Source organism: Brassica rapa, chromosome A01 (assembly GCF_000309985.2).
Source record: "Brassica rapa cultivar Chiifu-401-42 chromosome A01, CAAS_Brap_v3.01, whole genome shotgun sequence".
NCBI lineage: Eukaryota > Viridiplantae > Streptophyta > Magnoliopsida > Brassicales > Brassicaceae > Brassica > Brassica rapa.
Window position 1 is genome coordinate 21,630,219 of NC_024795.2, and position 61,350 is coordinate 21,691,568.

The 61,350-nt window shown below is 31.8% G+C and overlaps 7 protein-coding genes and 1 long non-coding RNA gene across 11 annotated transcripts; 6 read left to right on the forward strand and 2 right to left on the reverse strand.

Annotated features, from left to right (window-relative positions):
* Positions 1 to 3,206: 3,206 nt before the first annotated feature.
* LOC103834833 (protein FAR-RED ELONGATED HYPOCOTYL 3) lies at positions 3,207 to 7,843 on the forward strand. 2 transcript variants are annotated; one of them, XM_009110931.3, is made up of 8 exons: positions 3,207 to 4,331; positions 4,514 to 6,631; positions 6,702 to 6,761; positions 6,848 to 6,916; positions 6,997 to 7,068; positions 7,180 to 7,242; positions 7,322 to 7,366; positions 7,472 to 7,839. In XM_009110931.3, the coding sequence occupies exons 2-8, from the start codon at positions 4,523 to 4,525 to the stop codon at positions 7,526 to 7,528; spliced, it is 2,475 nt and encodes an 824-aa protein (XP_009109179.2). In that variant the 5' UTR covers positions 3,207 to 4,331; positions 4,514 to 4,522; the 3' UTR covers positions 7,529 to 7,839. The 2 variants fall into 2 exon arrangements, with proteins under 2 accessions (XP_009109179.2, XP_009109171.2); XM_009110923.3 differs by having other exon boundaries at positions 4,032 to 4,331; positions 7,174 to 7,242; positions 7,472 to 7,843.
* Positions 7,844 to 10,599: 2,756 nt separating this feature from the next.
* On the forward strand, positions 10,600 to 16,458 carry LOC103834848 (VQ motif-containing protein 22). The gene has a single exon (XM_009110941.3). It carries the CDS (start codon positions 15,579 to 15,581, stop codon positions 16,167 to 16,169), a length of 591 nt encoding a protein of 196 aa, XP_009109189.1. The 5' UTR covers positions 10,600 to 15,578; the 3' UTR covers positions 16,170 to 16,458.
* Positions 16,459 to 20,223: 3,765 nt separating this feature from the next.
* LOC103834859 (36.4 kDa proline-rich protein) lies at positions 20,224 to 24,452 on the forward strand. The gene has a single exon (XM_033287031.1). The coding sequence runs from the start codon at positions 23,496 to 23,498 to the stop codon at positions 24,186 to 24,188; it is 693 nt and encodes a 230-aa protein (XP_033142922.1). The 5' UTR covers positions 20,224 to 23,495; the 3' UTR covers positions 24,189 to 24,452.
* Positions 24,453 to 31,297: 6,845 nt separating this feature from the next.
* On the forward strand, positions 31,298 to 32,666 carry LOC103834874 (proteasome subunit alpha type-4-A). The gene is made up of 2 exons (XM_009110968.3): positions 31,298 to 31,497; positions 31,731 to 32,666. Exon 2 carries the CDS (start codon positions 31,743 to 31,745, stop codon positions 32,493 to 32,495), a length of 753 nt encoding a protein of 250 aa, XP_009109216.2. The 5' UTR covers positions 31,298 to 31,497; positions 31,731 to 31,742; the 3' UTR covers positions 32,496 to 32,666.
* Positions 32,667 to 32,899: 233 nt separating this feature from the next.
* Positions 32,900 to 35,128, reverse strand: LOC103836398 (BTB/POZ domain-containing protein At3g22104). The gene is given in 6 exon segments (XM_033276304.1): positions 32,900 to 33,004; positions 33,006 to 33,292; positions 33,294 to 33,721; positions 33,724 to 33,930; positions 33,933 to 34,062; positions 35,096 to 35,128. Coding segments are annotated over 6 exon segments (1,140 nt in total). The 3' UTR covers positions 32,900 to 32,949.
* LOC103834883 lies at positions 33,706 to 41,944 on the forward strand. 2 transcript variants are annotated; one of them, XM_009110979.3, is made up of 6 exons: positions 33,706 to 36,757; positions 36,909 to 37,094; positions 37,256 to 37,407; positions 37,554 to 37,839; positions 37,913 to 38,079; positions 38,268 to 41,944. In XM_009110979.3, exons 2-6 carry the CDS (start codon positions 36,910 to 36,912, stop codon positions 38,438 to 38,440), a joined length of 963 nt encoding a protein of 320 aa, XP_009109227.1. In that variant the 5' UTR covers positions 33,706 to 36,757; position 36,909; the 3' UTR covers positions 38,441 to 41,944. The 2 variants fall into 2 exon arrangements, with proteins under 2 accessions (XP_009109227.1, XP_033142843.1); XM_033286952.1 differs by having other exon boundaries at positions 33,706 to 37,094.
* A 4,596-nt stretch (positions 41,945 to 46,540) lies between these two features.
* Positions 46,541 to 48,562, forward strand: LOC103834894 (vegetative cell wall protein gp1). The gene has a single exon (XM_009110991.3). It carries the CDS (start codon positions 47,848 to 47,850, stop codon positions 48,373 to 48,375), a length of 528 nt encoding a protein of 175 aa, XP_009109239.1. The 5' UTR covers positions 46,541 to 47,847; the 3' UTR covers positions 48,376 to 48,562.
* Positions 48,563 to 52,335: 3,773 nt separating this feature from the next.
* LOC103834904 lies at positions 52,336 to 58,320 on the reverse strand. Of its 2 annotated transcripts, XR_004456148.1 has the most exons (5): positions 53,137 to 58,320; positions 53,013 to 53,060; positions 52,768 to 52,879; positions 52,599 to 52,669; positions 52,338 to 52,518 (listed from the first exon to the last, which is right to left on the reverse strand). It is a non-coding gene; the product is annotated as an uncharacterized LOC103834904 (long non-coding RNA). The 2 variants fall into 2 exon arrangements; XR_004456147.1 differs by having other exon boundaries at positions 52,336 to 52,518; positions 52,599 to 52,889; positions 52,967 to 53,060.
* Positions 58,321 to 61,350: the final 3,030 nt, after the last annotated feature.

Genomic DNA, 61,350 nt, shown 5'->3' on the forward strand with positions numbered 1-61,350 from the left:
AAAAACATGCATATCCAAAAACGTTCAAATGACTTAAAAATAGAGAAAATGAGTGGAAGATTAGATAAATCTACATTTATAGAGCACACAAAAAATACATATCTAAAATTAATAGATCTACCTTTAAATTAGTGGAAGATGAGTATCATTTGATTAAAAACCTGCAAAAGAGATAGATTAGTAAGAAATACATGAGACAAAACTGAAAAATTCATATAAAGTTTGGTGTTTTCAAGCCAAAGAGATTAGAGAGAGGTTGGAGAGTTTTAGAATGATGGACATTACATTTTTGTTGCAGCCATTTGAGAGGAGGAGAGAGAATGTGTAAATTTTTCTTTATATAAGGAGACAAAAAATCCAATTATGTTAAATATTTTTGACTCAGACGACTTCCTGGACGACTTACATTTCAGTCGTATGGTGAAGAAATTAAAACAGACGACTTACATGTAAGTCGTCCAGAAGAGTTTAATATTTTTAGCGGAAAATTAAATATTTTTAGCGGGAAACTAAAATAAAAGACTTTCCAGACGACTTACAATTATTTAAGCGGGATTATATTTTTCTTTAAAAATTTTAGGTGGGAATATTTGGACGACTTACATGTAAGTCGTCTGTTTTAATTTCTTCACCAGACGACTGAAATGTAAGTCGTCTAGACCCTAAACATAACCCCTAAACTAGCTTTTATATGTCCGGTAAATGATCCGGTTAGGTTAAAACGTACATTGGTAAAATTAAAGGTTCGGTACGATGTGGACGACTGAAATATACGTCGTCCGAGTAAATTATTCAACAGACGACTGAAATATAAGTCGTCTACACCCTAAACATAACCCCTAAACTTAATTATCTAATTAAACACTTCATAAGATCAAATCAAACTTGAAAAGTGTTTACTATACACAGAAATAAACACATATAGGTGAAAATTAATTTTTGAAAAAAACATTTTAGTTTTCCAAAATCTAACTCTAACAATACATACAATACTACAACATATGTTTGCCAAACTCCTAAACCAAAGTATTTCATGATTCACTACTTCCACTCATCTATCTTCAAAACAAATCAATTTTATCATATCTTAATTTATATCACTTAAAACTATTTATAATTACTTGATTTTTATTTTTTACGCATCAAAATATTTTTTTACAAGATTTATAAATTATTTTTAAAATAAACTGGTACCAGACGACTTACACTTCAGTCGTCCAGACGACTTCCAACATCTCAGACAACTTAGACGATTTACTGGGGCTATATTCGTAAAAATGGCTTCTGTTTTTTTATTTGGTCACAAAAGGCTGAGCTGTAATTTCACTAGGTTTTTAGGTTAGTTTTGCATTTGATTCAAGTTTGGGTATAGATTTAGGGTTAAAATCAAGTTGTGGGTTAGTTTTAGCAAAAACCCTTAAAATCGCTAAATGTAATTTTATAGAAAAATAAAATTATAGATTGTACATAATAATTATAATATTTTTAATTAAAATAGTAGTTTTAAATATATTTTCTTTATGTATATGTTTTGAAAAACTCAAAGCTATAAACTAAATGTTGTTAGTTACATAGTTATTTTTAAGAAAAAGCATATTGTAATTAAATTCGAATACAATTATATATATATAAGATATTATAGATTACCATAATTGCTCACATAAATAGTAGAGTTCTCGAATTCTCTAAATACTATACATTTTTTTGAGTTTCTTAATTTGATTTCCTTCTTAGACTGACACAAATGGTTTTTAATGGGGAAAATAAGTGTTTTACCCTCAAACTCATTGATAAACTGCTAATTGTACAAATGCCCCCAAAAAACTTAGAAATATAATTTCTTTTAAACTGTTTTATAGAGTTGTATGCAATACGAACTATAATATATGATATGAAAATTGTACAAATGCCCCCAGGAAATATGTTTAGGAAACCCATGTGTTTGTTTTTGTTGTTTAAATAATTTAAAAGGTACAATCTTAATCGTTAAAACCATTTAAAAGGCTAAGTTTGTTAGACCATATTTCTTATATTTTATTCATGATGCCATTAGTCACACTTCATCTAAATTACCAAGAAAGTATTGGTACGTGCAACGCGTGCGCCGTGGGAAAATAATGGAACACAGAAGAAGAAAATGTGTTTTCTTTCTTTCAAGTGGGAAGAGATATTATAAGGCTTGAATGTTTGGTGGGGAACTGGTTAATCCATTTTAATAAATAAAAGTTCGATTGGTGTACAACTTTTTGAAGTTTTATGATATTTTGCAATTTGAAGCCAATCAACGTTTACTTTACCCTTTTTTTCTAAAATCTCTACAGCTTTCAACTATCGATTGTAAATTATTTATTTTTTAAAATTGTGTTTGTTCTAAATTGGGATAAACAAGATTTAGAAACATTTTTTTTCATTTTTCAAGCTTTTTTGTTTCTGTATGTTCAACCAATGTTTGGTATGCTTATTCTAAATAAGGTGCGAATACGATGGTGAGTTATTTAAAAAAGTTTGATTGATCGATTAGGTGAAAGATTACAAAAGAGTTTTTTTTTTGTCAGCAAACAAAGCAGACTCATGTAGACTCAGGACGGGCTCATTGGGGGGGACAAGCGGTGCGATCGCCCCAAGTCCAAGCCCGTATCCCTCCGTATAATACTAATTAAGGGGTCCAATTTTTTATAAATTTATATTTTTATATATAAAAAATTATAAATATAATAAATAAAATTGAAAGGGGCCCAAAATTATTTGATATGTATATGGTTTTATTTTCATTACAAAATATACAAAATATTACTGATTAAATTTTAAAAAAATATTTTAAACATTATCCGTATATAAATTTTAGAGGATAAATTTTTTTTTTTGTCCTAGGGCCCCTAATAATGTTGAGCCGCTGGTAGCTCTGCATCCATATGAACGACAAACGACGGTTGTTTCCTTACACTGCGTGCGAGACTGTCCGCCTTTGAATTCTGTGTCCGTGGTATATGAATGATCTCTGAGCTGTTGAAACTCCTCTTCAAAACTTTTATGTCTTCCAAATAGCTTGTAAATGCTGGCCACTCTTGTTTGACAAATGATTAAGAGAAAACACAATGTTTCCGGAGAGAACAAAAAAATATGATAGATTTTAATTCTAGTCGACTTGGTCTTGTCTGGTTTATGGATGTCTCTTTTTTCTTGTGCTATCCTCTCTCTTTATACTTGGCGCTCCTAAATTTTCACCTCTTCATTATTTAATTCGATTGGACCTAATTGTAACGAACCGACTTGTATAAGGACAAGTTGTCTTAGATTTGCCTGTTCAATTTGGAGTGAGCTTTATATTTGATAGACCTTATGTTTATCCTCTCTCCAACGCTGTAACAAAAATTAAACAACTAATTGTAATATTTTGAACAGTGTTTCTTATAACATGGAACTTAATACATCAGAATATAATAAGAAAACATAGGAAGATTGTGGATTTTAATGTCTTATTCCTTGATACATTATGTAGTTTATTACGTAACAATTATTTTTTTTGTTATTGACAAAAAATCTGATAATTAAGCTTTACCAATGCATATCTAGAATTTAAATAAATTTTTTGAAAATCTAAAAAGTTAAAATCTTTAGTCAGTGTATGAGAACAACTATATACATTATACCCATCATTGTCACCATTCAAATATTATTCAATATTTTTTGTTTATATTAACAATATTGAAATAACTAGTAGTCTAAACATAATAAAAAGTATAGCATACCATATTTACTATATGTCACCATTTAAACGATAACTAAAATTATTTGTTTTACATTAACCGCAGTTATTACATAATATACATTTTTATATGAATTACACTTAAACGATACCGTATTATCTAATTTTTTTATTTGCATTATATAATAAATTGTTCCTATAAAAAGTATACACGTATTATATATCAACCACATTTATTACATAATATACGTTTCTTTATTACAAACCACAGCTTAACAATATCGTATTATCTAATCCGCTTATCCGCACCGCCCAATAAATAGTCACCATACCAACCAAACATGGTGCTGCCTCTAGACAGAGAGAGAGAAACCCTAGAAACCAAAAGAAAAAGAGAAGCAATCGTGCCTCCTCCTTCTCCGACCACTCGCTTCCTCAGATCGCGTGAACATCACTCGATTTCTCTCTTCTCTCCCTATCATCTCGCAGATCCAAACCCCAACTCGCACCGATCAGCGCGTGCCTCCTCCTCCCTCCTCCTCCTTCTTCTTCCTCTTCCTCTTCGCGACTAGATTTTAGATTGGTCTTTCCGATTCTCCGCCTTGTTCTCCAATCTCCGCACGAGGTAACTCCAATCTCATCTTCTTACAGTTGAACTGCTCTTGTCGTCTCGATCAGTTACTGCAATTAGATTCTGTAATAAAAAGAACATGCCTTGCTGTAATAATGAATCACTACCTTCAACTACTTTTTTAGAAACTAATAATGTGTAATGTGTTTTGACCTAAACTCAACGAAATGTTACAGTGCTTGTCAATGGACATAGATCTTCGTCTACATTCAGGTGACCAAGGCGATGATTCAGTCAGGGGACTTGACAACGTCTTGCACAATTCAGACATAGACATTGGCAAGATCGAGGAAGATGTCTTGGCCGTCACAACCGGAGAATTGGTCGACTACGCAGAAACCGTCAACCTCGAACCACTCAACGGCATGGAGTTCGACTCACACGGCGAAGCGTACGCCTTCTACCAAGAGTACTCGCGTGCCATAGGGTTCAACACCGCGATACAGAACAGTCGTAGGTCCAAGACCACGAGGGAGTTTATTGACGCTAAGTTCGCTTGCTCTAGGTACGGTACTAAAAGAGAGTATGAGAACAAGTCCTGTAACAGGCCGAGAGCTAGGCAGAGCAAGCAGGATCATCCTGAGAATCATATGGCTGGTGGTTGTAGGAGGACTTGTGCGAAGACTGATTGTAAAGCGAGTATGCATGTTAAGAGAAGGTCTAATGGGAAGTGGGTGATTCATAGCTTCGTGAGGGAGCATAACCACGAGCTTGTGCCTGCGCAAGCTGTGACTGAACAGGCGAGGAGGATATACGCTGCTATGGCTAAGCAGTTCGCTGAGTACAAAACTGTCGTCGGGTTAAAAAGTGATGCGAAGAGTTTAGGTCGGAGTTTGCCAGTGGTGGAGACAGGAGATTTCAAAGCTCTGCTTGAGTTCTTGTCGCGGATGCAGAACTTCTCTTACGCGGTGGATCTCGGCGATGATCAGCGTGTGAAGAATGTGTTTTGGGTGGATGCGAAGAGCAGGGGCAGCTATGTTAGTTTCTGTGATGTTGTTTCTCTTGATACTACCTACGTGAGAAACAAGTACAAGACGCCGCTTGCTGTTTTCGTCGGTGTGAATCAGCACTATCAGTACATGGTCCTTGGGTGCGCTTTGCTATCTGACGAGAGTGCAGCTACCTTCTCTTGGTTGATGGAGACGTGGCTGAAAGCGATGGGTGGACAGGCTCCAAAGGTTTTGATCACTGAGCAAGAGGCGGTAATGAACTCCATCGTTCCTGTAATCTTCCCAAACACTCGGCATTGCGTTTTCCTCTGGCATGTGTTGGTTAAAGTCTCTGAGAATCTTGCCCACGTTGCTAAGCAGCATGAAGATTTTATGCCAAAGTTTGAGAAGTGCATTTATAAATCATGGAAGGAGGAAGACTTTGCGAGGAGATGGTGGAAGATTCTTGCTAAATTCGGCCTCAAGGAAGATCAGTGGATGCAGTCTTTATATGAAGACCGGAGGAAATGGGCGCCGACCTACATGACCGACGTTCTCTTGGCGGGGATGTCTTCATCTCAGAGAGGTGACAGTGTCAACGCTTTCCTCGACAAGTACTTGCACAAGAAGACCAGCGTACAGGAGTTTGTTAAACTATACGATACAATTCTGCAAGATAGATTTGAAGAAGAAGCCAAAGCTGATTCCGAAACGTTGAACAAGCAGCCGACAATGAAGTCCCCATCGCCGTTTGAGAAGAGCGTCTCCGAAGTCTACACTCCCGCCGTGTTCAAGAAGTTCCAGGTCGAAGTCTTGGGAGCGATTGCTTGTTCTCCAAGAGAGGAGAACAGAGATGGAACATGCTCTACTTTCAGAGTTCAGGATTTCGAAAACAGCCAGGAGTTTGTGGTGACGTGGAACCAAGCGAAGGCTGAAGTCTCTTGCATCTGTAGGCTGTTTGAGTATAAAGGCTACCTCTGCAGACACACGCTGAACGTTCTTCAGTGCTGTCATCTCTCTTCCGTCCCCTCGCAGTACATACTGAAACGGTGGACTAAAGACGCGAGAAGCCGGCAGTTTTCAGGAGAGGCTCCTCCGCAGTTGCAGACGAGGATGCAGCGGTACAACGACTTATGCCAGAGGGCGTTGAAGCTGAGTGAAGAGGCGTCATGCTCTCAAGAGAGTTACAACGTTGCGTTCCTCGCCATTGAAGAAGCTTTGAGAAACTGTGCCGGTGTTAATAGAAGTCTTCCAGATACGGCCAGCTCACCAACTCAAGGTCTGGTTTCTGTGGAGGAGGATAACCAGAGCAGAAGTGCAGGAGGCAAGACAAGCAAGAAAAAGAATCCAACGAAGAAAAGAAAAGTAACTTCCTTGTTTTGAAATCTCTGCTTGCATACAACTTGAGTTTTATGATCCTGACCACGGATTGCAGGTGAGCTCAGAGCAGGAGGTTATGCCGCAAGTTGCAACGCCGGAAAGCTTGCAACAGATGGTATGTCCTTTTGTTGATATGTCGTATCAATCATCTGTTAAACTAGAGTCCCCTTCCCCTAAGTATATGATAATTTGTATGTGCAGGATAAGTTGAGCCCAAGGACAGTTGGCATAGAAAGTTATTACGGAACACAGCAGAGCGTGCAAACTATGGTAACCTATGCACACAAAACACATGTTATTGTTCTCTTATAAATTATGCAGTGTGGTCTGATTATGTGTGTGTTTTACAGGTTCAGCTGGACTTAATGGGTGGGCCAAATCGCGATAACTTCTATGGGAATCAACAAACTATGCAAGGATTGGTATGAATAATCGACCATCAACACCTATCTGCAACTAGTTTCTGCTGTTTTTTTGTGTATTTTAACTTTGGATTACAAAAAAAAATCCCAACTGGTTTTCTGTAGCGGCAGTTGAACTCAATAGCACCAAGTTACGATAGTTACTACACTGCTCAGCAAGGGATCCATGGACAGGTACCTTACTTATTCTCGCCTCTTTAAAGAGCATTGTTCTATTCGTTTACCAATTTAAATTTGATCATTCTCTTTCTAGGGAGTAGATTTCTTCCGTCCTCCAAACTTTTCTTACGATATCCGGGTAAATTTTCATTTCTAATAACAGATTTATCTCTCTTTTTTTTTTCATGCTTGAATTTACTGGTCAATCTTTGTTCATGGAAAAACATTTTCATTACTGTAACAGGATGATCCTAATGTGAGGACTACCCAGTTGCATGAGGACGCGCCTAGACACTCGTAAACCAAACTGTAGCCTAAGGGCGATCAAATCTGAAAGAGTTTAAAATCTCTGCTGAACAGAAAGCCAATATGTTACCAGAAGAAGCTCATTTGGCAACTCAGGTTTTTGGAACAGAACAGAGCATGCTCTGTTTTTATCACCTCAAGTGTTAAATATCGGATGTTGTATTGTTAATATTGTTTGTGTCTGTATTTGATATGATCCCCAAACTTGACTTTTCAAATTTAGAGAGACAAAACAGTCTTTAGAGGATATTTCTCTGTCTATATAACTTGTTAATTCTTTCGATCAAGTTTCTTAGATTTGTAGTATCAAGTTAGTTCTGATTTTGAATCACATACAAAATGGTACTGTGGTTCGCTATTTGATCCCAATTAGGCATGGTATATTAACCGAGAATCAAAAACTGAACTTGAATAGAACCGAAAGCAAAATTGAACTAATGCTCACAAATATAACCGAACTCACAAATATCAGCAAAGTTCTTATATCTTTAGAACTAGAAAGGCCGAAACCAATTTGGAACAAAAACCAAATAAATATCCATATATCTAAAATACATTTTATATACATATATATATATAATATTAATTATATTTAGTTTTTAAAAAAATCAATATTTTAAAAATATTAGTTTTTAATTGAAATATCTAAAAGTACTAAATTACCTTAAATTTTTTATTCGAAATATTTAAAATATCAGAACTATTAGCAAGAACTGTATTAACTGAATATGCATCTGAAATATTTAAATTTATTTGAATTACACAATATTTATTCGAAAATCTAAAATTTGTTCTTACATGAAGTATTTGAATATAAAAAACAGAATCGAATTGAATCTAAAACTTTATAATATATTATTGATTCCTAATAATGTTATCCGAGCCGAAAACTCGAAATAACCAAACCAAACTGAATTTTATAAATAACCAAATGATTCTTGTATATTTAAAAGCGAAAGTTCAAAAACCAAAAAAATTAAGTGAACCGAACCGAAAACAGAATCCACGTGCCTAATCCCAACCAATGCAAAGACACATTACTTTCCACGTGCTATTATGGGCCATGCGAACGGCTTTTATAAGCTTGACATATGCGAAATTGTTTTTGGAAGTGGTTTGATCAAAGTCCGTTTGAGTTCAGTTCAGTAGATAAAGTTATTCTTGTTTGGCAAAATCTTTTTTGTAACTGTAACGCCCCGACCCGCCTACAGCTAATGGGGGGAAATCGGCTAATTCCTACATCAACAAAGGCCAACGGTCCCGATCAATACATAAACATGTTACCTGTGCGAAAACATACATCAACTAGTACAAAATTTAATTTTCATATGCGAACTTTCAAAATTTGGTCTTATCATACATTGACCTAATTTCCGTTAGTCAAACGTTGAGTTGTCGTTAACCAGTAGCAGAAAATCGGCTAATTCCTACATCAACAGGGACCAATGGTCCAGATCAATACATAAACACTTCACCTGTGCAAAAATATACATCAACTAATACAAAATTTAAATTCAATACATGAACTTTCGAAATATGGTTTAAACATACACTAAAGCTTGACATGTGCGTCCGCGCGGATATTTGTTGTTAACTTTTTTTATAAATTGTTTAATGACATTCCTAAATATATAAACTTAAATTTAATAAAATAGATTTACCTAGTTTTCACTAGTCAAATAATACCGAAAATAAATTGTCTGTCACGTGTTGATTAAGTAAAGTTTTTATTGTATTATGTGATAATTAAACCATAGTACGTAGTAATTGACAGAGAGAAAGGATAATGTTTAGCTTATCGAAGACATTCTCTTTTCTCTTTGTTCAATTTTGTCTTCTTTCGTTTTCTCGGTGTTTTTTGTTGTCGAAAAAGTTGAAGAAAAAATTAAAGAGAAAAGCTAACTAATGAATTACACGAGAAATAAATCGTTTGACCTATATGATTTATTTTTCTCATTCAATTACCACGTAATACAGTTTAATTACCATATTATACAATAAAAACATTATTTAATCAATACGTGACATAAAATTTAGCTTCAATATTATTTGACTAGTGGAAATTAAGTAAATGTCAAGTTTTAGCGTATGTTAAAACCAGATTTCAAAAGTTCATGTAGTGAAGTTAAATTTTGTATTAGTTGATGTATGTTTTTGCACAGGTGAAGTGTTCATGTATTGATCCGTACCATTGGTCCTTGTTGATGTAGGAATTAGCCGATTTTCTATTACCGGTTAACGACAACTCAACGTTTGACTAACGGAAATTATGTCAATGTATGATAAAACCAAATTTTAAAAGTTCATGTATGAAAATTAAATTTTGTGCTAGTTGATGTATGTTTTCGCACAGGTAACATGTTTATGTACTGATCGGGACCGTTGACCCTTGTTGATGTAGGAATTGGCCGATTTCTCGGCTAATGGGCCACCCATGCCCGCTCTCTTGGTCCGTGGGTCCCATCCCATCTGACGGTCGGTCCGTTAATTTTCCAAAGGCTCGAAATCATTGTTTACTGACCATGCAATCACCACCCGACCTTTTCCCATGCTTTGGCCTCACTCGCACGCTATCGCGAATCACTTCCCGATAGGTCACCCATCCTTCCACTACTCCAGCTCAAGCACGCTTAACTCTGGAGTTCTTTCAGGATGTGTTCCGGAAAAGGTAAGTCAACTTTGGTGACATAGGTAGCCAAATCAATTCTCTTAAGCCTTTCTGTATATCACAACTCGGGATGTTACAATTCACCCCCTCTCAAAGAACGCAACGTCCTCGTTGCGCCCCACGACAGGTCTCAAGACGCCTCTCAGGTCAGAACTGAGATGGCTAACCAGCTCTGATACCACTTGTAACGTCCCGACCCGCCCACGGCTAATGGGCCACCCACGCCCGCTCTCTTGGCCCGTGGGCCCCATCCCGTCTGACGGTCGGTCCGTTAATTTTCCAAAGGCTCGAAATCATTGTTTACTGACCCTGCAATCACCACCCGACCTTTTCCCATACTTTGGCCTCACTCGCACGCTATCGCGAATCACTTCCCGATAGGTCACCCATCCTTCCACTACTCCAGCTCAAGCACGCTTAACTCTGGAGTTCTTTCAGGATGTGTTCCGGAAAAAGTAAATCAACTTTGGTGACATAGATAGCCAAATCAATTCTCTTAAGCCTTTCTGTATATCATAACTCGGGATGTTACAGTAACGTCCCGAGCAAGCCACAACTAATGAGCCACCCATGCCCATTCATTCAGTCTGTGGGTTTAATCCCATTTGACAAATGGTACAGTGCGTTAATTTTCTGAAGGTCTGAAATTATTGTTTACTGACCCTGCAATCACTCAATGACATTTTTCTATGCTTTGACCTCACTTGCACGCTATCGCAAATCACTTTTCGATAAATCATCCATCACTCCACTATTCTGGCTCAAGCACGCTTAGTTCTAAATCTAAATAAATGTGTCCGAAAAAAGTAAACACACTTTAGTGACATAGATAAGCCAAATCAATTTTCTTAATCTCGTCAATATGTCAGAATTCAGGATGCTATAGTTTCATCCTGAATCTTTTGACAATTCTCATGAGTTTAATCGAGTGATAGGTGTGGACTTGCATGGATGTTCATCGGCACAAAGTGGTGGAAGAAGAAGCCTTCACTGATGCATGCATCGATGATCGACCTAAATTAAATCAAAGCATAACTGTGTTTGGCGACTCCGGATGCGGTGGAGGATCTTCGTTCGAAGTTAGTGGCAGTTGATGTGGCTTCTTGTCTAACCTAAAGCACGCACGTGTGGTGTCACGTTTTCAGCTCTATCAATATATTCACGTGGTGTTCAAAAAAAAATTCTCTATATTCATCATTCATGTATCATGTATATTTGGAAGCCAATAAAGAAAACTCTAATTTCAGAAGGTCAAATCCATCTAATTCCGTATATATAGAGTTCGTCGTTTTCTAAAAGTTCAAAACACAAGAGCTGCTTCTCTCTATCGTTCTCTTTGATGCTTGGTTTCACAATGTTCACTATATTGTTAAAATATGGGTTTAATCTGTTTTAATTGGACTCTAAAACATTAAATATGGTGTAACTATATTTCTAATGGATTTTTTATAAACTATATTTCTAATCAGGGGCGAAGCCACGTTGGTGGTTAAGGGTGTCCGTGCACCCATAAAGTTATAATAATTCTCATGTTTTGCATAACAATTGTATCTTAGTTAGCTGAGTTGACAATGAGTGCACCTATTAATTTATCAGTTCGCGAGAAATTCTAATGGAACTGCATAACTAAGTTGTCAAAAAAAATATGGAACTGCTTAAGAAAATACAATATCACTAAATTTTGGTTTTTATGAATAATTTACAAAATGAAAACTGATATATAATTATTATATATATGAATTAACATGATAATACATAGAAAATCAACTTTTAAACCATATTATATAAATTAGTTATTATTTATTCAGCTCCTACTTATTATTTACAAATGATGTTAACAATTACAACAGTGACTCAAGGTTTTTCGAGGTCTGTGGACCAAATTATTGTTTTTAATTTCGTAAGAAATATTTATTTTCCTGTGAACTTTAAACTATTTTACGAGTCTTAAAATAACATTGAGAAATTTCCTAGAATAATTATTTTTATTTTATTTTCATAAAAATAGCTTTCAAAGAGAAAAATGATCAAAATGAGTTTTTTTTTAAAAAATAAATATATATTTATATCATAGGATTAACTATTATAGATTTAGTGTTAATGACTGGGGTTTCGAAGATGAGTTTTCAAATTAAAAAAAAAAATATTAAAAATTTCAAAATAAAAAGGAACTATTTTGAATTCTATTTTGATGACAAAAACTTAAAAATGCTATTTGAGGGAATTGCTCATATATATTTATTTGTGGTATTAACAAAGTTTAAATAAAAATGTTTTTAATAAACAGGTTTGGTTAATATTTTTGAATTATTTTTATAAAAAAATTGACTTTTAATAGTATGGACTTTTGGAGTTGCACTGGTCTCAGCTGAGCCTCCCTGAGTACATATATATAGCTTCTTTATTTTGTCAAACATATATATAGCTAATATGGAAAGAAACAATATCTGATTTCTTCCAAAAACTATCTATTGCATATTGATTGATGCAAAATTCTAACGAAAGAGAACGATGATGTAGTTCCCTATTGCATATCACACGTCAGGATCATTGTATGCTTTTCTTTGAAAATTCTCACTAATTTCCTCTTTCCTCTTTGGTCGTCGACTTGTTTAAACATCATTCAAATTCACCTACCCCGTCAATTAGGTTTTTTCCGTCAGTTAGTTTATGTCCACTTATTCATAGTAAACTGCGTAAATAATACATAACTATATCTTTTTTTTTTGTGCAACAATACATAACTATATCTATTATCAAAATACTAGTGGTAATTTTCCTTCCTTAGTTTATTACCACAAGGGATTTCAGTAATCACTAATCACAGTCTTAATTAATCAATATAGTCTGCAAGAGTGAAGAAAAGTATCTATTTAACACACTAAAACACGAAATTTCTATACTTTGACAAAAAAAAAGTTTCCTAAACATCATGTCAAATTACGTATTCTTAGCCGCATGTTCTTGATTTAACTTCTCTTGGGAAAAAAATCTTGATTTTTGTGTGCTCTTGGTGACATTATAATGTTTTTAAGTATCGTATAAGAAAAATATTCATCATCTTCTTTTTTTTGGGGTCAAAAGTAGTATTCATCATCTACTAATCGTTTTCGCTGAATAAAACAGCCTATATAGGCTTCTCAGTAGGCTATAGGTTGAACCAATTGTCGGTGTATTATATTATGTTACGTCTAACCTACTAAGATATTTCAAAAATGGTACATATGCATGTAGTAATAGCATTGATAAACAAATTTCATCTCGTTATTAATTCTTATATATATATAATACGGCTATTGCATTAAGCAGGCAACGTAATATAAAAATAATAATTTAATGTTTTGGTTAGGAAACATAGAGGAAATATGTCGCCAGCTTTGTGACGATTATATAAAGTGAGAAACTTATTTACTATTTTAATTAAAAAATAGCATACAGTAAAATGAGCCAATTTCGTCAACTTGTAACTTCTTGTGGTCCATTAGTTAATATTTGATTATTTTCCCCTAAATCATATGATAACCAGATGATAACCCGCGCGCATAAAGTGAGTTTTTATAATAATGTTTGTTTATGAAATAATTTTAATATTTTGCAATACTACAATTTTTATCGATTATGAAATGATGAATACAAATGTTGGTATCTTAAATATATCATCGTTGTTGAAGAGTTAATGTATTACATATCATTTTAGTTATTTGAGTTAATGTATTACATATCATTTTAGTTATTTTTAAGTTCATATGCACACAAAAATATTAAATTTTGCGGCTGACACAAATCACCAAAACCAAATAGACATCGATTGTATAATGACGAAAGAGGATTATGTTTTCTGCTCTCGATTTGTTTACTATTGACTCTCCATAAGTGATTTCATTTTCTACATCTATAGTATTGTGCTTTCGTTCTCGTCTTTGTTTCATTAATATGAGTTAAGTTTCTTTTTTGAACTTCTTTTATGAATTTAGTGAATTACATAAGTGTCAATTAAAAAAATGGACATCTGTAAAAATTAGTTTCACTCCATATACATATCTAAGAATCAAAATTTTGAAAAAACCACCGGCAAACTATATTTACAGGTTAGTGTTCAAATTTTATATATCAAACTGTTACAGAATATAAGTGCAGACTCGAAATATAAATGTTTGTCTAGTATATATTCACCAGCTAGGTCTAAAAATCATCTGATTAGCACAACAAAACAAATTACTTATTTCACCAGTTCGGGTAATGTCTGAATCCGAACGGGTAATATCTAAACTCGGATGGATATCCGAAGATAACTAAACATAAGTATACTTAACTCTATATTTCTAGTTTATTTCTCTCATTTTATTCAAACTATTTATATTAATAATTCTTATTGCTCAAAATTAGATAATATACATATAATTATGGACAAGATCATTTGCTACTCACTTAAAATACATATCAAGTTCTTGTTTTTTACATTAACAAAAGTTGCATCTAAAATTTCAAAACAACAACTAAATTAGTGTCTTTCAATGGATAATGTATTTATTTTTTCTTCAAAATTTAAATATCCGAACCCGAACATAAAATACCCAAACCTGACTCGAAGTGTAGAAATACCTGAACGGGTTCTATATCCAATACAAACCTGAACGTGTATCCGAATGCCCACCCTATGATATATGATCATTTGTATTTTGCTTAAACAAAAAAAAAGTTAAACCACTAATCACAAAACTTTTAATGCGGACTTTTACCATTCTTAGTTACTTATAGTCATTTTTTAAAATTCAAAATATAAGATATAAGAAAAATTAAATTGCTTTTCTTATATGCTTAATGTGATTGTTTAATTTCTTTTAATAATATAAAATTAAATAAAAAAGAGAGGTTAGAATTTTTTTTAATCAAATATGTATTATTCATAATCATTAATTATCATATATATGTTAATCATATTAGGTAATTCTGTAGCTTTTATTTAAGGAAAGAAAAAATATTCTTTTGTACACTATTAATTAATTTGATAGTTAGTTTAATGTAAAATATAGTATATGTTTATATGGACCAACTTATTTTTTTAATAATTTTAATAATTGTTTTCGAGATGATACGTGGTTACGAAAACATGTTCTAATGGTTGAGGATCAGTATATAGGATATCGATTCAGATTAAATCATATATTAACAACGAGAGTATAAAAACGTTTGTGTTTCTTCAACTTGGAAAGAATGCAAAGCCACATAATTTACGTTTCCTAAATCAACGGTCATGATTGATATAGAATAGTCATTCTTTGACCAAGTCGAATCACTAAACCCAAATAAATAATCAACTAACGAAGGCAAATGCTTTTCTTCTTCTTACAATCTCAGTCTGCAGACACAACACAAAATGGCTAACAACCCAAACGATTGGTCTCCGTTCTACAACAACAATCAAACTTTCTTCACAACTTCCACCATCACTTCAACCGCCGTCACAACCACCACAACTGCTTCTCCCTCCGGTGAAGCCACCTCCATGGACTCTCGTCTGAGTCCTGAAACCGGTCGTGTAACCAAACCGGCACGTAAAAGATCAAGAGCCTCACGTAGAACACCAACAACACTTCTCAACACCGACACATCCAACTTCCGTGCCATGGTTCAGCAATACACGGGCGGTCCATCCGCTATGGCTTTCGGGTCCGGTAATACTACTTCCGGTTTTAGCCTCACCGCTTCGTCGGATCCATCCGCCGGATCTTCTCAGCAAGTTCCTTGGCAATACAGTTACCAGCCACACGCGGGGCCTCCACCGCAACGGCCTTATATGTTCTCGTTGAGTAACGTGAATCCTGTCGTCGGTTATAGTAACATGAACAACCCTAATTATACGGCTGTTCCCGGTGTGTTTGGGACGGCGGATGGTGGAGCAGGAGGTTCTGCCCCGTCGTCCAATGAAGCGACGAATAGTAATACGTCGTCTTCGAGGCTGCAATGAGAAAACGATTGGATTCTTTTTGATTTTTTTCTTTCTTTTTTCGCATAATGGCAGAAATGTTAGGTATTGACTCTCTTTGTCAAAGAATGAAAACTTTGACTTTGTATATTTTATTTTTCGTTTTCATATTTAAGCTTTTTTTTTGTTTTAGGGTTCTTAGCATAAGTGTATGGCGTTATCATGGTCCTAAATAGGCAAATATTCAATGACTGAAGTTGCCTACTTGCTTGCATTCAAATATAGGCAAATTGGAAATAAATAAAATAAATAATACTTTCCAAGTTGATAATATTTTGTACGAATATAAATGATCATTATAAAATTTGGAGTCCTATTAGGCTTTACATATATTAAAATAATTTTCTCTACAAATATTCACGTGAAGTTTTAAATTGCATTTGAAAAGTTATAGTTCTCAAATATTGGTCACAAAGACATATAACGTGCATAGAATGGATAAAATATACGGATCAACAAGCATAAATTTAGTTTTTGTATTCTTTCCTTTTCATAAAGCAAGATTTCAAAGCTCAATCTCTAGTGGTGGGATAATTGTTCACACATTTTTTTGTATTCTTATTGGATTGTAAACATTTAAACATGAAAGTAGTGTGAATGAAACTTTGGCTGCTTTACCAAATTAGCTCGACAAAATAGAGAACACGAATATTTGTGCTATAGCTTTATAATCTTTTTTTATAAAACGTGCAAAGAATGGAGGATACACGAGGCAAATAGCTTTACATCCAACTTTTGTATTCTGATTGGATTGTAGACATTCTCAAAACACGAAGTTAATGTGAAAGTAGCTTTATCAAATTAGCGCAGTAATAGAAAATAAGAATGTAAGATATAACTTTATAATCTTCTTCTTTCTTATGGCATAATAGTTATCAGAATGTATAATAATTTGACTTGTAGACGGAAAATTGTGATTGGTCTTTTCTTTTTCACATTTAAATTTGGCTTCGTTTTTCTTTGTCTTCAATCATTCACTTTTTAAGATTATTGAAATATATATTGAAGGAGAATTTTCTTAAAGACCAGAATAATCATATAACAATGTAAAATATAGAGATAAGACTATTGGATCATAGAGACGTCAAACTTGTCTTTCGTTCGGAAACAGAGGAAGCTTTTTGGTGAAGGTAGGCTACCAACATGAACATGACTAGATTTTTACGTTATCGTGTATTTTCCTTCTTATTTTCAGTTCCTTCCCGCTCATATTTATTATGATTTCGACTGAGATGGGTCTTTGACGTAGATCGATGTTAATATATGTTTAGAGTTTGGCTAATGGCCTAATATACCAAAACCAAACATTGGTAGAATGTCTTTCAGTTTGTTGTTGTTTTCTTTTGCATTTTTCATTGCATTTTAGATTCTTTTGATAAATCCATAAATTAATGAAAGAGAATAATTCTATATTGTCGTAGTTCGTTTCCATTGGACAAATAAAACAAATATAAAATGATTTGATAAGGAAGAATTTTAGAAGAAAAAAACATTGAAGAAATGACAAAACTGAGTGAGAAATGGGAAGGAAAGAGGGGATGAATCTAACAATACTGTGGGTCCCACTAACCTTTCACTTGTCTTTTTCTTAATATCAATATACATTTGAGTTCAGTCATCACCAATCACGATACTACTCAAATTACAGCAATATCAAATATCTAAAGATTCCCAACTATTTTTTTAATTTTTATGTTGACAAAAAAATCTATATCTTCTTTAATGTTATTTATGATTGAATGGTCTATATTCATGTTAACTATAGTAGTTTTAACATTTGCACCAAAAACAACTATAGTAGTTGGGTTGAGTTTTTAGCTGATCATGTAATTATCAAACTCCATGCGTGTGATGCTTGTAAAACAAAACTAAAAATCTCATTAAACTTCCACCTCATTAGAAATTTACATTAGTTAAAAAAATTTCTATTTTTGAAACACTTTTATAGTTAAAAAGTATTTCAGACATTCAAAGTTTCTGATTTAAATTTGGCCAATGTCTGGTTGTTTGAAATAACTTTTAACCTTTAGTAACTAAAGAAAATAAGATTACTAGGCTTATAGTTTTTTTTAATCTTTAATAAACCCTACATATAAAAAATTAAAGACATAGCTACATAAAATAATTAGAAAACTTACTATTTTAATATTAAAAACGTTAGTGATTTAGGCTGGTGGTTAAATTAATAGTTCATTAATGTTTTTATATCAGGAGGTCACGGGTACAAATCTCAGATGCAAACTATCTAAATTATGAAGAAAAACATTACAAGATATTTTTGGTATGGTGCATTGCATACCATCGAGCATTGATCTCATAGAACGGAATCGCAGTGGTAAAGTTAGACATGTATTTTCATTAGGCGGTTGAATTGTCGACTTCTAGAATCGTCTATGTAAGATTTTTCATCGTTGTAATAACATAATTAATCAGACACTAAAACAGAAATCTTCGATATGGTGCATGGCGTACCATCGAACATGGATCTCATAAAGCATTTCGGAATGGTGCAGTTAGACGTATATTCTCATAAAATAGTAGAATTATCGGCTATACAATCGTCTACGTAATATTTTTCATCATTATAATAGCATAATTAATCATACGAAACTTTATTAATATGTACGGAGTGGGAATGTATTGAACATTATATAATATTTAAATCTATCAATTACTGATAATAGACTATGCAGAAATACAAATACTATATTTAATAGTATTAAGTAGACGTCTATAAATAGTATACATATTACAAATAAAACTATAGCGTTGGTTCATGTAAATATGAAAAATTTAAAGTAATATTAATTAATGTTACATGATTTTAATACTTCATGTAAATATTAAGAAAATACAGTTGTGCATCTAACATTTGAAAACAAACAAAAATTATATATATATATATATATATATATATATATATATATATCATTGTAATATATGAATTAAAACGAGACTGCATTAAATATGAATATATTCTAGGACTTCTTTTTAATATAACCCATAATTTATGGCAAACCATTTAATTAATTTTCATTTTTGTTTGCCATATAAACCTTAAAACTTCAATAATTTATGAAAATATGATTATTTATTTTTTGAAATATGTGGTTTTTACTCAAACATCTTTATATTCATCAATTATTTACAAAACTTTCCTTGTAATCAATAATACTAACTACCATTAACAACCAAAACTAAATTCTAAATGCATTAGAAATTGGTTTCTACATTTTTCTGTTTCATTTATTACATACAATCATTTATCTTGCATGTCCTCTTTCATTTCATTCTAAAATTCAAAATTATGGATTTCAAAATTGTACTTTCATTAAAGTTAGTCTAACTTGATGATTCATGATCAATAACGAAACATCTTTCATTGAAAAGTTTGGATGCTTAGAAAAGTTAAGTATGAACTCTAACCTTATTTAGAAAGAGAAATTGCCAAAAATATCACATTCATAATATCACTTTTAATGTTTATATTAACCACTTTTACCTTTATTTTAAAAAAGAAAAAAAATACATTTATAACCATAGGGTTAACTAATCTAACCTTATTTAGGGAAAATAATTGCCAAAAATATCACATTCATAATATCATTTTTCATGTTTACATTAACCAATTTTATCCTCATTTAAAAAAAAAAGAAAAAGACATTTATAACCATAGAGTTAACAAATCTAAACTTAGGATTTAGAGTGGGTAGGGTTTATGGAATGTGAAGTTTAGGATTCTAATAAATATATAAATAAATACTTGAATTTTTTTTTAAATAGTTTCCAAAATAATTTTCAAATTTCAAAAAGAAAATTTTAAAAATTAAAAAAAAATCGAAAAAGATTAAAAAAAATTATAAAAAAATGAATTTGAAAAATTATAATTCAAAAACATAAAAAATAATTTTTCTTATTTTTATTTATTTATTTTAAATAATTATTTATTGTATATAGAGAGATTAATGGTATAATAGTCTTTTGTCTCTTAATCAAGAATATATTTTTGAAAATGTCTTTTTAGCGGTGGTAAACATGAATAACGGTACCAACAATGTGGTAAACATGAAAATTCCTCATTTAAGAATGATATTCAAAATTTTAAGGTATGTTTCGTGTAGAAGATTTCTCCAGAAATCTACTCCACCAGGAAGATATGTAAAGAAATCCTATGGTCAATGCATAAGTTAGATTTGTAATTGTCCATTTATGAGTTTTTACAGAAATTTTCTGCATAAATATGTTAATTTTTCTTTGTAAAAGAAATTGAATAGAATTCCCAAAAAACTCTCTAAAAACGAGACTAGTTTTAAAATTGACCAAACTTATATATGAAGTTGAATTTTCATAGCAAATTTCTAAAAAAGTCTTCTTACATGTCACAAGAAATTGCTGAGGTATGATTAGAAGTGTACGCTCATGCTAGTTGTGTAGTGAAAAAATTATAATTATTTAATTTTATATTAATTAATTAGCAGACTTACATAGAAGTCTCATAGTGAGAAGTCTTTTCCCGAAGTCAACTAGATTTTTATTCCGATATTTTTGTCAAACTCATAGTTTTGAGAGCTCCCTTGATGACTTCTAGACTAGTATAATGTATAAAATTTAACATGGTCAAGTGCAAAACTAACTTGAGAAAGACTCTTTGCAACACACATTATACTTTTCTAGAAATCTTCTATGAAAAAACAAATATCTACAGAAATTTTGATTAATAGCAAAATTAACTTGATTATCATAGTTTACTAACCTGAGAAATGCTCTAAGAAATAAATAAATTATAAGGTGTAGCCGATATTTTTGAAAGTGGTAAAACTATTAAGGGCTAAGGAAACGAACCGAACCATCTTAATAATAGAAACCTGAGATTGACTAATAGGCTCAGATTGTTTTTTTTTAGATTGCACTGAAGCTATCAACTGTTTTCAATAACTTAGTTGGTTCAGCGTCGGAGAAAATGATAATACAAAGATCATTCAATTTTATAGAAGAAGGGAAAGGTGACAATAATTGGACTGGAGAAGGTTAAAACCATCGCTTCAAGCTTTGAAGAACGGCTAGCTTGCAGAAGTAGTCATTGATATATGTAACAAGTCGTAGAACCTTAGAGCATCATTATCCAAGATTTTTTAGAACGGGTTTCTTAGGGAAATATAAAAAACTATTTATTAACTTTTAACTAAAAATTTAAGAAACTGTTTTTAAAGTAGTTCTTAGTTTTTTTAGTTAAAAGTTTAGAAACGGGTTTTTATATTCCGCTAAAAACCTCACCATATGAACCCCCTCCCCCAATTAAACATGCTCTTATGATATCAAAGCTGGATTATTTCTGACGAAAAGATTGGTGGATTGTCTCGGATACTATAAGTTATTTGGAGTTCTAGAATATTTCTAACTCCACTCTATTTTTTACTTTAAAATAGAGTGTTGAGTAAAAATGTTTCAATGGTATTCTATTTTTCACTCTATAATAGAGAGAAAAATAGCTTTACTCTAGATATAGAGTAACTTATTTCTTTTTGTTCATCACTTTATTTGCTACTCTAGAATAGAGTACTGTTGGAATAAACTTAAACTCTATTATAGAGTAAAAAATAGAGTAAACCATCCGAGATGGTTATGAATCATGAAATCTCCTACGATATATTTCTTTGTAATTAATAAAACATGTTAGACACGTTATGTATTTTGAATAAATAAACCCTACTGAGCTAGTGAATAAATTAAGAAAAACTTTTAAACTACTGATATTTCCTTTCAAATGTATCATGGTATCAATGTTTTCGATCTTAATTCTGATGGAGTACGGATTTTTATCGTTTCTTTCTTTGATTCTGTTTTTTTTTAACTCATTGAACGGACTTTGTGATATAGTGGTAGTGGAGAGGCAACACATTCCGGATTCGATCTTTCTACTACGGAAACTAAGTCACATTATTCTGCCTACCACGACTGCGGATACATCCGTATGATTACCCAGAAAAAAACCTGTCATGGACTGCACCTTCCGCCCAGAGATTAGGTATGTGTCTTTTAATAGACCCGGGTTTAATCTTTTATTTTTACAAAGAAAAAGTTTCATCTCATGATGAAGTTTACATAATATTTTATTTGACTAGTTTTATATCATATTTATTTATCTTTAAAAATTAGTGGTTTTTTTTTGTTTTTAATGGTTTTTTTTTAAGAAAAAAGAGACAATTTCGTTTTTTACAAACTGAATTTATTATTTATTATTTATTAGCTAGTTTCATATTATTTTTTAGAAAACAATATTATGTTTCTTCACGGAACAAGTTATGGTATTTGTTATTGTCTTGACTTTGTAAAATCAGGTTATTATACTAAAGACTTGGACGCGATTGGTTGTGATGATGAAAAATGAATATCAACTACATATTCGATGTAGCCACGACCCACGAAGATGATGATTTCCAACGGAAATTTACAGATCCTGTGGAATGATGACTTGATGATTGTCGTGGACTTTGAGCATGAATCAGAATATACACAACTACTATATATCTATTTCACGGAATTGATGACTTTGGTGAGGCATAAACGCTATTGACGATCTTGGTGAGGTTTAAACGCCATTAATGGCCCTATAGTAGAGGATATAAACACCATGAAAATGATTTGATGATTCTTCATTTTCTTAGATGTTACCATGCATGAGCTTGTGGAAAGGTATTTTTTTTACTGAAATTTTTTTTGAAAGAATTTGCTAATCAAGTTAATGTACTTTATATAAATAAAGCCTACAAAAGTAATGAATAAATTGGAAAAAAAACTAATATACTTATGAGATCTCCTCCAGACTATCATAAAGTCATGTTCCTAACCGTGGTATTGATGCGATGATTTTGGTTCAGCCCACAAGAATAGACCCTCGATAGCCAAACCAGAAGAGTCAAGTCCTAGCAGCGTTTCTTGCAGAGACCCATTGTTACTTAAGTTCAAGTCCCTTACTACAAATAGGTTCATACTTCATACTTTCACAGAGTCCACATTTAGAATTTTATCAAAATAATAGTTAGCGCTGTTCCAGATTTTCCCTAAAAGGAGATAAGAATCTACAAAATTTTCTTTACAAAAATGTGCAAGTTCAAGAAAGTATCATAACCCCCTTTACTTTCTTTCTGTAATCTAGTGACCGAATATTTTGGTGCTTTAATAAAATCCAATTTCAATTATCTAATCACAGTTTGGTGCTTACAATTAATATTGTGTACTAAAAACATATATTCTTATCTTTAAATATTTTTCTATAAAAGGGTGCCCACAAAACCTTCATTTAGAAAAATGGTGTCTCTCACACACAACATATCCTTTCTCATTCTCTTGTTCCTCGGCGTCCTTGCCCTCTCCTTCGTTTGCGACTGTAGCCCTCCTAAACCATCACCGGATCCCCACAACCCGCCAAAAAATCCCGTCAAACCGCCTCAGTCACCTGCTGTCAAATCGCCAAAACCGCCCACCGTTAAACCACCTCCATCAACCCCTAAACCACCCATGAAACCGCCAACCATTAAACCACCGACCCACAAGCCTCCACCTGTGGTAACGTCGCCAACACCGTGCCCAGCATCAACACTGTGCCCACCACCGTCACCATGCCCACCACCAACACCGTGCCCACCACCAACACCAACACCAACTCCACCTGTCGTAACGCCGCCAACACCAGACCCACATGTTGTTACACCGCCAAAACCAGAGACTTGCCCAATCGACACGCTGAAATTAGGCGCTTGTGTGGACATTCTTGGAGGTTGCATTCACATGGGAATTGGTAAAAGCTACGCTAAGGAAACGTGTTGCCCGGTTTTGGGAGGTTTATTTAGCATGGACGCAGCCATTTGCCTATGTACTACCATTGAAGCCAAATTTTTCAATATGGACCTCATCATTCCCATTGCTATTGAGATTCTTCTCGACTGCGGAAAGCCTCCACCTCCTGGCTTCAAATGTAAGTTTGATGATATTTTTGGGTAATTGGAGGTTAATTTGCGTGTGTGAAACCGTTACTCATTTGTTTCATTTGATACGATAAAAGGGTTTGTTTGGGTTTTCACGCTGTACTTTTAGGTTTATATCTGTGTACGCTTTAATTTATTTTTATGTACATACGTACGTAGTACGTAGGTTGTGGAGTAAAGAAATGTGATTTTCATAGTCATGCACATTGTACTGATGGACATGTGATACGTGCCCTACAGCGTAGGCTACTGGCCAAGTACATGCGTATAAATTTATATATGTACACATCTACGCCAACAAATATATCATAGTGTATTCTTGAAAAAGTTGATTAAAAGATTATTCTTAACAAAGTTTATGTCTTAATCACACAGACGATTACATCATTATTTTTGAGAAATAAAAGGAAATTATGTCTATAAACGGGTAGAGATTAATTTTTTTCTTCGTTCACAACAAAAAAAGAAGATATATATTTATACTGTTTATTCTAGACAAATCTGCATTGGTAGTTTCTTTTAGAATATCTCAATTAAAAATATATAATTAAAAAAAAACGTGAGAGACGATTTTGTAGAAATTTTTCAAAAAGTTAGAGAGACTCATTTATTTATTTTTATTTTTTTGATATATTCTGTGGTTAATTCGGCCAGTTTCAAAAAAAACATTTAGTGTGTTATAGTGTTATAGTGGACTGGATATAACATTATCTCATCCGAGTTTAGAATATCTTCTGATTATTGTCAGAGGGTAGACATAATTTTTTACAACATACCATATTAACAATTTGTGTCGAAATCCAAACTTAGACTGAATATACAGTAATAGTTTAATTTTGAGGAATCAAACCTATAACTAATGTAGGTACATAACAAATTCTAAGAGATTACCACTGAACTATTGCTATTTGGCTATTCATTTTTATTAGTTTAGTTTTATCTTATCATTTGGATTTTTTAGATAATTAGATGAAAAATTCTTTAGGATATTTCAGCAATGATGATGTTTTAAGTATGTCTTTTCTAATTAATTATACAGTGATTTATGATATATCTACACAATAGTCAATGAAATGTCAACATGATATTCTTTTTCTGGCAAGTCAACATGATATAATTTCTATCTTTGTAAACTATAGAAAAAAGTACAATATATATGTACGGGGAATTCAACAAGGGCTTATTGGTGGAATAAAAAAAAATTAGTTTTTTAGAGAGAAAGAAAGAGAAAGATAGAAAGGAAAAAGGAGGAACGAAAGAAGATGAAATTTTAATTAGATAACTAGATTTTGATCAGCGCTTGGAAAGCGCGGGTTTTTTTTGGATTATATTATAATAGAAAGTCTTGTTACATCGAAAAATATATTTTTTAACAGTTATATAATCTTCGAATTAGTTTATTTGAGATTTTATATGTACCTTTTTACGTAAGTTAATTTCTTTTAGGCATGAGAATTATATCCGGATCAAAAAAATAAACCGAACCGACCCGAAAATATAGATTTAGTTCAGGTCTAGAGAAGATAACCTATTGAGTTTTTTTGGACCCGCAGGTCTTTGTTTGAGTCCGGGTCCTACCCTAGACCCGATCATAAATATGTTATGTTTATTAGGTATATTTGGATATTTCGAATATGTTTCCAGTATTATGGATATTTTTTCAGTTTTTGGTTTACGATTATAGTTTTTGATTTCAGGCAAATTTTCAAATTTAAAAAATAGGTATTTTTCAGTTCATCGTGTCAGATTTTGAATAAAATTTTGAATTTTTAGGTATTTGATTTTTTTGGGTATTTGTTTGGTATTTCGAATATTTTCAGATTTTTTTGGTATTTCGATTTCTTTTAGGATCCTAAATACCCGAATATATGTGGACCCATTACGTCCATATCAGGTCCAATAACCTTTATATAGATTTTTAACGTTATTGTACAAAAACATGGTTGATGAAATATTTTTTTGAGTAAAGGTATCATAAGGAATAATACTCGGATCTGTTAAAAATATTTAAAATATTGTATGGTTAGAATGATTAATGGTATTACCAAAAAAAAATAGTTATACATGACTACAACAACTTTTTTATATTAGATTTTTTAAGACTATTTATTTTTTAATAGTATTGATTCATTTTTAAGTGAAAAGTATAATATCTAAATCAATAATTTTCAAAATCGTGAATAATCAATACTGATATCGTGAAGTCGGGTTAACTTTAACAGAACCAATGAATTTCTACATTTTTATGAAGGTAACATGAATATTCAGAAAACTCATTTTTAAATATAAAAATATCGATCAAACTATAGACGGTTGAAAGTTTTGTATATGATATGAGATTTTAGTAGGAAAGTTTTATATATAATATGATTACTTTATTATAAAGGAAAGAGGAAGTTAGAATGTACATATATATGTCGTGTAACTTCTCTTGCTTTAAATTATATATTATATGATAAAAAAGGTAATATAAAACATTAGTTTCGAGGGTTTTACGATTAAAAATTAAAATGGTAAATATAATAATAGTAGTGATTAGGATTTAGGAGTGAGATTTGAATAAATAAGGAAATTAAATAAAGTATTGTTAGAGAAATATATGGTAATATATTGTTAATCTAAATTTAAGGTAAAATCAAAAAATAATGAGATAAATAAAAAGGTCCAAACAACTTTCATAAGTAGATTTTTTAAGACTCCTTCCCTTTTAATAGTATTGATGGATAAATACTTCTTTTTTTTTGTGTTAGTGAACTCAATTCCCATTCAACAAAACATGTGGTTCTTATTTACAAATGATACGGTGCAACGGTGCAACGGTGCAAGCATTTACAAATAGATTTTGACCCGCACGCTCGTGCGGATGTATTTTTTTAAAAAAATATGATGCTATTTGATTTTTATATCACTATTTAGAGTTGGACAAAAAAACTCGAATTTGAAGAATTGAACCGATCCCAATCCGAATAAGTAGTACTAAATTCGAACCGAAATTGATTAAATATCCGAATTATTCAAAATTTTGGTATTTCAAGAACTGGAATCTGATCCGAACCGAAGTATTTTGGGTATCCAAAATATATTTATATACTTATATATATTAATTATTTTTAGATTTAACATATATAAAAACATCCAGAATATATATGATATTTTTAAGTTCGCTTAATTGCTTGAAAATATATACAAATAATCAAACGTAAATATCTTAAATAGTTAAAATATACTCAAAACTCCAAAAATACTAATAATTATTAATTCTCTATCCAAATATTTAAACCAAACCTATTTAAATTGGTTATCCAAATCCGAACCAAATCCTCAAAGATCTGAACTGAACACAAAATCCCAAAAAAACCGAAAACGAAAACGAACCCAAACGCCCACCCCTGATCACTATTTTATATATATATATATATATATATATATATATATATATATATATATCCTATATGTGTCATCATAGGTTACAAAATATGTGTTATCATATAATTAATCATATTTTATATGTACCATCAAATAATCTTTCTTATAATTAATAATATTTTATACGTACAATCAATTAAATAAGCATATATATTATATTTAAAAATTTAATGTGAAATATAAAAACCATAATTTAAGTTGGTGTTTGAAATTGGGCTTTGTATTGTATTTTTCTTATATATATTGAAAACATTTTTACAATAGTTATTGAAAAATATGTTAGTAAAAATCAAATATTGAATATATATATTTATTTTTCTTTTGAATGAATTTTAGATATAAATCAATTTTAAATTATTATTTTGATATGAATATATATATCAAGTGACATAGACCCATTACTTTTTAATATAATGTAATGGACTTTCAATTTTTTTAGTAGCATAAGCCCATTTTTTTTCTAACTTACTGCTATCAATATTTCCAAACAATACTATTTTTTAACTACTATTCATATTGCCAAACAATCTCAATGTGTACTTCAACTTTAATAATATACTAGATTTTGACTCGCGCTTTCAAAGCGCGGGTTTATTTTTGTTTTTTTTTCAATTGACAAATATTTAGTAAATGTCACATTTTCATATATTTGTGTTTTATTTTATAAAAGACTTAAAAATTTTATCTTTATTTATCGTATTTTATTTTAAATGACTATTTATGTTTAAAAAATTAGACTTTATTTTTTTAATGAATTAAGTTGGTATAACTCTGATAAATTAATTTTATTATGTGGTTAATATTTTAATTAAAAAATTATATACTTTTAATAAATATTTATACTTTTCAATAAAAAAAATCAATTATTTTTATGAATGCTTAAATTATATTAAGGAAAGAAAAAAAATAATTAAGAATAATTGAAAAAAAAATATTTGAACTTAGACTCAATGGCCCAAAGGAAAAAAAAAGTGAGAATTGAATCTGATTTTTTAATCGGCCCAAATGGCCCAAGAGAGATCTGATGTGGGCTGGATCCGAAAATAATGACACAATATAGATGTGTTATTAATATTACTTGATTGCCCTTAATGAAACTTGCAATGTTAGTAAAGAAAAGGACAGACTAAGGTAATTAGGACAATAGGATCCTGCTTTAATAGTATAGATATGAGGTTTCTAAATTCAAAAATATGAGGTATTCGTGTTGATATAAAAGTATCTATAGACATCCACGTTATATAGTCTTTTTTTTTAAACTCAAAATTGTATTAAATTTTTCATAATAAAACACATTGTAAATTACAACAACCGGCAGAAAATGATAATATATTCGAAAACAATAGTTCAAAAGAAGAGAACAATAATAATGAAGTAAGATAATACGAAAAATAAACATTAAAGAGCCGCATGTATTAAAGCTGAAACTAATGGACTGATAATAACTCGCACACACTCGTAAACAACATGAGACCGAATATAACCAAAAAACCAATGACTTAGACAAAACAAATCCTGGAAAGTACACCAATAAGCTAAAACAGGCGCAACATTGGTACAAGCATATGCGAGGATAAACTTACATCAACACCAGAAACTGTTGGAAACCGGAGCCGAGGTAGAATCAAGTGAAAACTAAACACCTAGGCTCAAAGACACACAAACTTGAAACGTTAAAGAGAAAAACACCGGCGAAGATTAACATGTCTTACACACGGATACTTGTTTGAGAAAATAACGATCTATAGAACTAAAAACCTCCACAACAAATACACCTCACACCGATGGATCCAGAAAGCTTGAACAAGGCGAAAAACGAATTGACCATAATTGCAAGCAATCGAAGAGAAACAGAAGTATCACAACCCAAATCTAAAGCAAACCTCGACTTGACAACAAAGACGATTCTATAGATCTTGATCGTCGAAACGTGTAAGAGATATAAACCAACAAGAAGGAGGCCCTACAAAACCGCCATAAACCATACAAAACCTTGATTAAACTAAACTAAAGAGAAAAAGGAAATCTTCTCTCACGTAGCGGCGGTGAAAAGCACCGCCAACCACAGAGGGAGATCGGCGACTATGTAATTTTTTTCTTCTTTTCTCTCTCGTACGGCAGTATGACCTAATTTCACAAGATAAATATTCTATAGATAGTCTAATTAAAATGTCTAATATAACTCTCAGAAGATAAATATTTGAGATCTATATATATAAAGAAATGTTCGCCTCTCTCCCGTGAAGCCACGTCATCAATTCGTGCGTTCTGGAAGTGACACGTGTCCCATTTTATATTTAGAGCCAAAATAAATGAATGTAGTTAAGGGTAATTGAACCCAACACCTCTAACACTGGTAATTTCTCTTGGAACCACTAGGCTAAAATCACTTTTTATAAATATGTGGCCGCGAAAATACTTATTATCGTGTCAGCTAGAAGCCCGTGCTTCTTCTGCTTGTGGCCAGGACCGATACTGAACTGACGTCAAGATGAAGATCGTGAAGTTAAAAACTCTGCTCCAAACAGTTTTGCAATGTTTCCAACCTTTATAACTTGATGCATATAATATATATCAAAATACATTTGTTGTACACGCTTTTATTAGTTTTGCTTTTAAAAGAAGGTATTTACAGTTATAAATGTTTTGTGCCAGTGAAGTAATGGTTGAAAAATCTCTATACATATGTCATTTTAAAATAACACCCAACTTCAATATATAGTCAATACATATGTCCATGTTATATTCTAGACTAAATATTTTCTCTTTTAAAAATATAGAAAACAATTTTTTTAGTATACAAGCAAATATTGTAGAGCAAGTATGCATTATACAAAATAATATATATTTAAAATCCATACACAAAAACATAAAAGTTGTTATAGCCTCTTTCTGACACATGCACACTCCACTATGAATAAGAATAAAAAAAAACAGTATTGTCATCAAACTTTAACACAAATCCACATTTGTACATCTATAATTATGAGTTGGACAATTAGTTAATTTGATACAATACCAAAGCAAGAATAATCGAAAAACAAATATATCACTGCATACTAATAAGTAAGACATAACAGATAACCAAATTCTTGAATCTTAAAACAAATTTCAACTCGAGCATTTAGTGAATATTAAATTAACTAATATCCCGCCCATAGGGCGGGCTGACCCTAGTTTATTATATAGAAGAAGAATTAAATTCCTCATACATTATTTGATAAGTGATTTGTCACATATTCTATCTACAGTCACTCTCACAAAAAAAAAATGATATAGCTACTAAAATTGATGACATAACATAGATAAATATGACATAGATAATTACGTTTAATGTTGATTTATATTTTTGATAACTTTTTTAGAATATGATAATAATACATGTATTACATTTAATGTTCATTTATATTTTTGTTAAACTTTAAAATAAGGTAATAATTCATACATCATCATTAAAATAAACATACTCAAATTTATGTTTATTTAAATAAAATATAAATTAAAATATTAGTAAAAATAAGATATTCTTAAATATTAATAAATTTTTATTTTTAAATATAATCTAAATCTAAAAGTTTTAGTACTGCACATGGTGCAAGGTGCAGGAGAAAACATGACAAGGAGAAAATTTATTTAAACTGTTGGTACCTAATAAATGACGAAAAGAAAAAAAAATTTTAAAGTTTGGTCTACCATTGGGCCTTTTCTTACGACTTGGGCTTCATTCTGTGCAACAGAGAGGCCCGATTAAAAGATTAGTAAAACAAGATCTTTTTCATCTGTCTTGTCCAACAATCAAAGTTCACATCTCAAGAAGACTCACGCCATCGCCTTTTGGTCGAGCGAGCAAGAATCAAAGAAGAGGCGATCAGAGATCGAAAGCAATCCCTTCCTCTCAGGTTAAATTATTTACTCTTTTCTGCTTTCGTTTCCTTCTGGGTTTCGGAATCTGTCCTTTGCTGCTGTATTTGCTATGGAACACTAAGCTAGATGAGATCCTGGGTGTGACTGTGTAGTCGCTTAGCTTCTTCGATCTTTCATCGATCTGAAAGTAGAAAGCTTTAATCTTTAATCTATTAAACAAAAGCATAAAAGACAAAACCTTTTGTTCTTTTTTCTTGTTTTGTTTTAGGTTTGTTAGAAGATGTCTCGAAGATATGATAGCCGCACCACAATCTTCTCCCCAGAAGGCCGTCTCTACCAAGTCGAGTACGCCATGGAGGCCATTGGCAACGCCGGCTCCGCCATCGGTATCTTATCCAAAGACGGCGTCGTTTTAATCGGCGAGAAGAAAGTCACCTCCAAGCTTCTCCAAACCTCCACCTCCTCTGAGAAAATGTACAAGATCGACGACCACGTCGCCTGTGCTGTCGCTGGTATCATGTCTGACGCCAACATCCTCATCAACACTGCTAGAGTCCAAGCGCAACGCTACACCTTCATGTACCAGGAGCCCATGCCTGTTGAGCAGCTTGTTCAGTCTCTCTGTGATACAAAGCAAGGGTACACTCAGTTCGGTGGTCTTCGTCCCTTTGGAGTTTCGTTTCTTTTTGCAGGGTGGGACAAGAACCATGGGTTTCAGCTGTATATGAGTGACCCCAGTGGGAACTACGGTGGTTGGAAAGCTGCGGCTGTGGGAGCTAACAACCAGGCGGCTCAGTCTATTCTGAAACAAGATTACAAGGATGATGCAACTAGAGAAGAGGCGGTGGAGCTTGCTCTGAAGGTCTTGAGCAAGACCATGGACAGCACTAGCTTGACGTCGGAGAAGCTTGAGCTTGCTGAGGTGTTTCTGACTCCGTCAGGGAGTGTTAAGTACCATGTTCACTCTCCTGACTCGCTCACCAAGCTGTTGGTGAAGCATGGTGTGACTCAACCCGCTGCTGAATCATCCTAAACTATTGTCAGAGTCTTGATCTCTGCCTGGTGCTGTGTCCCCTTTATCTATCTCGTTAGTTCTCTGTTTCACAGCTTTCATTTTTAGTTTGATGTTTATTAGACTATGACGATGAAACTGAAATTTCACAATGTTATGAGAATTTTATTTGAGTATTTGAGTTGAAGTCTATATCAGTAATGTACAAATATCACTGTAGGCCTCAGGTTTTCAGCAACACTGATCAAGAACAGAGCTTAGGAAGCGACCTGTTGCTTCCTCTGCTTGAGCTGCTTGTGTTCTTCATCTGGTGTTTTAATCGCTTAAAATTTTTTGTCACTAGAAATGTGTGTTCTTGAGTCAGCTGAACGCTTCTCGTAGCTTAAAGTTCTTATCACGTTGAGTTTTTCACCATTGGTTGGTTAATCCAGCGTGAGCCTGAACGAGCCAAAGAAAATGATCATAAAACTTATTTCTACATTTTTGTATTTTTGAGATGATTCTTGAAATTTACCTCAAGATACATATCGATAGATATCTTCATGAGTCTCTCTTGCTGAATCTGGAATGAGAGTGAGGAGAGATAGAACCTTTGAAGGTTTCAAGAAAGGATCAGGTGCTACTTCAGCTATGTACTGATCAACTAAGCTTGCCACCTTCTTCCGTTGTCATCCTCTCTTTGCCTCGCTGAGGAAAGCTTTTCCGAATCTATGAACAAAATTCACGTGGTACAAGTGACTAGACTTCAATGGAGACGGAACAAGAAGATTGTCAAGTGTTGCTTGATCCAGTTGCTGACCAATCATAAGCTCCAGCTTTGTTCATAAGACTTTTTTTTATGTTCAATGCAAGAGCAAGCCTCAAAACACCGAAGAGGCTCTTGTGACGAACACAGCTTCGATCTAACACGTAAAGAGTATGGATGATGGTTTCAAGAATCTCTCTTTTCTCATTACAAGACTCCGAACAGAGCTTGACCTTCTGGTAATAGAATAAGAACCTGCTTATGGTAAGATTATCGAATTTTCGCGCTATCATCAGCTTCAAGAACATTGCAACCAAACTAGGACATAAAACAAGAACCTCACTGAACCACCATGGTATCCGTGAAGACCCATTCTTGAAACTCTCTGTGATTTTACTGTCACAAGAAAACCGAAGCAAGCTGCTATCTGGTGAAGGTGAACAAGCAGAAGCAGCACTAGAGGGACTCAGTTCAAGTTTCTCCACAAGCGCATCCATTAGTTGGCGGCTAAAGAATCAGTTTCAGAGGATATTTCAAGTTGCTGACACTGTTTTAGACCAAGAAAAACCTTTGGCTAAGCCCAATACCTAATCTCTTTCATACACTTCTCACTCTGTTTCAAGACACTAGTGACTTCCATAAACTTAGCAGTATAATGGATCAAGACTATATTCGAAGGTACCACAGTGAACTGACAGTTGCTGTAGCAAATCTTGATACAAGCTCAAAACATTCAACTCCACGAGGGAAATCATTGAAGATGACCTTCATATTACCATCTGAAGAACAAGTAGATTTCCCAAGAAACTTCTTTAATGTTCCAGAATACTTGCATATGATTTTCTGAAAGCAAAACACAGGAAAAAACTAATAATAACCAAACTCAGAAGTCATATAATTAGAGCATCTCTAAAATAAAATTTAGAGCTTCAAATATAAAGTTTTTTTTGTTTCCTAAGAGTATTTCTAGAGTTTGCAAAATTTTGAGTCTGATTGGTAATGGCTGTAGCTTTAAATATTTTGTTGTAGAAAAAAATCGGTAGACTTTTTGCTGTGGATTTAAATTTTATTGCTGTAGAATTTTATGGAAAGCATTAAAAATTGCTTTGGATATTTGGCCCTGCAGAGCACTTGTACAGCTGTAGTTTCCAAAAACAAAACTTCAAATTGAACTTTAAAATTATTTGTAATTTACACTATAATATTTATATTTGTCATAATTAATATAAATCAATAAGAGAAATACCCTAAAATAGCAACAAAAAAGGTTTGGTCACAAAAAACCACAAGAAAGAAAATGACTAAAATGTTTCATTAAAGAGGTAAATATACATTTATACCCTTAGGATTAACTAATTCATCCAAACCTTAGGGTTAAGGAGTGGGAATTTGGAATTGAAGTTTAAAATTTTATAAAATAAAATATAAATATTAAAAATTTGAAAATAAAAATTTTAAAAATAGTTTCAAAAATATTTTTGAATTACAAAAAGAAAATACCAATCTGCTCAAATCTCTGACGAGACAACAGATTCTCTAGGTCACTGCGAATTCTCCAGGTTCACGTAACGTGCTCTACACGCGAGGTGTTTGTGTCTTCTCGTACGAAGCTTCTTTCTGTCAAGATGATGGCTGAATCCACCAGAAACCTCTAAAACAAAAACAAAACATCTTATGATATTTAGTTCTTGCTCTGTTTTTTTGTTTCCGCTAATCGATCATAGAAGAAAGAAAGCTACATAGCGTTTTAATGGCTGGTGAAAGTTTAATCTAGTGATAGTATTTTCATTTTCAGGTTTCAGTCATCTTTTACAAATGTCTACGAACTATATATGAACTTGAATATGGTTTATCAATGATTATTGCGCTGTTCCACAGTAAGTCCAACACCAAACGAAAACGATTCCATCAATAATCTCAAAAACATTCGACGACAAGCAAACCAACAATAATAACATAAAAAAAATGTTCAAACGGATTTTTAGAAACAAACCGAAATGGAATCACATAGTTCCCCTCAAATCATTTTCTGGATAGCATGGTGTAGATGACAGAAGATATGAGTTCATACTTCTTTCTGCAAATCTCCAGCTCCTTGAGAAACAGAGCCTTGACTTCATCGGATGATGGTTCGGGGTTGTTGAGGAGATCAATAGGAACCGCCATCGTCTTATAAATTTGAAGGTCGAGATACAGTTTCTAGAGAGAGTATTGGTGAGTAACGAAGAGTCAAATGTGAAGGAAGTGAAGTGAGTATATGAAGGAAGGGAGATTAAATTGTTTTTTTTTTTTAATTTGTCCAGCTGTTGTGGATTCAACCGGTTCTGATTCTGAACCAAAATAATTAAAAAATCAATAACCAAACTAAACCGAAACCTGAACCAAGCTCGACAAAAGACTTCATTTTTATGCCTTTTTGTCATCTTATGGCTTTTCTTTTGTTTGAAAATAAAACCAAAGCTAAATAATTAAGATAAAAACTAGAATTAAATGATAACGAGAGCTAAATGGTTTGTTGTAGATCTTCATGAAGAGTTCTTGGTGATAATTACATCTCCACTTTCAAAGAGCCAAGTAAGCCTTCTCAAGTTCAGCTAAAGAAACAAAATCATGCCAACCCAAGCCTATGAATAAGGCTGACTAGATGCGGTTGATAAGATTTACGTGCGGAGGCATCAACTTCACAAGGAAACGTATGTGCTAAATCACTAATTATTTAACTATTCTTAAATTCATTTGGGGAATTAAAATTCTTTGATGCTGAAGAGGTTTTCACTGAAAACTTTTCAGTTATGATTCTCGACTTACTATATATGTAATTGATTGTATAACTCGTTTAAGTCTTAAACTAATGTGCTAGTAAGTTACTGTTCTTGTAGTTAACCGTTGTTACAAGAAGACGGAAGCATCAGGGTTGGGAGCAATTTGTGTCTATAGCGCTGAACATCGGGAGGCTTACTTGAACAAAGCTGGATCTTTGAAACTGGAGGTCGAATTTGAGGTTGTTTCTACCACCAAATACACTCCCTCTGTCCCTCATGATCACAAGCTCTACCCTTTGGAGAAAATTAATATTCAATTTCATACGAGTACAATGAATCCAAAATACATTTCTTTAAAAAGATTTTTAGATATCTTTCGACTTATAAAAGTTTTGTATTTCAAGTCACACAAATAAATTTAAATTTTTATATAGCTAAGACATCTAGCATCTTCTTCGTTTTGTTTAACTCAAAAGCTAATTTACCAGTTGAAGTGTATACATATCTCTCAAATCTTTCCTTATTGATCAAGTTTATTTATCCAAAGATTCTCTAATAAAATATTGACATAATGACAACCGAACAATCCAGGCCACCCTTGACCCAAATTTCTTTGTGGGTTTTAGCCCAAACAAATTGATCCATGAGTGAATTGATTATTACTGGGCTCAAGTCGTCAAGCAGAGGTCGAGTTGCACTCTGAATATATATTACTAAAGTTAGGGTTTGCTTGTCTCGATTCTGCGTTTTGATTCCTGGCTCTGTCTCGGCTTCAGGTTTATCGACTGTAGCCCTAAATCACAGTCTGCCTCGATCTTATTTTTTTCCTTATATTTGGCTGAACACTCGTAGTCTTTTCACCTTATCTCTGTATAGAGTATTTAACGATTAATCTTTCGTCTGTTTCTGGTTGACTTGATCATTAAGGATGGTCGTTACAGTTTCGGATGAAGAAACATCTTCGTTGTGTTTCTTCGCATCAGAGTCAACAACTTCGCAAACCTTCTGGACAGAACGTCCTCCTGGTTCTTATTCCCTCAAAATCCAGAATCTCGCACAACTCATCGGTGAAAAATACCACACTCGTGGTTTCTTAGTAAATGGCTACAATTGGTACTTATTTACTATTCCAGTATTGGTTTTTTTATCTAAATCGCGAAGCGTACATATGTTTATTTTGATGATAGAAGTCCTTTGATTATTTTATTATTATTATTATTATAATCTTGTTTCTGAAACGTACCTCTTGTATAATCTTGTTTCTGAAATACCAGGAGATTAATTATATATCCAAAAGGGAATGAAAAGGACAATGGAAGTGGATATATTTCGATGTACGTTGAAATAGACAGCACAAGCGAGGTGTTTGCATATCTCACCTTCTTTGTCTATAACAAGAAAGTAAACAAATATTTATGTATTCATGGTATGTAAGTTCATTTGCCTACTGCTCTATCTAGTTTTGACTACATATATTTCATATGTACTATGCCAACTTCCCATTGATATATAATGCCACCTTTATTTGTTACTTTTAAAATAATATTCACGCACAAACACACACTCGTACAGATACACAAGTGAAGCGTTTTAATGCACTGAAGAAGGTGTGGGGATCTTCTCAAATGCTTCCACTTGAGTTATTCAATGATCCTAAAAATGGATATATATTTGAGGAAGATCAATGCGAATTTGGAGTTGATGTGACGATTGATTCAACCGTTACCAACTGGGAAATCGTCTCTTTTAATGAGAATTTTTGTTATCCCAAATTCTTCTTTAGTGTCAAGAATTTCACGATGCTGAATGAACATCTCTATTTCATGTCTAATACATTTTCAGTGGGAGGAAAGACATGGTGAGTTTATAAATATCCACCTATGTGTGTGTGCACATGTGTGATATAACACGTGCTTAATATTCTTCTCTAGGGTACTAAGGTTTATTCGCAAGTGCTTCTCTACATTAGACGACAAATGGATCTCCATTTTTCTGCATCTAGCCGACAATGAAAGATTGTTACCGGATGAGAGGATTTACACGCGTGGTCATTTCCGAGTTCTAGACCCATATGGATCTAATCACATCACAGAGAAATGTATGTAAACCTATTGTCTTGTTATTATATATATATATATATATATATATATATATATATATATATATATGTATAGCTTTCTTAAGTCAATACCAATTGATGAGATAAAACTATCTATAGACTTAGATATTAATTTTGCTCCTTTGATTTAAATAATATGCGTACTTATTCTTTTATTTTTGTTGCAGTTAACTGCTGGCACGATCAATCAAACTCAGGTTGCGGTCACGACAAAGTGGTGTCAATGGATAAGCTCCAGGAGGTTTACTTGGACGAAGAAGACACTTTGAGCGTAGCGATTGAATTTGAAGTTATCTCTGCGACCAATTACTCTCCCATCAATTACTCTGCCATTATCTAAGCTCTCTCGCTTCCCCCGTTACTCTCTCTGTCTCATTAATTTGCAAAAACGAACAAAAAAGGCGCATTTACGTTGGGTTTAATTTCGTTATGCAATGGACTTTCTTTTTTTCATCGCATTATTTTCGAAATTTCTTTTTTGATTCAGTTGGGATTGAGATTCAGTATACATATATTGCAGAATTTTCAAAGCTATTGATCGAATGATTAGAATTAGACATAGCTCTTTGTAAGAAATATTTGCTAGAAAGGGACGAAAAAATAAACATCTCCGTCATGTATACCTTCCCGACAAAGCTTTGTCCTAATAGTAGTTAGATTAGTGATGATTCTGTTTTACCCTTATATAAACCTAAAAGCTTGGGCACAACAAAACAATCTGACATTAAAGTGAAATCCAAATTGAACACTCCTACCGCAATAACAATTTCGGTTCTCTTCTTGGGGGGGAACTTCACTTCAAGTGAGGACTGGCCTTTTCGTGTAAGATAGTGGGATGGGATGATACGGGGTGTGCGCAATCTGAATTTTGAAGTTTTTTTTGTATTAAAATAATAATTTCTTTATTGGTCAAACATAATTTAAAAAAACTTAAATGTTTGAATTTAAAAGTATAGTTTAAATTTACTGCTATTGAAAATACTTAAACAATAATTTTAATACATTTTGTGATTTTAACGTGTTTTGATAAAATATGAAATCTCAAAAAAAAATTCTAAATTATATTGATAAAATTATAGCGATTTCCATAACTAGAAAAATAATCCACAAACTCATTGAAGTTCAAATCCTTCCAAATCATTTTAAATTGTAGATATTTTTATTTTAATAAATTCCAGTGAACTAAAATTATCATACATATATAAATTAACAATTATTATAGGGGGAAAATACTTTAATAATAGACCAAACGTCTAACTAAGTAACTAATGCTTTTAAACCTGGTATTTTGGAGTGTGGTTGCTATAAATTATGATGTATGCAATCATACAAGTAATCTTATATGAACTTTTATTCATGGCATCTGTAAAATCGTTTACTTTACTGTTGTTATGTATATTGTCCATATGATGTATATGCATAGTTATAAAGACCCCTATTCTATCTCAAGTGCAAGACAAAAATTGTAGGGAGTATTTGCTCAATAGCCAAATTCTGAATGAAAATTAAAAAAATAGTACTGACTTTAACATTATTAAGTTAGTAGCTTTTGTCTCATGGTTTACCCGGTTATACCCTTTTCACTAGCAAATTTCTAGTGAAAGAAAAAGAGAGTGCATGACGTCGTCACTTGGTGTTATGGATAAGAGTGAAGCACCATTATTTTCACCTCACGTAAATTAGCTATGTGAAACACTTCTTTACTTCATATAAATAGAAACTTTTTTCATAAAGAATGTATTACATATCACCCATGTTCGAAAACGCGGGCGAGTTGGCCGATAACTCGCCAGTTAAACGCAAATCAGTGATGCTCCGATGCGATTTTGTGTTATTCGGGCAAAACTCGGATTAGAAAAAAAATTGTACATATTTTGGCATTTTTTGGTTCGAAATCGGTCCTTTCAACATAAATCTCTCATATTTCTTTGTTAATAATCAAGAATCGAAGCAAATCGTCCCAGGAAAATATGATTTCTGTTAGAAAAACAAAAAAAACGGCCATAAACTAGGGCTAAAAGACGCACAGGTCGGGAGGAAGAAGATGAATTGTATATTACAAATATACCCTTCATTAAAGAAATGTAAAAAAAAAAGATGAAAAAATAACATTAGTGGCCATCGAACCCAGGTTAAGAGAACTAAATAAGCCTAATGTAACCGCTGGACCACAATAACACATCTGCTATTGATTTTTCAAAACAATTTAAGATATACTATAAATGAAAAATGTGAATTTTTATTATTTTTATTTTAAAATTACTCCCCGAGTACTCTTTGATTTTATCCCGATTTTCTCTTAATTCGCTAGGTCCGGGTCAAGCGTACGTATAGCGCCTAGCACAATTTCGAACATGGCATATCACTCAAGTAGTATATGAATTTAATCCCTATATATAAATTTTATCCCAACCCCACCCCAACCCCAAAGTACTAAACCTAAAACCTTAATCAATAAACCCTTAACTCAAATATAAGTCATAAACCCAAATATAAACTCTAAACCCTAATATAAACCATGAACCCACATATAAACCCTAAACCGAAATAGAATGAAACAAAATAAATATCATAATATATATTGATGAAATTATGAAATGTCTAAGATTCCATGGAATGAGTTAATGCTGATCCCAACCATACCCCTTCACCTTCTAAATACTAAAATCTAAACTCTAATCACTAAACCCTAAACCCAAATATCAACTTAAGAAAATTACAAACTATATTTTTAAACAAAATAGAACACTCCTTAGTAATCGTCAAGTGGAATAGAACATGCAAAAATAGTATTGTTAAATGGAATGGAACATAATAAAATCGTCAAACGGAATGGAACAATATTGCAACCGTGACTTACAGTAGTTAAAAGTATCTTCCGCAAAACGTACATGTGAATTCGAATCGGCAAGAGTTCAGTCATATTGGTGTCACGCCTAGAATAGCTCGTCGCATATGTAGATTTTCGAATTTCCGATGCTTCCCGTCCATCACCGCCAAAGCCTTTGCAAACAGTCTTTTCCATCACAAAGCTATTATGGATTTACCAAATAATTTTTTTTTTGCAACAGGTGTGTAAATGTTGGAAGGCCACAAGTTACTTGTGTTGTTAATAATTATTAATGGAACTGTTTTTGTTTGCAAGTTTTATAGGTAGGATAGAAGAACAAAATGACAATATTATATAAAAATCACATGGTATATCGATAAGTTAAGGTAATTAGTTATATAATGAATTATAATTTTCGTGTACGCTATACAATGCAATTTTCCAAAATTAGGTTTCGAATGATGACCATCGTCCCGTCCCGCCCCGCAGTTAACAATAACAAAAATCTCTACTTATACTATATGGCTATGAATGTTTGGGGCGGGAGAGGGCGGGACGTAGTGCGGGACGGGAGAGAGTCGCCACTCACGCATAAAAACTGTCGGTATTTACTTATGAATTAAATATTGGGAATTCGGCCAAAAAAAGCACGAACTTTACACGAATTGCCAAAATAAACATGTACTCGAGCCTGGCCAATAAAATTCCAAACTTTCGTTGACTTTTTTAGTTTATTAAGAAACTTACGATTGACTGACCAAAATAACAAACCGTTAACCGACAGTTAAAACTGTGTTAACCCACCGTTAAATACTACCGTTTAGTGAAACGACGTCGTTTCATTCAGTTCTTTTGTTTAAGATAAAATCTTAAAATTGTTGTTGGTTGGACTCGAATCCACACACTCTTGGACTTAACAGAGGGGAGTTTTACCACTGGGCTAGTGAGACTTTTTGAAATATTAGATACAAATTTCTTTTTATTGATCAAAAGACGTGGATGATTGAAATAAAACAAAACATAATCCTAATTTCTCATAAACTCAAAAAATTCTCTAATTTGAAAAATCTTTAAATTTCCAAAAAATTGAAAAATAATTATTTTTTTTGTAAATTTAATTTTGAAATTAAAAATAAACTTTTTCTTTCTTTAAAAAATCAAAAATCTTCCAAAATTTTCTTTTAAAAAAAATCCAAATTTTTTAAAAAATCAAAGAAAATGCAAAAAATTAAGTTACAATTATCAGCTAAAAATTAAATTTTTTAAAAAGTTGAAAATTTTGGAAGATTTTTTTTTAATAGAAAAATAATTATTTTAGTTTCAAAATTAATTTTATAAAAAATTATTTATTTTTTCAATTTTTATTTTTATTTTAAAAATTGAAAATTTTGGAAGATTTTCGTTTTTTTAAAGAAAAATAATTATTTTAATTTCAAAATTAATTTTATAAAAAATTCTTTATTTTTCAATTTTTAATTTAATTTTAAAAAATGATTTTTTTTGGAAATGTTTTGATTATTTAAAGAAAAAAAATATTTCTAAGTTCAATTTGTTTTTTACAAAATTTTTATTTTTCAATATTTTGTAATTTTATAGATCTTTTATGTTTTTAGAGAACTTTTTATATTCAGTGAGTACCAAACGCCTTTAGCCCAGTGGTTAAATACATTATCATTTCACCCAAGCAACCCGAGTTCGAATCCAGGGTTCTATTTGTTTTTATTTTCAGATCATGTAAAACAAAAACGACGTCGTTTCAGTTAACGGAACAATAAACGACGTCAATTTTTTTTCTGTTAAGTTTGCTAACGGCGTGCTAAATTGGCAAGTCAATAAAGACATTGTTAATAAATTTTAAAGTCAATGAAAAGTTTGGTATTTTTTTGGCCAGTCCAAAAGTTCAGGTTTATTTTGGCAATTCGTGCAAAGTTCGTGATTTTTTTGGCCGAATTCCCATTAAATATTACAAAAGTCAAAACTAAAACATCTGTGGTTTCAAATACAAAGAAAGAATGGAACGCACTTGACGAAAGTATGGCTCCTAGGAGCTGTGGTTTGAGTGCGGTTAGTTATATTTATTAAATATAAATAAGCAAATCATCTATTAATAACATAATGTTATTTATCAACAATATAACTTTATACACTCAAATCATATAAAAACTTGTAAATTTCATTTCCATAATATCATGTAATTAACTTTTCATACTAAAAATTATAAACTCATAAAATTTATTATCATATAATACTAATTTTTAATAAAATTTATGAATCAAAATAAAATAAACACAAACTTTAAACATGTACAACATTTATACGTATCATTTTATACTAGGGAATGCAAAATAAAAAAATTGCTTAATCGATAATCACCACAATTTTTAGATTTGATGGCACTAAGTAGGTCTGGCACATTTATCTGAAACCGAAGAACTGAGCCGAACCAAACCACAAAGTAAAGTTTGGTTCGGGTTTGGATCTTGTCAATTATACTAGTGGACTAAATCTCGTTTTTCAGTTCGATTTTGATTTGGTTTCAGATAAATGTGCCAATGACTAGCTATAGTTTTAAAATTTGAAATACAATATATTAGATGAAGAAATATGTGGATATGATTTGTAATTTTTTTTCAGATATATAAAAGATTTTTATAAATTAAATAAGAGGGTTGTTTAAATTATACTAGTATCACTAGTATCTAAATTTTATAATTTTTTTATAAATTAATATAATACTTTTTGAAATTTTAATTTAATTTTGTTTAAAGAAAACTAGCACAAATAAAAATTTTAAACATAAAATAATTGCCTATAAATCTCAGCAATAGCATATTAAATTTCATATTTGTGATATATAAATAATTTTTAAAAACAAATTTATAAGTTTTTAAATTATATTAGTATCACTGATTTTTTTGTTTGTAAGATATAAATATATCATATGTATCCTGCAGTTACACTATTTATGGTACATGTCACCATTCATACTTCCTTTTTTAGATGAACCGCAGTTGTTCCGTAGCATGTATTTTTCTTATACAAACCGCAGTTAAACTGCACCGCAGTATCTAATCCGCTTGTCCCGCACCGCTCAAACCGCTATTACCATTCGGAGCCTTGAAACCACAATTACCAACTATATCTATACATTTTTATAAGAAAATTACAAACTATATTTTTAAACAAAATAGAACACTCTTTAGTAATCGTCCAATGGAATGGAACATGCTAAAATAGTGTTGTTAAATGGAATGGAACATAGTAAAATCGTCAAATAGAATGAAACAATATTGCAACCGTGATTTACAGTAGTTAAAGTATCTTCCGCAAAACGTACATCTGAATTCGAATCGGCAAGAGTTCAGTCATATTGGTGTCGCGCCTAGAATGGCTCGTCGCATATGTAGTTTTTCGAATCTCCGGTGCTTCCCGTTTATCACCGCCAAAGCCTTTGCAAACAGTCTTTTCCGTCACAAAACTATTATGGATTTACCAAATAAAAAATAATTTGCAACAGATGTGTAAATGTTGGAATGCCACAAATTACTTGTGTTGTTAATAATTATTAATGGAAACTGTTTTTGTTTGCAAGTTTTACAGGTAGGATAGAAGAACAAAATGACAATATTATATAAAAATCACATGGTATATCGATAAGTTAAGGTAATTAGTTATATAATGAATTATAATTTTCGCGTACGCTATGTCGCTATACAATGCAATTTTCCAAAATTATAATAGTTAAGGTCAAATCACAAGAATGCTAGATGGTGCCTAAGAGCATCTCCAATTTATAACTCCATTTTTTCCTTCCAAAATAGAGTAAAAATGAAAATGAAGTAAAATTGCTCCAACTATACTCCATTTTCCACTCTATAATGGAGTGATGAACAAATAAAAAATAGATTACTCCATTTATGGAGTAAATTTCATTATGGAGTGATATATGGAGTTGAGTTGGAGCATTCCTTACTCCATATTCACTTTTACTCCATTTTAGAAAAAAAAATGAAATAGGGATGGAGATGCCTTAAGTTAGTGGGAGCTGATATACATATCTTATACAATAAAGTAGACTAATCTCTCTCCTCCTTGAGCCACATCATCGGGTAAGAGTGGGCAAACTGCGACACGTCAGCAAGCTCAACCTCGACCGTTCAATGTATTTGCAAGCAGTGGTTCTTTATGGATGGTGTCGTTTGACTGAGGAATCTTTTTGAAACCAACTCTGTCTCTTCGCTTACCCTAGCAACCACAAACTTAGGAAACTGGCCACTCATCAATCCTTCTTTGTAACTTAGTTTTACATTTACGATCCAAGACCCACCTCCCATTACGTGACAATAATTTTCCAACTCTTGCTCTTTCGACTTTCTCTAATTTGATTCTATAAATAGTCATGTCTATACCAAGAATTTCATCACTCACACAACCTCCTTACAAAAGCCAGTAAAAGACAGTCCAAGAGAGATGGATACAGTGGGAAAAGAATTGCTGGTGTAGGAGATAAGAAGAAAAGTTTTGCCCACAGCTCCATCGCCAACACTAACGCACTTTATAATAATTCGTAGCTGTTGTTGTTGTTGATACTGGTGCTGCAGACACAGAAGCTGAAACTGATTTGAGATATGAGAATAGGACTCTCTGATTTAGCTTCTCTTTCTCTTTTTGTGCCCTTGGTTAAGTGTAGAACGAAACTGAGACTTGTGAGGAAAAGCTGAATGATTTTGAAAAAACGTGGAAGAAAGGAGTCAACTTCAGTTTGAGATGTCACGTACACAAAAGTATTTTGAATCCATAGACTTGCTTTTTATTTTATCTTCTGTTGACAATTCTTATGTCCCATTTTGTTCAATATGACATACAAAACTCAAAGGTCCAACCTCTTTCAGCAAAAGATACAAAGTATTATAGAATAAATGTAGTTTATGTGTTGGTGCGAGGTCACTAAAACAATACAGTTAGTATTTTAAATCATTATTAAGGTTGTATAAGCGTATTCTTTTAAGAAACACTTTGGAATAAACGAATTAATTGGTACGAGACTGTTGACTATTTAAAGTTATCAACAAAAAGATCCGATGATGTAATATGATATTCATATTTGATTTCTTTTCTTTTTTCTTATAACAGAGGATAGCCAGCCATACAATTTTGGTGTAAGAAAATAGATCAATTACAAAGTGGAGAAAACAATTTGTTGGCGCGTAAGATTTTCACTTTTTAATTTTATCACTTGCTTTTATGTTAAGATATATAAATGAAATAGCGTTATCTAACGAAATAAGTTTGTTCTTTCAATATATATTTTTTAAAAATTGTTATGTTTATACAATGGATAGACCACCAAGCATCATCATTAACAAGAAAAAAAGGCAAGTCAATCATTATTATCGTGTTTATGCAAAAAGAACATAATTAAAAATTATGATTTCTTTCTTCCTAACATTCATAATGTATCTTTATGCAAAACTAGAGTTCAATCACCCTAAAAACGTGTAAGCAAATAAACGAAATAATATTAACATGTTTAAAGATTTAGTTCATTTTTAAATCAAAATAACATTAACATTCATTTTTTTTTTCTATTACAACTTTCATTATTTGTTCCACTATATAATTAATAGTACATACTACTGAGATGAGACATGCAAGGAGTTTCCAAACTCCAACCGCTGGAGCTCTGTTGAAAGTAACCGACATTGAAACTAAAGCTGCCACTGAAACCACATTCTACATAAACCTAATTCATATTATTCTCAAAAGATCCACTTTAAACAAGAAGTATGTACTACAATGTAATGAAAAATGGTCAACGGTGGCAAGTGGTTGACAATGTAAAGGAACAATACATAGAAAGGATTATGCAATTTTCCATTACAAAAACCCTTATGGCCTTTACAACCTCAATAAGTTTGGTGTTTTAATGTTATGTAGAAGAAAAATAGAAGAAAAGAAGAATCAACTATAGAATAAAGATAATATGAATTCAAACTTCACACCAAATCCACGGAACATGTTGGTTTCTTCTACACTTAAACCATCACTTCAATGCACATATTGGCAACATTTTTAAATTTATGGATCAAGCAACCAACATAAATTTTCATATGTTCCACATTTTTACCTAAGTGCTTTGAACAACTCCTTCATCACTTCCTTTTTTTTTGAGAAAATCTCCTTCATCACTTACGAACTGAAAATATAGCAATACATCTTCACAAAGACTATGTACAAAAAAACACACCAAAATAAAAATCATAAATCATTTGTTCTCCAACTTGCATCAAAAGCTAAATACACTTGCAAAATAAATTCTAAATATCACGGTTCATCACATCACACATAACTCCCAAATAAATAAAATAGTTATATGGAACAATCTGGTGACAAAATGAAAACTGATATTTTACAAATCAAGTTGCACCAAATTTTACAAAAATATAAATGCAAAGTAATTATTCCCGCCCGTAGGGCGGACCAACCCCTAATACTAGAGAAACAACAATTCCGTCTCATAACTCTTGCACATGCTATACTCTACCCCATATTAATGCTACTTTTTATTTAAGCTGTTGTGCATAGATAAAAAAAAAAAGTTGACTAATGAAACTTACAGGTTCCTTTTTTCGATTAAACTTTACAGTTTCAATATTGGTTATATAGGCAAGAAAACAAAGAAAAGGGCAAACAATATAATAATTGACGTGCCAATGTTGGCTTTCACGTGGCCATCCTAGCTAGCGTTTATTCCCACCATCGTATGTTTTCATTATCTCTCTCGTTTCAACTCGAGTTAAAAAAAACTCTCTTCAACTAAAAAGAAAAAAAAAAAGAACTAAAATAAAAGTAGCTGTGGAAAATAAAGAAGATCCGAATCCAATCTCATCAGTAGTCTTCTGAATCACTCTCAGACAATGCTCTGCTATGTCGGAAAAGCCACCAAGATTTTTATTTTCATCGTCACCGTTGTTGTCGTCATTGGTCTCGTCGTAGGCTTGGGTGTCTTCCGTCGTCACTCACACCACTGCTCCGGCGACTATTGCTCGTCTCCCACCGATTCATCTTCATCTTCCTCTGCCTCCCCTTTCATAACTCCGTTTCCTAATCCTACTCCGAACCCGAACCCGCCCGTGCTCGGATCTTCCCCGCCCGCCCCACCCGGCTCATCATCACCAAACCCATCTCTTCCAACCACCCCTACTCCGCCGGCGCCGATCGTGAACCCGAATTCGCCTCCGCCTCCATCTAATCTGAATCCTCCGCCGCAATTTTCACCTCCTCCGCCGGATTCAGATACAACCGCCGCACCTCCTCCACCTGCATCGCAGTCATCAATGCCGCCGCCACCTCCAGCCGAAGAATCGGCATCACCGCCGCTAAATCCGCCGAGCTCCGTAGTCAATACTCCCGCTCCAGTGCATGCGAAGCTGGTCAACGACTAGAGTAGACCATACATTTGTAAATTCGACATCTTTCTATCAATTTCCAGTTCTTGAACTTGATTCGTTTGTTTGTTTGTTTTTTTTTTTCCTAATTAGATCAAATGTTCTAATCTTTAAATCAAGGCGAAACTTTAATCTCATTTACATAAATCATATAGGAAGAGAGATCAGATTGAATGTTTAAACACTTCATTTTCATACTAATTCCAGTGATCTCATGTTGAGTGAGTTGTCAAAACATCTTTATCAAAGAAAATTTTTTTTTTTTTTGGGTTAAGCAGTAGTACAGTATTTGTTTGTGTTGGTTAACTTATAAGTTAACTAAAGCCCTTGAGTATCATTGTCTCAAATCTCCTTTGTTTTTGCTGGTGATTGATATAGTTATTTTGTTGACATTACTTTATTTTCATTGAAATCATCATTTAAAGGTGTGTAACTGTGAAAACAGAAGACAAGAGGTGGGTCGATAGATTAAGAATCCCATGTAATTTGTCTGACTAATTTTGACCACTTCATCTTTATAAAATTTTAACTGCTTCCGTATCCTATTGTATTATTTGCTCCTACTTTATCTTTTCTTTTGTCTCCATAGTCCATGTACAATATATGATTTTAGAATTTTTCTCCATCTAAAATGTCTATTTCAATAAAATAAATACTTGATTTAAGTCATATTTCATCTTTTCTATTATACTCTAAGACACTTTTTACTCCTGAAACACATTTTCTTAACTTTTTCTTCTTTCCTAACTAGTTTAGTTACATCTTTTTTGAAAAATTGACCTAACTAAAGAAATTGATTTTAGAATATTTGTCTCTTTCTCTTTCCTAATTCCTTCTAACTAAACTTGTATTCACCACCACTTCTACCACCAATACATATGAACACACATACCACCACCACCACCCATATCTTTAACCGCTGCCTCTGTTGCCTCCATCAAAACTCACCAGACCCAAATCACCGTCGGACCAAAACCCCACCAATCACAACACCAATATCACCTGGTCCGTATCCACTAAATCCCCACCACTTCCGCCATATCTACCAGATGCCGCCATATTTCTTCTTCGTCACCGCAATTCATCAAGATCTCATTTTTAGAGGTTTAATGTCTGAAATCGGTTAGTACCAAAAAGATCTATAATTTTTATTTCAAAAATAACATGAAACACACACAAGTTTGGTGATTTAAGACGAAACCATGGCTGACGGCCGTACCATTTTTCACAAAAAAACTAAGAACAAATCAGGAGGTAGAAGATGATGTATTTATGCTTTTGCCATTAATGAAAAAATGATCTCGCGGAGATTTAACATGGATATGATGGCTAACAGTCTCTTTCTACCACTCGGCCACATTTTGCAATTGGTTTTCATTACTACAACTATTATTATAAAGAAAATATAATTTGTCTAAAAATGAACTAAATTAAGAAGGTAAAACCATTAACATGCAATATATACATTTGAATGAAACTTAAATTAATATAAATTTACTTTAAAACCTCTAAATCATTCAAATAATTGGATATCATTACTTATGCAATGTACATTATACCGGTGTACATGTGATTTTTTGTTAAACATTGTACATATGATTTTTTTTGTGAAACATTGTACATGTGGATAGTAAAAAATATGTGTACACGGTGTTTCATCATCATCTTCGTTTAAATATATTTTCCATTTTTGTTAAGACTAGTTTCAGAAAGAAAAACATACATATAGATACTTATGCGCGTGCATTTATATTTTGTAAAAAAAAGACATAGAAATTGTATAATCTTGTTTCGATGTCCAGAAACTCGGGTTGTGCAAATGTACATTAAGTTCATATGATATACACAGTTAAAATGTCTATATGTACATCAAAGTATATCGTCTATTTAATTAGAAGTTCGTTAGGTGAACAGACAAACGCGATTTTATGATACATTGTTTTATAATATACTAGTGGTCTTCCGGCGCTACGCGCCGGGTTCATATGTTTTATTTCTAAATGAACTTATAATTTATTTTATGGTATTAGTAAAGATAATATATTCAAAAATTTGAAGATAAAAATATGTTGAAAGAAAATTATATTTTGTGATCTATTTGATAATGGTTATCGACTAAAGTATATTATTTTGTTTTGAAATTGCTTAGTTCAAACCAGAATAATAAAAGTGGTTGTGACTAATCGATTCAATAAAAATAGAATAAAAAACCGAATAGTCATAACAAAATTAATTTAATTGGAATTTAAGCATAAAGTAAAGTTGATGTTCGAGAGAGAAAATGTAAATGCTTGTGTTTTTTTTTATTATCTTGTTTGAAAGAAGATAATAAATTGTTTATATGTTTTCCTGTGAATCTTTCTATTTGGAGAAGATATAATATATAAATTTTGTTAGATGGCGGATACTGCTATATTAATAATTGTAGTTATTTTTTCTAGTATGTTACATTTGATGTTTTTGGTTTAATTTTATGGTGCAATATTAATGAAACATAAGGTAACCAAATTTAAACGTGAAATCAAATCTTGTTATATGGTTTGAGTAGTGAATATATGTTTTATTTAGAGAGCATATATATATACATATATTATTAAGTACATTATGTGGACGACATTTGAAATTTTATTTTAGAGACTGATTTGAATTCAAACGCATGTAATGAACTTCTGTTCATATATTTTTTTTATTTAATTTTTGGTAAGAAACTATCTATGGCGATGAAACATATTAGGAAATGAGGAAAAACATTTCTATATTTTCTTTGAAAGTTAATACGAAAATTGGAAAAAGTATGTAAATGAAACTGCAAATTGGAACATAAAAATCCAGTTTATAAATTGTAATAATGCTAAGTTATAGATGACTTTTCCTAAATATTGGATAACTTATGTTTGGCTAGTCTAAACTGAGATATTGAGTTGAGATAGACGGAACTTTGACCTGAGGATCAGATGTGACAGCGTATTGGTTGAGATCAGAAATAGTTGAGTCTATTTTTTTTAGCATAAACCAGGTTGGATGAAAAAACCATTTTCGGCTGAGGGATCCCCACTCTATCTAAAGAGTTTAAAGGTGACATCACAGTACCAATATGATGATATCAATTGGAAAATATTTTACGCACTGGAGGTGGACCATTTATTAAAGGTTTAACAAATATGTTGAGTAGTTATGGGTTCCAGATGTGTCGTTGAGAAATAACCGGCCTGCATCATGGAAATTTAGTTTATAGTAGTGTTTTTTTTTATTAAAGCAAAACATATCCACATATAGCGGTCGTCGTTATGTATAGATATGCAAGACATATGACAATATATTCAGTTTTCTTAGCTCCAACAACCTTAGAATTGATGCTAGTGAGTAACACTACTTTCAGCTCAGACCCATAGCTTTCATAGGTTGCCTTGGGATCAAACACAAAGCCATAAACCTCAAAGGAGTGATGCTCTGAAATCATCGTTAGGTTGAATTTCAACTCTTTCTCCATCGTCTTCTTCTCTTTTTGTTGCAAAGCTTCTTCTCAAAACTGTTGTTTCCTCCTTGGTAACAGTGTTAGTTGTTCTGGGTATCGCAGCTCGTGCTAGCTCCAGAATATTATTTGAACCATCAATCTCAGTGGAAGCATCTGGTTCTGTGCAGCGTTCTTGCTTGCTTATACTGATAGTTTCTTGCAGCCCAAGGTTTTGCATAAACCCTTTCTCTCAACCTTATCAATCTTTGGATGAACCTGGAAACAAAGAGAGTGGGAAATATAACAATCAACCAGTGTATGAAAAAGTGGATTAGTTATTCCTAAATGTCAGAGATAAGAATGTTATAGTTTTCTCACCTCCAACTGTCTTGGAAATTATGCTGGTAGCTAGCACAACATTGGGCTCCGACTCATAGCTCTCCAATTTTCTATGGAATGCAAGAGCCAGTCCCTAACACACATAGTAACATCCCTGTAAAGAATCAATGATATAGGGCATCATGAGGGAAAAAATGGCATACCAAGTAGAAGAAAATGACAACCACTATAGAATCAACAATGCAAAGGACCTTTCTATACGTAGAGTTGCCATTATACGATTTTCCGGTATTTGCCATCGTGTTGAACGTTCTTCTGATTGTACTTAGCTCACCAATAACATCTTCCTAATATGAAAGTGGAGCTCTGTTAATTAAGTAGAGATATGCTTAAGCAATAGTGTAGCTATACAAGGTTAGAGGGGTACCGGGTAGCTGTTTGTTATTGTCAGCTAGCTAAGGGATTGTCTACGAGAAGGCTCATTGCTAATACTTCTTCCTGGAACAAAAAGCAGAAATTCAAACTAAAGCCTTGATACAAAAGGACATAAAGAAGACTTAAAGTTTAGTTGTAGGCTTGTAGCAAAGTTTTTGTACCTTCAGTGCTTCATATTTTGTAGCTGCACCCCCAGCAAGAACAGCTATGAGCTCGCACAGTCTATCTAGCAGTTCTTGTGGCACTGGCTCTCCTTTAAGTTGTTGTGTGAACCTTAAGAAAGCTATAAGAAAGGTAACAAAAAAATCCAAGCTTCAAGTTCGATGCTCTAAGCAAAAGCGAAAATGGGTTTCAATATACCTAATGGATGAGACGTTTCTGCAAGGGTTTTTCAAAGAGAGATAACCTTAGTGTTTTGGTCTTGGCTTGTGCTTCTCCTAATTCTCATCCTTATCTAAGAAGCCATAAGAGAAGTCGGATTAGATCTGAATCAAAACATAAAGCAATAGATAGAGCATCGACTTTCTCACCTATAACTCAGACTTGGTGATGAAGGAAGGAAGTGTTGAGTTGGGTGAACCTTGTATCATAGAACAACTCACACATACAGTTACCGTTTGTCCTATTTTCCAAGACTATTAACTCTGAAGTCAATACACCAGAGTTATATCTTCAAGTACCAGTCAGAAAACAAATCTACATGTGTAAGGGAAAAATATATATCAAGTAGATTCGTAGATAAAGAAATAGGAAAAAAATGAAGAGATGACAAGTATAAGGCAACCTGTATACAAAGTTAATCTAAGATATCAATCGATTACTTTCAAAATTAAATACAGACACAACCTTCATATGACTTAGATAAAGGAGTTGTCCAACGAAGCAATGGGACATGTAGATTGTGACAGAAAAAAAAACTAAGCTTTCAGGAGAAATATTCTATGGATACTTAAATACACAACATAAGTATGGTGAGTCACACAAATGTGAAGGATTCTTTCATGTATTCCAAATACAAATAATCTTAAGGTCTAAAGAAAGAGATAATAAAAGAGGAAAAACATGCAATCAACCACTACAAAGGCCACTTTCCTAAATTTTTACTAACAAAAAGACATATAGGAGAGAAAAGTGATAAACCTTTAAACATTACTTGCGAAGCAGTTGTTTAAAACAATCGTTCGTCACATTTTTCACAGTGATGAAAATGAACAATTAGAACTTGCAATACAGATCAAAAAAAAAAATCTAGAGTTAATGGTGAATGTAATATTGACGAAACAATCGACTTACCGTAGGGGCTTTTCGAGTGACATGGTTAGAAAGGCAGATCGCAAAACGATGAGCAGTGGCGAGAATTTCCTATAGGAGATTTAATCGCCATCTGAATATGTTGCTTCTAGGAGATCGTATGTTTGAGTAGATTGTTTGAGTTGTGATGTGAATGGAAGCAAGGGCCGATATTTATAGATGGAGTTCGAGGCGTTTACAGGGTGAACGAAGAGATAGATCGAAATCATAATGCATGAAGAGTGGATTGATGAATGGAAAACTCAGAATAAATGTCAGAGCAAAGAGGCAGGGAAAAGGAAACGAAGAGGCAGGGAAGAAGAAGAACGACGAAGAAGAATAACCCTAATCACATAATTTTGGACTTGACATAATTCTTGGTTTAATAACAAAATTTAATAAAAGCCCAGTCCGTTTATTTGGGAGTGCCACGTGTCAGAATTTGCCCTCCTCTACCTGATGACGTGGCGCAAGGAATGAGCGACAAAACTCTACTTTATTATTTAAGAAGAAGATAGTGTATACATGTGAAGATGTACACATGTACAGATATAATCTTTGTACACATGTAAATTTGTTCAAATTTGTATTTTGATTATCATGACTCCCTAGTTATTTTCTTAAAGTGAAATAATATATTACAATATTTAAGTGGTTACATTTGTGATCTTTATTCGAACCGGTAGTTGCCAAAAAAAAATCTCAAATTCTTTATTAAAAAATATTTCAAATTCTTAAACCATCTCATACTACTTACAAAATGTGATATCTTGCATACTTTTTAGTTTTGATTTTTTTTCTTGATAGTTGTATGAAGTTGTTTGTATATTAACTGGTTCACACATAAGTGGTAATAGCAGAGTATGTATAGCATCCCAAGTTCGAATCGTCAAACTCTCTTTTTCTCAATTTGTTTTTTTTTTTTTCATTAATGGGAAAATCGTAACTAACTCATCTTTTACCTACGAACGTTGAGGGTTTCTGTAAATTTTGGACGGCCATCAACCATGGTTTCTTCCTAAATCACCTAATTTTGTGTGTTTACATGTTTTTTTGGCTGCAAAAATATATATTTGCAAATAATCGATTTCAAACTAAAAAGTGATATTTTGTTGAATCCATTTTTTCCAAATATGGCAAAATCACCACTGCGTCTCACCGCTAAATCTTCTGCTGTGGCATTATCAGCTTTGACCCCACTGTAGCAGTTCCGCCTGCGTCGAGACCAAAGCTCCTCTTGCGTCGAGAACGGTTGCCTCTTTTGCATCGGTTTCATCCTTACTGTCGCGTCTTCCATCGTTTCAATTATGTCGGTAGCTAAAAAGTTGGTTGGTAAAGAAAGTGACAACATATTAAATTTTGTTGGACCACTTAGTTAGAAAATGAACTTAGTTTTGGGTTTTAGTCATATAAACGGTTTCAGTAGCAAGAAGTGACTCAGAATGTAATAAAAAGATGAGAAGTGTCCTAAAGTGAAAATAACTCTCTACATAATGTTCATTTTATTTTTATTTATAAAATTTATTAAAAAAATTATTTATATAAAAGTTTGAAAACACAAACATTAAATATATAAAATTAAGTGAATTGTAAATGTTAAAGTTCAAACTTTACACAAAATTAATAGAATAACCAATAATCTATAAATATAGATATAAAACTGTATGTATTTTCAGGATATATAAAAGTTTACTATTTATACAACATTTATATTTTAAAAGTATTATAATATATTATAATTTTACATATTAACATATAAATATAAATATATTATTTCAAAAACATACTATTATGAATGTAATTATAATAAATTGCTGACAAATTTTTTTATAATAAATCAAATAAACAATAAATTATTTATACTATGTATTTTTATAAGTTAACTTAGAGAAGGTGAAATATTTTATTCAAATATCTATATATGATATCTCATATATCGAACAACCACTACAAGAAAATATACGATTTACTACGAAAGTTTACGTTCGTCGTAAACTAACAACAATTTAGCGAATCGTTTACGTCGAAAAATAGATTCATCGTAAAGTCGAAGTAAATTTACGAGAAGAAATATTCATCTTAAAACTTATATAATTTTACGATGAATGAAATGATTCTTTGTAAAGCCGTTGTAAAGAAGGAGTATTTTATAAAGATAGATTTTACATTTGTTTAACGATGAAGATTCAAATAAAAGTGAAGTGGTTGGTGAAAATGTGTTTTTAGTGAGCAACACCTAAATTATTTCCTCATAAAGTCTTTGTTATTTCAAAGTATAAGACTTGTAAACAATTTCGTTGCAAATTAGTTGTTAAATTCTTACCTACCAGTGACTAATATTTTCTATAAATATGAAATTCTCGAGATTGAAATACACACCAAAGAAAAAAACATAAGAACGTGAAGCACAAAAAATATCAAGTGATGGCAATATATACGAGTTATGGAATTGGATGTATACGCATAAAGATTCCAACATGAGAGTGACAAAGGAATTTTTCAACGGACTGGAGATATTCATGTTCAAAGATGGTTGTACACCGATCACGCAGGAAAGCGGTAAGGACTGCTGGAGCGATGAGATGTCATGCTGAACATGTCTAGAGTGATGAAGAGGTCACTCATCCATTAGATTCAAGAGTGTTGAAACATTTCGATATTGTATACCTAGATTTCGCTAGAAATATCGAAATGTTTATCTTTGGTTGTGCACATATGGATTTAGTATATTTGAAATATCTGGGAGACAATATTCGTTATGACCAGTCATTTTTACGCTGTATAACCTTCCACCGAATTTGTGCATAGAATGAGAATTTCTATTCATGAGCATATTAATACATGGTCCTAAAACATCCAAAACAGTCGCGAAATATTTTTCTTCAACCATTGACACATGAGTCGAAGGCCTTGTAGTTAGTAGGGGTAAACACATATGATTGTTTAACGAAAACCAATTTTATGATGCAAACAATGCTTCTATGGACCATAAGTGACCTATCTGCTTATGGGATGCTGTCTAGATGGACTATACATGGAGGTTATCTTGTCAATATTGTCTTGTCAACTGAAGCATGGTATGAAGATATGTTGGTTTGATTATCATCACCAAGTTCTTCCTCTTAACCATCCGTACCAAAGAAACCATATTTAAGTGGGGAACAAACTGAAGAACATATTGATTACAGTGGTGCTGAAAAAAATTGTTCATCGTGGAGGTACCACCGATCATGCTCCTTGAAATATGAATTAAAGTTTTAGTGAAACAAGTAAATTTGAGTTGAGTAGGAGAAATGGGAGCTTATGCAACAATTTTTTTTTTAGAAAAAGTTGAAGATACTATTTATCTTAGAACTGAATTTATAAAGGTTATTTGTAATAATAATAATACAATCTTGTAAAATAAAATTATAGGAAATAACATATAAAAACAGTTAAATACTATATGTAAAAGTAATATACATTAAAGTACTATACATAAACTAATATTTAAAACTATAATGTACTATAAATATTTAAAATAAAAGATGAAATTATATTTGCAGAAAGAATTCAGCTAAAATATTGTACTACAAGATTCTTTAATGCTCAAAACGATAAAATACCACAAAACTGATTAGAGAATAATAACGTAAGAGATTAAAGTAAAAATAAGTTCTATGTGAAAAATAAAAAAAATAAATAAATCAACTTAATTTTGTAAAAGTAAATAAATCAAACCAATTTGTAAAAATAAACGTTTTATATGTGCCTCCGTAATTGTATAAATAATAAACGTTTTGTATGTAAAGTTCCAAGGAAATCAGCTAAATTAGTTGGTTTAATAGTGTTGGATTCGCCCTTGATGACCCTGGAAGTCTGAGCCAACCTTTTTGGTAATTGAAGCAACATATATCGACTTTTTTGTATATTAAATGCTAAATTTCTAACAACCAAATTATTTAATGTTTCAAACTGAGCCAGTTTAATGTCAAAGAAAATATTTATAAACGAATTCATTATTTTCTTAAAATTATCCAAAAACCCAACAAAGGTAAAAAAATTAAGAGACCCGTGACATTCTGTGGGTCACTAATTCGATATATTATTATTATTATTATTATTATTATTATTATTATTATTATTTTGCTGATTATCTAATTCAATAGTATTATAGAATGAACTTGAATCTTCTAAAAAAATTTGTCTGGCCTTAATTACATTGTTTTAAAGTGGAATTCCTAACAACACAATCTTATCTATTAAAATAGAAGTCATGACTTCTTTCATGTGTGATTATTTAATTTGTATCATTATTTAAAGTTTTTTATTAAATGTATTTTATTAACCAAATAATATATAGAATCTTTGCTATACTTGAATCATAATATCTTTTCATATCTTTTCATTTTAAATATAAATATATTTATTTAAATTTTTTAACAAATCTGTTTAAAAATATTTTAATAAGATCTTAATTTTCAAAACTTAATAGTTAAATATTTTAAATTTTTCTAAATTAGCTTTAAAATACTCTTATAAATTAATATATTCAGTTATCGTTTATAAAATGAAAAATAAAAAATTAGATCTTATTTTTATCTATTATATAATCATAATCAATCATACGAAAGAAATTATTATATTGAGCTAAATATGATAAAATTGATAAATTTATATATTTTTATATTTTATTTTTATTTTTATAACTATACAAATTTATGTTCAAAAATAAAAACATAATATGTTTGTAAGATGGGTTAACATTAGCAAACTATATGATACATGTAAAAAATCTTTGTAATTGCTTTAATCATAATATCTTTTCATTTTAAATATAAACATATATTTAATATTATATATTCAAATAATAATAAATCTGCTGAAAAATAGTTTAATAATATCTTAATTTAAAAAAAAATTTAAGTAAATATTTCACTAATTTTGTAATTAGCAATGAACTATTATTATGCATTAATATATATATATATATATATATATTAAGTTATTGTTTATAAAATGAAAAATTAAAATTCTATCCTATTTTATATACTTTATAATCATATTTATCATGTTAAAATAATTTTTTTATATTAAACTAAATATATAAAAGTATATTTAATTGATAAATTTATAAATTTTATTTTCATAAATATAAAATATTAATGTTAAAAATATAATACGATGATAGAACGACTTAAAATTATCAAAATGTATAATAAATGACTAAAAATTAACATATCTTAAACTTTTGTATATACAGTATATTATCTAAAATGAAGAAGTATAAAAGATATTAGTAAAAGAAAATCCAGTTTTGAAGAGCTTGTCAGAATTTTGCATAAATTAAATACAAAATAATTTCAAATATATTTTTTCATGAATATATTAATTTTTAATAAATTAATTTAAATATAATAAGATAAATATATAATAAGAAGTAACAAATACATCTGACGGTTTTAAAAAATCGATTAATCATATCATGTAAATTATAAAATTAATATATTTGAAATATTTATATAAACGTGTAAGTATATGATTAACGTTAAAAATATATATATATTACTAATGATAGGAAAAATATCAATATATATAAAATAGAAAACAGATATCCGCGCATTGCGCGGATCAAAATCTAGTATGAGTTATAATAGAATAGTCTTTTTCTTAAGGGTTTGCTCTATTGGGAGGAGTTAATTTCAAGAAATGCCTTTCCAAACACTAGCGCATAGAATTTAAAGCCAAGAGGAAAATATAATATCTCCAAAAACAGAAAGCTTAAAAGAGGAAAACATAAACGAGTACTGTAAAAAAAAGGCCAAAAAGGACAATTATGAGATAGCTTGAACTACTTAAAAACCAAGGATGCCAAAACTACAAGCCACTACATGGTGAACCACTGGGGGTTAGCAGTTTGCCTCAGGAGCTATGCTTGACCACATAACTTCCTTGAATTCTTGTTCCATTTGCTTTAGGATATAGTGGTCTTGTTTGTCCGCTGCATTCAGGTCATGCTTTTTCAAAGAGAGGCAACAGTCTTGAGCTCCCATTTGTTAACTAATTCCAGTTACAATCAGTGTTCCAAAAAACGTTCTAGGCGGCGCTTAGACGATAAACTTTACAAGACAGTGGCGATTAGCTTATAAGCTGCTTAAATAATTACAAGACTGTAATAATAAATAATATATAATTTATTATTCATAAATTATAATAATTAATGTATTTTATATAGATTTTTATGAAAATAAAAAATATATCTTTTATCATTAAATAATGATATGTAATATAAAACATTAAATATATTTATATATATATATATATATATATCACTATAATATAGAAACGCCTAAACTCCTTATTGTAAAACAAAGAATGCATGATAAATCACTTTTAATATATGTTATCTTGTAATCATATTTTAAACATCCAAAATAAATAGGATAATTTTACTCTTTGAGTAATATCAAACTAAGTCCCACATTGAAAAATTAGATAAAGAGTGTATAATATATAAAAAAGTGTCAACTCTAATTAGTACGAGACCTTTTGGGAAGGAAGCCAAAATTAAATCTATGCGGGCTTGACTGAGGCCCAAAGTGGACAATATCGTACTAATAGAATATTAAAGAGTTGGACATGGACTTTCGAAATCCCAACAATTGGTATCAGAGCCTGGTTGACGAGAAATCTACAAGAAAACCAAAATACCCTTCGAGTTATGAATGAGAGGTATGTGTGGCAAAGATCAAGTCAAAAGATTCTGAAAGTCAAGTGTGAGACACGAGATGAGTGTGGTCCTTAGTTTGAGAGAAAAAGTATGAGATATCAAACTAAGTCTCACATTGGAAAATTAGACAAGGAGTATCTAATATATAAAGAGATGTTCAATTCTATTTAGTACGATGTCTTTTGGGAAAGAAATCAAAAGTAAATTCATACGGGCTTGACTGATACCCAAAGTAGACAATATCATACTAATAGGATATTAAAGAGTTGGACATGGACTTTCGAAATTCCAACATTCTTGTTTTAGCATTACTTTTTACTATTTGTAGTTCCAATTTTTATTTTAAATATTTTCTGCTGGAAAATTTATTTTATAATAACTTTTAATTTGTCTCAAGCTTCTGACTTATACTCTAATTTTTCTCCAAATGAAACTTGTAAAGAAATTTCCTCTAATAGTAATTTATTTTCCACTCTACAGTAGAGTAAAAAAAATAGATAACTCAATTATTTTATTGATTATTAGATTTTTAAAAAAATGGAACATAATTGTAGTAAAATTTTAGAGTTACTCTATTTTAATGGAAAATAAGTTTTACATCATAGATGCTCTGAAAATCATTGGCACAACACTTTCTTACTTATTAACTGGGGCTAGTGGTTAGTATATAGTCTGTTGTAATTGACCATTAAACTCATTGCAATTCTTTCTCTTTTCTTGGCTTCTTCTTTTATTTATTTTTGGA

Excerpts from the sequence above, each read along its gene's own strand:
- LOC103834859 (XM_033287031.1), top strand. The coding sequence starts at position 23,496 with ATGGTGTCTCTCACACACAACATATCCTTTCTCATTCTCTTGTTCCTC.
- LOC103834894 (XM_009110991.3), top strand. The coding sequence starts at position 47,848 with ATGCTCTGCTATGTCGGAAAAGCCACCAAGATTTTTATTTTCATCGTC.
- LOC103834883 (XM_033286952.1), top strand. The coding sequence starts at position 36,910 with ATGGTCGTTACAGTTTCGGATGAAGAAACATCTTCGTTGTGTTTCTTC. Across the intron at positions 37,840-37,912 it reads TCAGTGGGAGGAAAGACATG|GGTACTAAGGTTTATTCGCA; the intron begins GTGAGTTTATAA and ends ATTCTTCTCTAG. Across the intron at positions 38,080-38,267 it reads TAATCACATCACAGAGAAAT|TTAACTGCTGGCACGATCAA; the intron begins GTATGTAAACCT and ends TTTTTGTTGCAG.
- LOC103834848 (XM_009110941.3), top strand. The coding sequence starts at position 15,579 with ATGGCTAACAACCCAAACGATTGGTCTCCGTTCTACAACAACAATCAA.
- LOC103834874 (XM_009110968.3), top strand. The coding sequence starts at position 31,743 with ATGTCTCGAAGATATGATAGCCGCACCACAATCTTCTCCCCAGAAGGC.
- LOC103834833 (XM_009110923.3), top strand. The coding sequence starts at position 4,523 with ATGGACATAGATCTTCGTCTACATTCAGGTGACCAAGGCGATGATTCA. Across the intron at positions 6,632-6,701 it reads ATCCAACGAAGAAAAGAAAA|GTGAGCTCAGAGCAGGAGGT; the intron begins GTAACTTCCTTG and ends CACGGATTGCAG. Across the intron at positions 7,367-7,471 it reads ACTTTTCTTACGATATCCGG|GATGATCCTAATGTGAGGAC; the intron begins GTAAATTTTCAT and ends TTACTGTAACAG.